Source organism: Zosterops lateralis (genome assembly GCF_965231275.1).
Source record: "Zosterops lateralis genome assembly, chromosome: 12".
NCBI lineage: Eukaryota > Metazoa > Chordata > Aves > Passeriformes > Zosteropidae > Zosterops > Zosterops lateralis.
Genome location: NC_139772.1, coordinates 7,034,488 through 7,105,794, shown reverse-complemented (window position 1 = coordinate 7,105,794; position 71,307 = coordinate 7,034,488). Strand labels below are relative to the sequence as shown.

General features: G+C 40.6%; 3 protein-coding genes across 4 annotated transcripts; 1 reads left to right on the top strand and 2 right to left on the bottom strand.

Moving 5' to 3' along the window:
• The first annotated feature begins 23,833 nt into the window (after positions 1-23,833).
• DNAJA2 (DnaJ heat shock protein family (Hsp40) member A2) lies at positions 23,834-35,090 on the top strand. The gene is made up of 9 exons (XM_083870455.1): positions 23,834-23,972; positions 26,656-26,715; positions 27,684-27,904; positions 29,176-29,256; positions 29,570-29,703; positions 30,912-31,108; positions 32,528-32,672; positions 32,849-32,976; positions 33,473-35,090. The coding sequence occupies exons 1-9, from the start codon at positions 23,895-23,897 to the stop codon at positions 33,659-33,661; spliced, it is 1,233 nt and encodes a 410-aa protein (XP_083726581.1). The 5' UTR covers positions 23,834-23,894; the 3' UTR covers positions 33,662-35,090.
• Positions 35,091-35,781: 691 nt separating this feature from the next.
• On the bottom strand, positions 35,782-42,575 carry LOC310914083 (borealin-2-like). 2 transcript variants are annotated; one of them, XM_083869988.1, is made up of 10 exons: positions 42,355-42,575; positions 41,933-42,061; positions 40,949-40,989; positions 40,537-40,597; positions 39,771-39,838; positions 38,929-38,996; positions 38,216-38,254; positions 36,977-37,115; positions 36,696-36,782; positions 35,782-35,947 (listed from the first exon to the last, which is right to left on the bottom strand). In XM_083869988.1, exons 1-10 carry the CDS (start codon positions 42,512-42,514, stop codon positions 35,900-35,902), a joined length of 840 nt encoding a protein of 279 aa, XP_083726114.1. In that variant the 5' UTR covers positions 42,515-42,575; the 3' UTR covers positions 35,782-35,899. The 2 variants fall into 2 exon arrangements, with proteins under 2 accessions (XP_083726114.1, XP_083726115.1); XM_083869989.1 differs by lacking the exon at positions 38,216-38,254.
• Positions 42,576-44,653: 2,078 nt separating this feature from the next.
• Positions 44,654-71,065, bottom strand: GPT2 (glutamic--pyruvic transaminase 2). Its single transcript, XM_083869968.1, has 11 exons — positions 70,381-71,065; positions 60,487-60,576; positions 58,905-59,013; positions 55,190-55,323; positions 53,022-53,265; positions 52,197-52,276; positions 51,500-51,636; positions 50,635-50,809; positions 49,716-49,871; positions 48,589-48,701; positions 44,654-47,378 (listed from the first exon to the last, which is right to left on the bottom strand). Exons 1-11 carry the CDS (start codon positions 70,699-70,701, stop codon positions 47,288-47,290), a joined length of 1,650 nt encoding a protein of 549 aa, XP_083726094.1. The 5' UTR covers positions 70,702-71,065; the 3' UTR covers positions 44,654-47,287.
• Between the last annotated feature and the right edge of the window lie 242 nt (positions 71,066-71,307).

Sequence of the window (71,307 nt, the reverse complement as noted above, 5' to 3'; positions counted from 1 at the left end):
ACATTTCTGCATTCTGTCAGTTTTAATACATTTGAACACAAGCTCTCAAACCTGTGCAAGAGAAGTAGGAATAAAAGAAAATTAAGTTCTTTGCCTTTAAGATAGATCCAGAAGTACTAAAAGCTTCAGACTTTGAAAGCTTCACTGTATGCACTTTCCTCACAGAGTAGAAACAAGGACAGACATTAGGATAAGGAAAAGAAATCCTTTACTTGAACTATCAGAATCCAAACATGATTTATGAATTGTTAGAACATACAGTTTGGTGTGCTTTGTTGTTTTTTCATTGTAGTTCCAACTTTCCTTCAATTATTCACATCATAAGATAAAATGCTCTCTAAGCAAATGTGGAATTTTGCCCACAAAGAGCTGTAAGAGGTAGATTTAAATATTTCATGACCGTGTTTAAAATGAAGAAATACCTGGTTTAAATTCCAATTTATAAAAGTATAAAAGCTGCATTACATACAGAATTTCCATCCATCCATTTCCATCCATTGCCAGATGTGTAACATTAGGATTTAATGACATAGTAGCACCACCTATAACATTACTGCAGCTGAAAAATACTAATGCTGAACAAGAGGAATAAAAAGCATAAACCAACTTCTTTTTCCTCAGGAACACAAATAAAGGCTACCAACTGTTCTTTAGCAGCGCTACCAAACAAGGAGCTCAAGGTAAGAAGTAGCCCTCAAGGCTTAGGGGAACATCAGCAATAAGTAGAAATATAAAAGTTATTTCTACTTTAATTTTCCTATTCCTAAATAGCTTCATTTAAAACCAAACAAAAATATGCACGATGATCATACAAGGACCACACCTACTGAGGGAAATGGATGTAATTGAATTCAGTTTTACATGAATCAGAACTGGAGGTCATGGCTTATCCTTGCCATAGGACTGCACAGAAATTAATCTTGCGAAAAAAATCAAGAGATAAGAAACAGTCACTTAGACTTTGAGTATAATGAAATATTATTTCCGTAAAACTGCAAGAAACTGCAGCTTGTTTGGTTGCCTTCTTAAGTTATAAAGAACAGCTGACACCAACTGAAGGAAGTGGCAGAAAGCCAAGCCTGTCTCAAAGCAGAACCACTTTGCTGTATATTTGAAGTCGTAATAACCTGTCTCCTGCTTGCCTAATCATGGGACTACCTTCCCTTCTTTCATCATGGAAGCACTTCCAGGACTGATGGGAGAAGATTTGAAATTAATCACAATCTTGCCTGTGGGCCCCAGGCCAATTTTAACAGAAATACCCAATATGATATGTCCAGGGAGAAAAAATACATGGCTTTGATTGTCTTTCAGACAGGAGTCAAATTCTAGGGTCAAATATAAAGCCCACCAGATTCAACGTATAAGCATCCAAAAAAACCATACACTTGCCTAAGGAGCAGGATCTGGATGCCCTATGAATAATGGGCATTAGCTTCACTGATGTACTGGAATACTTTTCTACACAAAAGTACACTCAAGCTGAAAGATTTCAAGACAGAGCCAAACATCTAGAGTGCTGTTTTGAAGGGTAATTCATTATGTTAGTGATCCTATTGATTAACAGCAAACCCCTCTTATTAAGGTTAGATGTGCATATTGATTTTTTTCTTTTTAAGGAAGACTTCGTATGAATATTAATGGCTAATGCCTAGAATTGAAGAACTGAAGGACGATTTAGCAAATTAAATGAAACCGGGTTCTCTGTTCCCAGCAGCCAAGCTACATAAGCAAAATGCCACATCGGATCTAATGCTTATTTTTACTATTTTTAAAAGGATTTTGGAAGAAAATCTTTGTTACAACCTCTTACAGAAAGGGAAAAGTTAGGTAGGAAAGTATAAACAAAGAAAGGTTAGGCTGCAAAAGTGTCAGAACAGATACTACACAACCACAGCCTACAAAGGGCTGAAAAATTGAATTGTGGATGTAACCCAAGGCATAACTCATGTGTCTCTCTAACGCCAATATAAAGCTGCAAATTGAAAATAGGTTTACTTTTCTAGAGCTCGGAAACACTACAGCATCTTTGAAACACCCCAGTTTCCTAGTGCATGATTTGTTTCATTTATTACCAGTGAAGTTTATCCCCTATCCACAGGTCTAATTTTCCTGCCACCCCTCTATGCTTTACACTGTAGCAGTTGGCTGCAGAGATGCATCTCTCATGATCCTGATGGGGCATAAAGTAGATAAACTACCAAGTTCCTCGTTTCTAGTGCAAAAAACCTCTTAAGCACAGACAAATCTGATTACTCAAGAATATTGTCCTCTTTAGCCCGCTCCAGCAGCAAACATTTCAAAAAATAGCTAAACCTATTTCCTCATCAGATGGGGCCATGTGTCTGGTAATGTCTGCACACAGCACATCTAAATAAATGTATCTTCATTGGTTTCATGTCATTGTTAGTTCAAATAATAACAAAAGTACCCTCAGATTGAATATGCTGTCAAAGCCAGCCAGCTCTGCTTTTTCCTACAGTTCCATTAAAACTGTTGATTATGAAATTATTTTCTATCCCTGTCCTTCACACCATCTGACCAAGCACAGACTACTGCTCTCTGCTGTCTGTGTGTAGATAATAATTTATATTCCAACTCAAATAGACATAAGAAAGTACAGTGTTGTGTTCCCATAGCAATAATTTAAAATACTGACACATTATTAACTGTCACAAATGGGGGAGACAATCTACTAAACAGTTATCCAGCAGATCTATAAAAATGCACATATATGATTTCAAATATGTATATTTTCATCTCGAACAACCTAAATTAAAAAAAATTAAAAAGTAAGTATAAAGGAGAGAAAGAAGGATATTGTGGAAAATATAACAGAGGAGTCAGATATTTCCTGTTTTATTAGCAGCTTACTATCAGCATTAAAGATGAATAATGCATGACTATCTAGAAATTAGATGTTCAAACAACTGAAGAGAGAGGTAAGCTTGAATAACCCATCACATCAATCTTCAGGGAAACAAACTAGGGTACATTACTGTCACAGCTTTTGCTTGATGTGGTTTCAGATTTTAATCCAGTTACGTGGAAAGTCTTGGGAACATCAAAGAAATAACTTTTACCCCCCTCTCCTGAACACAAACAAGTGAAAAGGCTTTTAATAAATCCTTTTAGCTGGATACGTAGCTCATACAGAGGGAAAGAGAACATAAAAATATATATTTCTCTAAATTCTGATTTACTCTGGAAGAAGGAATGATCCCTTAGTTACACCTCTATCAAAACAGAAGCTTTTAGAAAATTCTTTCACCAGACAGCAGTTCACTGAATTGCTACATTAACGTACATTTCAGGCTTTGAAGTCAGGGGGCCAAAGCAGAAATGGCTCAAGAAAAAAGGCATGCCATGCCCCCTTTACAATTATATTAATTATTTTTCCCATCTCTGTGGAAAGGTTATTTACTGTATCCAGAGTTCTCATTTTCCTAGCAAGACTGAGTGGGAAGACAAGATAAATACTTGTTATTTCATTTATAGAACTTATACAGCTCACTTATTTCATTAGATTTGTCATGACTTACAGTGGTCAAAGTAAGAGCAAAACTCTTTTTTACATCCTGATAATCATACAACTGAAAGGCTTCTGTTCCTCCATTAAGGCTAACCAAAGCACCCTGAGGGCAAAATAAATAAGAAAAGAACAGACACGAAAAACTTACTTGCAGTGATGAGATATTCTGGTAATAACTAAGTCACAGCATTGCCATGGCAGAAGAATGTCAGGGGTCAAGTACCTAATTCCTGTGCCCACTCCACTTGCAGACTCAGAAATCATTCAGTAAAGGTTTTGAGTAAAGGTGCATCTATGTTTGTGCCTCTCTAATTCAAGTATTTCAACCATTTCAAGGTTTTGTCTGCAGCTGTGAACTGTAATTTTAAGTACACAGCTGTACTAAAATCATATCACAAAATAATACTGCTTGGATAGGGATATGGATGGAGACAAATTCCAAAAGATAGAATAATAACTTTCCTCTTAGGAGTCATGATTTTCCTTCCCAATTCTGCCATCATTAACTGTGTTTTCTTGGTTGAGACATTGGAGATTAAATTATCCAATTGGCCTATTCATTTAATTGATGCAGTAATAAAATGCAACTGTCTGCCCTAAATATTAGCAGTGATGTGACAATACCAGTTTTTTTAAAAATTCAGTTTTGCTTCTAAACGTTACAGCAGATATGAAATATTCACCTTAGGGTTTTCAACTTTAGACTGTTGTGTGCTCCTGAAACAAGACAGCACGCACATCACCATCAGGAACCTTCATTCTCCTCATTATATTTTCCTCCAAAACAAGCTCTGGCAATTTTCCAGAGCTACTTTCCCAACATAGAAAAAAACCAAAACAACAATGAAGAAAGAGAAGTACTAAAAAACCACATACAAATAAGTGTGTCATCCAGGCTAGAGGGAAAGAAAGAAAACAGCAACACCCAGAAGTTATCCAGCTCCCAAAGAGCTTAACCATCTTCCACTTCCTCCCATGTGATTACTTCCTGCTGTCTCTGGGCAAAGAGTAACCACTACTCTCAGTTGTGCTAAGAGAAAAACAAAATCTGACCACAATGTCCCTTTCATGATGCAGGGCAGGATGCTTGATGAGTCTCAATCACAAGATCTATTTAAAATTAGATTTAAAACCATGCAAAGTGAGCAACCAGAACAGCAAGGAGGTAAATATAATCTCCTTGCCAAAACATTATCTGAAAACATTAGCAGGATCCTGACTATACAGCTATCACATCTTGTCCAGATTGTCTCTACTTTTTCTTTTATCCAGGTTCTAAGATAAGAGCAAATGGAGTGTATCTATTAATGAGCAAACTATATTTAAATTTTAAAAAAAATCAGAAGCAACTATCCACACAAAATTGCAGATACACCAGGTAGAGCAGTGATAGATTTCAATTTTCTGCACCCAGAATACTGGCATTGTTGTTGCTATAGGGATTATGCTGACAGTAGCTTTTGGCAGCATATGAACAGGTGACATTCATTACCCAGGTCATGTTCTTCTAGAGTAAACATTTGTAAACAAATTACTGCTTAAACTGCCATTTCCTGGCCAACAGCACATTCATACATCATCTGGCTTTGGGCACAATTCCTCCCACTTCTAACATAGAGGATACTGGAAGTGAAAAGAAAAAAGAAGTGACAAAATAGATTCAACTGTTTTGACACAGAAAGGAGTGTAACAGGAATGACTAAAATCTGTTCTGGACCGGAGGCAGCCAACAAAGCCAGGGGAATTGTGTTCCCTTTGTCTTTCACAAGAAGAAAAAGCCAGCAAAACAAAACCAGAACCTAGCAAAAACCTGAAAAGGGTGGGAAAAATAACAAATTCATTTTTTCTACAGCATCATCAAAAATTCTGACTTTGTAGTAACTTTGAATTTTGATTCAATTTAAACACAGTTCTCTAAAGGTTGCAATGGTCACAGAGAATGGCAGCAAGGGTTAGTGACTATACTTGATATCAAATTGAAATGTCTCCCTTTGCTGGCTTATATCTATGAATTGATTTTAAAAAAATCTATTGTTTTTTAATTTATGCTCAGCTCTTCTCTACACCTAGTGCCCAGTCATCTCCAGGTAGAAAGTAAAAGCAGCCTTTCCAGCAAGAAGGGACATTTTAGATTCCAATACTGAACAAAACAGTCCATTTCCTGTTGAAAAAAAGCCCTTAACATTGCAAGAAAAAAAGCATCTTAGTAATGGATTATTTAAAGCCTTCAAGAAGAGTCTGCTTTTGTAGAAACTAAGCAGAAAATTAGAGAAAATGGAAACAAATACTACATTTATACCTGTGGCTATGAAAGCAGATTAAAAAAGGAAGATGAAAGGCTTCAAGTTCCACTGCTGCATATCCTGAGCCACAACAGGCTCAAAAGGCTACACACACATTTTTGCTCTCCCAGGGAAAGAAAGGACTAGAATAGAAATTCTGAACTCCAGACATGATCCCTATCCTTTCAAAACATACCTCAACAATGATTTTTTTTTCAAAAAGTAAATATCAAGAGAACAAACTAAATATATAATAGCTTTTAAACTGCTTTAGTATTGGAAATGATGGAGAATTGGTATTTTTTTAAGAGCAACCTAAGAAGCATATAAAATCTAGTATAAATAATTCCCTAATGATTCTCAAGCCCTTTTAAATTTATTGCTGGTGACAACACTCAAATACAAGACAGTGTCATAATTAATATTGCAATTAATTATGGTAATCAAGTTTCTTTCAACTGAAGAAACCAACTGCTTGACAAGAGATAAGGAATGCATTATGACTTTCGCAGCTGAGCAGTTATTTGTGTAAGCAGCATACTATCTCTGATAAATCTAGTCACATAAGTAATGACTGTGTAGAAATGGGTGGTTTTAATGACAAATGAAATCCTTACTTTCAGGTCCTCATAAAAACTCATGTTCTGGCCAAAGAGGACCCCTAGACACAGGCAAAGCAGGTTTGCTGCCCAACGTGGAAACTCTTGGAGGCAGCAAACCTGCAGTAGTGCTGCCACCTGCTATTCCTACAAGTGATCAAGTCTACAGAGAGCCTGACAGCTGAGTTTGTGGGGTTTTTTACAGCTTAGAAGGTCTTTGCTCCTCCAGGGTCTCAACCTTAAAAGTTAGAGACTGACTAGTGATTCTATAGAATGACTCTACCTCGATAAGAAAATAAGCTGTAAAAACCCACTTGCTTTCTTGCCCCAGGACCATGGAATAACATGGTTCCTTTAGGCAGAAGCGTATTATAAAAACGAACAAAAAAACTCAAACAAAATCCCCCAAACTTTTCACCCACATCTGCCTGCTTCTGGGAAATTCAGCAGGAGGTTCTAGAGAGAGCAGAAGGAAGATTGGCACAGGACAAGGTTTCGTTCTCTTGTCAGCAAGGGCCACATTTTGGTCTCACAGTGCCCTATTCTACTCATATCTGCACCACCATTCAAGAGCTCATGTAATTTCTGTCTTTTGAGGTGTATCAGTGATGCTTTGTTTATGTGTTTTTGTCATAGGGGTTTGCATTCTTTCTCCTGGGAAAAAGGCTTACCAGTGCTGCTCTAATACAATTACAATGTAACACTTTCCATCACTATTACTTTGAAGATTTTATTTCCAGACAGCCCTGACAAAATGAGTGTGTCTCAATGCCACTTTATCCAACCTTAAAACATAAGGGTTGGAGATGACAGTTGAATATTACAGTCTTTGTTTTGGCAAGGCACCATAAATCACATCTGTCCAAGTTGTGCACTGTGAAACAATATATCTTAAGCACTAGAAGCCCCAAAATACAAATCTTATGCTTTTAAGCAAAAGTGGATAAAACCAGTCCTTTTTCTATTTGTCTGTGCTTTCTTTTCCTTGATTCAGCATTATTTACAGATAAGCTACAAACTATAGAAAGTCAATAAAAAGAAAGCTGAACTAACAAAGCACATGACACTAAACAGTTTATCAGCAAGAGCTGTATCATCTCCTTGCCTGTCTCCTTCAAGTTAAAGGAGATCTAGAATTTATAGGGTGCTGGTAAACACACTTTAGAGATTTGAAGCAGGCACAGGAAGAACGTGGCACTTGTCAAAGTCCACATAAGGGCAGAAAGATATGAACAGTCATTATCTGTGCAACTCAGCTGGAAAAAGCTCCTCAGAAGTGTGCAGTGAGAAAAGACAGGGCTGCAAAGTCAGCTCACTGCAGACCTTTCTGCCCCAGCTTTCCCAGCTGACGTAGCAGTGACTGACAGCACCATAGAAAACAACACATCACAGATTTTTGGGTCAAGCTGCTTTCCTCCTATAGAATATGGCCTCAGATTTAGAAGAGACAGAAAATATATATACTAGAAGGTGATTGTAACTTTTATCTATAGATATCTCAGACTTGGATGATGCAATCCTATAAGTAGCTTTCAGTACATTGGCTTTTTTTAACCTCCTCTAAAATAAAAGCCCTTTACTACACAATTGATCTTGCTGTTCCCCTGAAGCATTCACTTCAAGAAGTTTGAATTCTGAAACACCAATATTTATACAAAAGAAAAACTACCTTTTGGCATATAAAGTTGTCAAGACAATAGAGATTTATTAAGCATTAATCAATTTCTGAATGCACTCAATTTATAGTCTGAAGCTATTCCTATAATCATCAACATAAATTTTGGTTAGAGAAACAGCTCTTGTTTTGTGCTGCCATAGTGTCTTAAAAGGATACAGATACAAACCACTGGTGCACCTTCTGCATTACTTTTTACATAGAAAGTTAGAGAGGATGGTTGGTCCTTTAAAAATAATTTTTTCTTCAGTTGTTCAGCTATAAGAGCAGCAGGACACTTTCAGCACTAATGAATGTAGTGCTGTGTTGAGTACATGTCACTGGGACAGCTCAGAGAAAGAAAACCAAAAAGTCTGGAACACCAAGGGAATCCTGTTAAATCAGAAAGATGTATTAGCCTTGAAGCCTTCCAGGACATTATCTCAGAACCAACTCACAGACAAAGGTCAGAAAAGAAGTAATGAGGCTGCCCTGGAACTGTGTTGAGCAAGGAAGACTGCAAGACTGAAATTTAGACAATGTTAAATCAGACAGCACAGTCTTATAGAAATGCTTTTTAAATTTTAAAAGCACAATTGGAACCACAAATTCCGTTATTTTTTCAAATAATTGTTTTTGCAAATACTCATAAATCCTCATGCATTTATTTGAATTAGTCCAAATTTACCAAAGGACTAATTGTCACTGCTGGTTTATCTTTTATAAGACCTATTAAAGGCAGTTTTGATTATAATAACATGAGACATGTAAGTATACATTTGTACAGGTGCACATCAAAGCTTCTGAAACCCAGCCCTAATTAAACTTATTGCCTGCAAAACCACCTTTATGCTCTTCTCCAGTTCTCAGTGCTCTGTGATCCATTTTAGCTACCAGGTTACTTTCTTTGGTGTTCCCTGGGGCTTACAAGGAGGATGAAAGAAACATGCTCCTTTCTTCCAGTGTTCATACTGGTTCATGACTGCAGAATACAGAAATCTGTAATTGCATGTTTTTGGAGAATCAAAGGCCATGCCAGCTACAATTCCTACACTATTACATGATAAAGGATAACAAAAAAATTAATCCTTGCACTGAAGGATTGTACTGTCATTGTATTAATGACAGTGCAATAATACAGAATATTTTTAACTGGAACTACTACTAATATAGCATTGCCCTAAATTCTGGCCTCAGGTACAAGGACTAAACCAATGAAACCAAAGATACCCAGGCTAATAAATAGAAGCAAGTGCAACAGCAGAGAAACATGTCCTGATTCATCACTGTGGAAGCATACCTGAAATACGAGAAGCTCCTTAAACAGTTTAAGAATTAGCCAATATTCATAAGGAATACAACAGTTTGACTGGGGAACATAAACAGAATCAAGCACGTCTGACTGACAGCACTGATAGAGTCCAAATTAAAATACTCATCACTATAAGTGGATTTTAACATGTATGACAACTTCAATTTCAACTTTTAATTAAATACCCAAATTTTATATATTTGAAGTCAGCCTTTAAGGATAGGTATTTCTCAGAAATTTCTTCATTTGTGGCCATCATGGCAAACTGGCAACAAGGACAGGTAAAATTATGGGCTGATCTGGTGTACTGACAGTCCTGGACATAAGAGTGACAGCTCCTTAGCACCTTTCAGTAGGCAGGCATGAGGTAATGGATGTTGAAAACAGCCTTGTGACAATGAGGAAATAGGGATTACTCTTTACAGCTGTTATTCAAAGCCTCTAAAGATTCTGTGTGAAAAAAGTGAAGCTTGAATCAACTCTCATTAGGTGTCTCTCCTCACAAGTCACCTGCTGATATCAAGTTAAAAATGCCTTAACCAGGTCATAAAGGTGAAGTTCAACTCTACAAAATACCAGTTTAAATCCCATGCACCACCTGGAGTTTACACAAAATTTAAGAAGCACACAAGTCTTGTTTCAAATTCCTGCTCAGGAATCAATTTTGTCTTAACATACAAAGCAAACTACAGTGAGAGAAAGGTTATAGCATAATATTTAAAAGAAAATATGACATTCAGAAAAAAGTAAATATCATCATAATCCCTGTAGTCTTCACCTCCTCACTAAGCTGAAAATGAATATGATAGCTATCAGCTACCAGTTCACTCAAGAGGCATCTGCATAATATGCTTAAAACAGGTACACAATTACACTTATTTTTATATGAAATCCAAATTTTCTACACAAAGAAGTTCAAAACACAATCCCAGATCACATCCATATTTCCTTGTGGGAAGCATAAAGAAAGATAAAAAAGAAAAAATATTCTAGAACAATCTTCCTCCTAACACATCCTCCCAGGAACACCAAGCCAAGAGGATCTTTGGGTGCTGGAAATGATTGCAGAATTTCAGACATTTTTTCATTGCTCAGACTGACAACATGAAATGAAGGCAAAGAATCAACCAGCTAATGAGCTACATAAATTACATTGAGTTTTGACTGTTAATACACCAAAACAGCTGAAGACTTTTTACTAATGCAGGCTAAATTCAGTACTGCAAAATAGCAATAAGGGCCAAATGGCAGGAGGAGAAATTAGTGGCCAGGCCAGTATCTTTCTCATACCTCATATAAAAATGTAAAATAGCCCAGTCCTCCCTTCCCCATTATTATCTCCAGCAAAAATTTAATCTGAACAGTGGTAGTATAAATTTTTATCAGCAGTACACAAGTTAGAGAGTATAAATTATTAGATTTATTTGTAAATAAGGAAGGGAAATTGGAGTATATTAAGACAGAACAAATACACATGATGTAAATCTTGCTGCTACTGTCCATGGAGATATTGGGTCAGAGTGGAGAATGAAGTAAATCAGATTGTTCTGAAAAACAAGTTATTTACTAGAAGTGTTTGGAATCTTAGTGCATAAATCTAAGGAGCTTACTTTAATTGTTCAGGAAAACAGCAGATGCTAGGATTAAAATCCTAATTTACAAAACCAAAAAACCACATACAGGCACTCTCTGAGCATGCTCTTTAACTTTGGAAGGTTTCATGCACATACTATAGAACAGAAAAAAAGATCCTCAATAATTATGTGGTTATTTCTATTTTATACCCAATACTTGTCTCTCAGGATTAATACAGCATATTCCCTTTCCAAAGGATGTCTAAACCCATTTTGTAAGGGATGACTACCTCCTCTATTGATCTCTAGCCAATCACACTTTTTTTGATACAGCTCTGCCAGCAGGAGGAGGAAACTATTATTTGATTTATCTCATCTTGCTGTTTTGTTGTAGGCAGGCTCTGTGACCTCTGTCAGCTCAGAACCAGCAGTGAACTCTCCTTCTCCCCTGTTACAGCAGTGCTTGACTCTGACAGGGCATTAGCCAAGATGTTCCCTGTCAGGAGCACTGTGCTGTTAATGCCCACACGCTCCCACAGTTGACAGGAACAGGCAATGCTGAAGGTAGAGTGTTCCTGAGCAGCAGCAATGCTGGAGGGCAGCTGGGCTCATTACTCACTTCTCCAGCTGGAAACAGAGTATTTATTGTTGTGAGACCTTACCCCACCAGGGCATCTCAGCCCTGAAATTATCAATATATATACTCAGCCAAAGTCAGCTGCTCACTTAATTGCCAGGATGTCAACACCAGGTACTGTAATTTTATTACCTGAGCCAGATCAGCTTGTTTGATTAATTGTGATTGTTCCTGGGTTTAGCCAATGGAACTGAATGAATTAAAGGCCCCAAGGTTTCAGATTTTTTTTTCCCTATATAAGCCAAACTGTTTTAAAGCTTAATAAGGCAACAACCACTTGGCAACACACAGACTGTTTTCACACAAGCAGTTCAAAAAAGCTCTTCTCCCCTGCTCAGTGAATGTGGTTAGGAAGCCACTCTGCACCACTGTGACACCAGTTCTATGCTGGAATACCAAAGTAAAAAGCTACAAATCTCAGCTTCATTGTTATATAGGTTATATATGATGCGAGAGCAAAGCTAATCCTCTTAAAAGGATGTATTTTTAAAAGTCTGTCCTGAAACCTGAAATCCCTTGAAATTATACCTGAGGTGATGCTAACCTACTTGCCTAGAAATAAAAATGTTCACAGCAAATCACTATTACAAATATATATATAAAATATAGTGAACTATATATGCATATCTCACTCAAGGTGCTACCTTTAACATCATCAGTCAGAAACAAGCAATACGGTTTCTACAGGGTATTTTAAAATACTATTGATATTGTTACTATGTCCCTGTCTTAAAATGCACATACACACAAAACACACCCTAGAATTTAATGATTTGCATCGCTCTGTTTGTCCTTAGACTTTTACTTTACTCTCCCTGGTTTCTGCCATCCAGTGATTTGGCAGCAGAGTGTTTTATCTCTGTTAAATGACAGCCTACAATCCTACAATGAAAAATACTACAGAAAAGGCTCCTCTCAGTCTTTTCTGTACTTTAAATAATGAAGTTTTCCCTTTCAGCTTGTAATCAGAAGCCCCAGGATCATTGCCAAATGTGTGTTTCTTGGATACCAGGCAAAGGCTTCCTGTCTACCATTTAGTTCTTTAGTTTCATTTTCTGAGTCAAGCTGAAGGCTCTAAAAAATATTCATTCACAATTTACAGACTTGCAAAAAGGAAAAGGTTATCTTCACTAACTCTTAGCAATCAGAAGGAAAACTGAAAATTTAATTTTGACTGTATAAGTTCAAAACTGTTTTCTGATTAACTATTTCACTAAAAATCACTGAAGTAACATTAAAAAGGGCAAGGAGATACAGGGCTTGTCATAGCTTGGATACCTAGGAAATAATCTCTAAACTTGTTAAAGGAGTTTTTCTTCTTGTTTCCTCAAAAGTGAAAGATCAGGAAGTAAAGAATTCCCTTAATAAACGAAGCTTGCTCTCGACTGAAAGATAACATGGGGTGTTATAAGTCCTAGCTATGATCCTGAGACACTCATGAGAGGTGGTTGCACTTCCCATGAAATGAAACAGGGAAGTGGCTTTGGCTGCCACTCCCCACGGCACAGCACTTCCCTACACTGCCCTGTTACTGCAAGATCTATTGCAAACATAAGCCATCCTCTCCTTTCAGTTTGTTTGACATTTACATATCTTTTTTCTTCCTTTTCTGCTGATACCTATAGGTATAAAAATGTATTATTTTCCTTTCTTTTGGAAAACATGATCTTATTCCTCTCACTGTTATATTTCTGTTACTAGGTCCAAACTGGAAGTACTGGGTTGTATTCAAATTGGTTTCCCCCATGCCAAAATATAACCAACTGCCAGAGCAACCTGACCAGGCAGTATGAACCAGATTTCGCTGAAAATGACAGTTTATTAAATTTACAGAAGTCGCATTACCAAAATTATTCCAAATTCAATTTACTGTCAGTTTAGTAGATTGCGTTTCAAAGCATCTATTTTCAACTCACTATGGAAACAATACCTGGTACCTCTGTCCTAACTGAAAATTTAAGATGAGTAAATATAATGTAAAACGTTTAGTGTGACAAAGTTCAGGTGAGACCGGAGTCATTTCCCGAGCAAGAGCTCCCTCGAGCGGCGGCCCGGGGACTCTGGGGTGAGCAGGAGACACGGGGGCCCAGCTCCCAGGCTACCAAAAATATATGATAGATAGATAGATAGATAGATAGATAGATAGATAGATAGATAGATAGATAGATAGATAGATAGATAGATAGATAGATAGATAGATAGATAGATAGATAGATGAATGGATAAAGAAAGAAATCAATAAATCATGCCTTTAATGAAAGGAGACATTTAAGAGTGACAAATAACACCCAGGACATAAAGAAGTTCATAACCTTAAGGTAATTGAATTTACTCAGGTCAGCCGCATCCCCAGCTGTCATAACACACAGAGTATATTTTAAAAAAAAAGTCACCAACAACATAACTTAGATTTAGAAAACTGCTGCATTTTAAACACCAGGCTTTTCTCCCCCCCCCCCCCCTTTTTTTTTTTTCTTCAAGATTTGCTGATAAAAATGAGAAAGGAACAAGAATGATCTTTGAACTGCATGCTTCAGCTTTAACCAGAAATTAAGTATGCCCATTTCATCTTACTTAAGGGGTACTAATTTCTTTCCAGATAGAAAGAGGATTTCAAAGTTCAGATTTATCTGAAGATACTCAAGATGAACCATTTTAATCGTTCTTAGTGTGCCTGTTTGTCTGACAATCAAGGCAGAACAGGGAGACTTCAGCACAGCCACCCTGCACTGCTTTCAGCAGTGTATTCACACAGCACCAGGAATAGCCACAATCGTTATCACAGGGCCACTCTGCCTCTGCTTCACCGCCGCATGGAAAAAATCCTGAGATGCAGGAAAAAAGCAAACAAGCAGCAAGAGAAACGAGTTTTAGTTCTTTACCACAGACTTTTCCTAGAGGGAGCTGCTAGCATGTAACACAGCACAAAGCACATCCTGGTGACAGCCATCGTTGGGCGCACGATCTTCAAGAACTGTTCCCAGCTTTAATCAGAGAAGGTTGGAAAGCAGTCCAGGGAGAGCCCTGGCCTTAGGAAAGCCGGGAGTTCTCAAGCCTCAGACCCCTGGATAAGAAGATTTTTGTCAGGGACTGCCACCTCCAGTTCAACAGAGGTCAGGCACAGCCTGGCCGCAGGAACTCCCCTGGGCACAGCCCAGGTGTGCAGGACACTGGCCTGCGGTGGGGGGAGACTTGCAGGGGGCTGCACTGGGTACCCCCTTAGAGATAAACCAAGTGGAATGAAGCATTTGTGTCGTTTCTCTTGGATGTTTTTTCACAGCCAGCAGATGCCAAATTCCCTCATTCCTTACAGAGATGAGGGAACAAAATAAAAGGAAGAAATCTCCAATACTTGTCTGATATGCTAAGTTGCATGTCCAATGTAACACAGACTATTTAAATGACATTTAAAAGGTGGGAAAATTGCATACACAAAAGAAGTTAGATTCCCTTTGCAGTACCCTTTTGTCTGGACTCTTCCTGTTTCCTGATTAATTTGCAAATCAGATTTTAGCTGGAGATGATGCATTTAGCTCATGAAAGGGATAACTACTATGCTCTATTAGAAGCATTAACCAAAATGCATCACTGGGGAAAATTCTTTAGAACAACAGCTTAATATCACAAATAGTCTTAGCTGAGAACAAGGCAGTCTGCCTTTATTTTTGGGGAAGTTTGATTAGATGATCTTAAAACTCTCAATCTTACATGTGAACCCTGTGACTGAATCAGGAGAGCCATATTTGAATATCCGAAGTATTACTGTTTCTCACAAACCCTTTCATTATTTTTTATTCTGGCCTTTTTTCCCCCACTTCCCCCCCCTAAAAAAAAAAAAAAAAAAAAAAAAAAAAAAAAAAAAAAAGTCATTAAATAACATAGGAAGATATTCCATTTCCCAACCTTTCCTCCTTCCCAGACTTCTCAGAAGTCAGAAATAAGTCATTATTGAAAAGGAGTATGATGATGATGACGACAAGCTAACAGTTATTTTTCACATTTTTACAGAGTACAAAGGAAGCAGATGCATGAATAGACAATTCCTGCTTTTAATACAAGAGAGGATCTGCAAGTCAATTTAAGTATTCTCTCCCCTAAGTTAGGTATTATTCCAGCAGGCAAAAGAGATTGGTGGCAACTGAAAGGCGAAAATCACTTTCAGATACTCTGTCCACATTATTAGTTCAGTGACAGATAAAAAAACAATTCCAATTTTAACTTGTTACTCAAACTTGTTTCAAACTGGAAAAGATCAGAGTGACATTGAGTAAAGCTCCAGACTTGCACTTATGCTGTAATCAATGCTAAAAGTCAAATCAACTGGATCAAGTCTGAAGCCAGAGTTATGAAGTAACCTTTAGAACTACAACAAATAATGCAATAGGTATTGGTGCATGGTTAAGCAAACTCATAAAAACCTCTTTATAAGGATAGATGTGCCCTTTAGTACACAGCTCTGAAACAGCACTCTTGAACTGGTCATGAATTACTGCTTCAGCTTGTAAAAGTGTTTCTGTTTAGAAAGCTCCAAATGAGACAATCCTCTGCATTTTTTCTAAGCACAAAGATCTATCTTGTACATAAAACTTTTATCAGATGCACTTTCTCCAAAATAACATATAACTCAAACATAAGATCAAAATTTGGCTATATAAAGGACAAGAGAAAATGCAGATACCTTTATAACTTAAGATGAAACATTATTCTTTGTTATTTGTTTTGTAGTCTTTGAAGTCTTGAAAATAACTGTAGTGAAATATTTTGTGTAAACTAATTTATCTGAGATATGTAAACTGGAAGGAGCATGTGCAATGGAAAATGGAAATGCAGAAATCTGATATTCAGCAGTTTCTAATAAATTCCTTGTGCATTTCCTAAACACTGACTATAAGTGTGTTGATCTAGTAATAATTTGACCCTTAGCGATAATAAAATTACAAATACAAGCTTAAAGCATAGATGAAAGAGCCACAAATCATCACCAGCTGGAATTCAGAAACAGCTTTCAGGAATCTCCTTACCCTGTTGAAGGACAAGATCCTGTCCAAAGCTGGGCTGGCTTTGTTTAAGATAGATTATGGGTAGGCTGATGAGCAGGAGTGGGTTCCTCTACAGAATAAATAAGTTATTCAGTGAATTGTTTCTACAGAATACTTCCATTATAGTTGACACATGTCCCAGCCTCAAAATATTACTCACCTTTGCTGCCTCCTTTCTTCTCCAAAGGTATGTTGTATAGCAGATGGACCTTCAGAGGCAGCTGGTTACCTTCAGAAGCCATGTCACTGTTGGGTTGGGGTTTTTCCTAAAGCATTCTTAAAATAAGTAAATATTAAACAACTGCTGTTTGTCCCCAGTTACCTTCTCTAACAGCTTCTTCCATCCTGGCTTAAATCTTTGTACAGTCTGTCCACCTTACCACCACTCTTCACAGCCATCTCCCTCTCCCCATACTGCTGCCACATACCTCAGGAAAATTTAAATACATCTAAAGTCATAGCAAGAGGATCTTTACATTTATGTGACATGAAAAGGTCCTTGTTACTCTCCTTTTATTGAGAACAGGCCTTCACATAAAGAACAGATACAACACAAAGTAGTAAATGACAGAATGGGTTTTTTTCACTGAGAATGTTTCCACCCATTGGAGAAAACAGGCCCTAGGAGGAGTGACTGTTAAAAACAGATAGTTCAGAAAGATGTAAACTTTAGCTGAATGTATATTTAAAGCATGAAAATACAAAACCTGTGTAAATCTGTGTTTACATACAGAGATGGTGGGTTTGTACGTGTTTTTACCAAATGTAGCCTTTATCTTAAGAATATCATTTGTTGTGACTCCACACAGAGTTGAGGGCACACAATCGGCAGAGCTTCAGTTATGCTCATGAAGAGTTCCTAGAGTGTAAATTAACTTGAATTGTCAGTAAAATTAAAAGATTGCAAGCTTCCAACTCAGGGACTTTCTGCACACTGGAAAAAAAGAAAACTCTTACATAAAGTAGTAAATGCAAGCAAAACACAGTTATACTACAAACCACAGTAACTAAAAGAAACAAACAGCAAGGTCACTCCTTACATCTCAGCTGTTACATGCACTACTGCGCCCTAGTCAATTGAAACACTTTTTCCAAACACAAACCTTATTAAAAACATTTTTGTCTACTATGATTACAGTAGCACTGAGATCTTTACTTTAGGAAAAGAAGGAAACTGCACTTCATTCAGGAACTTACATAACAGAGAGAGACTGCAACAGGGCTGGCTGATCTTTTTTTCACCATTTATTTTTAAACTTTTTCCTCCAAAATCATATTTCAGCAAAGATGTTTTGGTTTTGCTGTTTTTTTCTACAAATTATGAGTTTGAAATATTCTCACAAATATTTTCAAGTCTTAAGTTAGGATCTTTAAAAGGTGTTAAGAAAAATTTCTAAAATCTACTTATTTCTGTTTAAGGTAAAACATTGATTCCTTACAGAAACTGATTTTCACATCTCTTTTCCCTATTGATATCTACATAACATACCTGTATAACACTTCTTTGCAATAAGTTCTGCATCCCATAAAAATCCCCCAAAGCACAGTTTTGGGACATCAGGAACAGCAGACAAGCCAAACAATTACACAAGGTGAACCTGTCAAATAATACCAAAAATTATGATTAGAATTAAATAATAGTTAAGGCATAGACACAGATAGAAATGCACAGACTGTTCTCAAACATTGCTTAGTACAAAGCTTCCAGGGAAATCAGTGACTGGGGTTTCAATCAGCTGCAATTCAAATGGAGAAGGAAGGTCCTTGCAATGTCAGCTTTTCAATGTGTATATGCATGCACACTTTTAGCTTTTTATATACATATACACTTTTTTCTTTACTCATCCAGCTCTCACTAAAGGAGAAAATAACAATCCTTTTAAGCTGTCTCCCGAGCTTAGGAAAAAAGTCTTTTCATCTCGGTAAAGACCATTATTTCAGCCTGATAATCTAACTTAGCACTTCATAACTTCAGCTCATACAACATATGCCAAACTGTATTAAAACGTTCAGTTTATCTTGCTCTGGCTCACAGAGGAAGGTTTGTGACCAAGAGTTTATTAGGAAAAGATAAGGTTGATAAATTTAATTGGTATATTTTACTGATCACTCCCAGTCTTGAAAAAGGTCTATACATAAGACCTAACACTGTTCATCACAAAGAAATCTCTCTCAGTGAGGAAGAAATTAAATCCCTTTACCCTCAATCCATGTTGCTCTGTGATTTCTCGTCAGATGGGAAAAATCTAGTAAAGTCCAAGTGCCTTTTAAATGCCTTGATAACTTGGCATTTAAAAATGCAGAACTCCTAAATTCTTCTTGCTAACTCAGAAGGAAAATCCCTTAAGCTCTGTCCTTCCCTGCTCCCCATTACAGAGCCCCACAGTGCAGGCCTTTCAGCTTGTTTAGCACTACCTGCCACTGTTCCCCTCCTTGCTGATGCCTACTTTAATTTTGTAAGGAAAACATGCCCAGCACTCAGATAAAAAGTAGGTAACTTCCTGATTTTATCTCAGTCAGGGTTGCAGGCAAATGACAGACCAGCGAGTTGGTTTTGGCACGAGATTCAGTCAATTGAACAAAATGTGTGAAACTACTGACATGACATTAAAAACTATCACTAGGAATTACAAGTAACACTCCGAGGGGGTGACAAAAGTCACAGATAGCGCTGCGAGGGTGGCTGAATGCTACAGGTGCTTAAGGAGCAGTTAGAGGAGAAACTGGCAGAGAGAATTGGGACTGCCAGGGACCTTCCAGGGACTAAAGTCATGCGAGGCCACCAGCCCCAGGGTAACTGTGTCAGTGATACCATATAAGGCTGGGATTATCTCAGTAACCCAAATCTGAGTGCAGATGTGGCAAAACTGGGGCCAATGGGGAACAACTCATTAGGGGTGGATTGTTTATTTGGGAGGAACCTGCATTGGAAAAACAGAGGTGTAATGACAGCAAAAACCAGGGCCAGGAAATGCCCAGAGGAACAAGGTGTGCAGCTCATTGCTGGTGCTGCAGAGGTACCTGTCGGGCAGCCCTGGGTTTCAGCACCACACCCGGGCAGGACAATAAACAGACCTGTTGTTCTGAGCAGAACAAAAGCTCCAGCCTGCTCCCCTGGTCAGGAGAACTCAGGGAGAGGCAGGCAGTGTGCCCTTCCTGGTCACTGAGGGAACGACTGGCTGGCACCGGTTGTTGTGCCCTTTAGAGCTGCCCACTTCCTTACAGGCTCTTCAGAGCCCTATAATTCTCTGCAAATTTTATGTCCTTTCTTTGTTCTTTACTGGCTTGCTTTCTGTTGGTGAAAAGTTCTAAAATCAGACAGTGTGCATGATACACCAACTGCCTTATCTGATAAAAGCTGATAATACCAAAAGCATTTCAAAGTAATGGCCATATAGGCTCAGCAATTTTTTTTCAGTGTAACTGCATTCTTTACCAGTATTTGAACAGAACACCTTTTTTTAATTTAAATTTGAATGTTTAGTAATAAAGCAGGAGTTAGCGATGCGGGGTCATAATTTCATGTTTAGACCACATTGAACTCATAAAATAACTTCATAAATAAGCCTGAACAGGGGTTATTTCATTTGTAGTAACATGAAATTGATGTCTTTCCAATTTTCCAGTGATAAAAATGATCAATATTATTTTACGTCTAAGAAAGTATCATAAAATTCTCCATTTAAAAAAATAAATTAAATTTGTTTTATATAAAGGATGAAAAAAAAAGGTCTGAAACTAACTGAATTTGAATAGTCCCTTTTGGTGCCTATGTAAGGCTAAAACAATACCTCAAAGAGCTGAGAATTGTGCAGTCTAGTTAGAAACAAACAAACCTCCATACAGCAATTGCTTTTTATCATACTGTGTGACAATAATAACATTTGAACTAAATGAAAAGCTCTTATCTGAAAGAAGAATAAAATAATTTTTAAAAATGAAAAAGACATACAAAGAAAACAAAGAATGTGCAAGTGATACCAAAAGAAGCGGGGGAGGACACATTTTTGGACTCCAAGGAGAGTCTCAATTTGAGGATATTTTGGAAGCAATTTAAATGTGAGATATGGCCAGCTGTGTGTCTTATGTGTTCTGTCAGTATAGCTCACAAGTCTATGGTAAAAGCAGTGTGGAGGAAGAAGAAACACCACCTTGCTCTTCATCTGCATTTGAATTTAATTAAAAGCTAATCATCCCAGCTTATGATTCTTTAGCTCCACTTAAAGATAAAATGTAAAGTTTCATCCCAGAGGAGTTTTCTTATTATTTATTACCTAGTTTGATTGTGCAAGATATAAACCAGGCCTGTAGGAACAAGGCTGTTTTGGCAGGGAAGAAGAAAGCAGCAAACTCTGCTTCTAAACTGCTTCCTTGGCTTGTGCTGCAACTGATACCCCGAGCTCACCTCTCACCCCCACAGCCCAGCACAGTCTGGCTGCCAACAAGATGCCAAGTGCCTCCAGAAGCCACTCAGCTCCCAGGACAGGTAAGTCTGGGCTGAATCATTCTTTCAGTGAACTTCCTCCCTGTGGGCATCGATAAGAATGGCACCCCATTGGTTTGAGCAAACTCACCTTCTTACAGCTTTAGATTTATTTTTATTTAATGCAAAGAAAACATAAATGCTGTGCTATGCTAAACATTCCTTATATGTTAAATACTGCTTATATCAGTCCTGCTGATTCTGCTTAACACCTAAAAATACAAATCTGAGCTGTAGGGCAAAGAAGCACTCCTCCACACACTCCTAACTTTTCTTCCTACCTGATTGCCCACTGAAAAGAAAAACCTGTATGACAAAAAAAATCTTCTCTAGAAATATATGAATCTGTCAGCAAGTTCAATCTAAAATAGATTAAGCCAGGTGTGCACAGCAGAAAGTTCTTGGAGTAGATGAATTTAGCCTTACCGAAATAAAAGATGAAGCCAAGTAGCACACAGGTAAACCAAATCATGAAGCTTTTCAGGGTTTAGCTATATAAATTAAACCATGAAATTCCAAAAGGCTGTACAGGCAGCCTCCAAAACCACCAAAGAAAAATACCTTTCCTTACAAGGGCTTTTCTTTTTTTCTGTGCATCTCTGAACCAGACTAATGTTTACAGTCCATAGGACTGTTTTCCAGCAGCCATTCTCTGCCCTGCTGCTCTTTTTTCTCCCTCCAAAACTAGCCTCCATTTTCTTTTGAAGCTCTTCACTGCTGCCACGCCTGCAACCCCAGAGGCAGGTATTACCATCATGTACTGAACCAGATCATTACAGGCCAAATAAACACATTGATGGAATTTAAGGCCCCAAAAACACCCACCCAAGAAGCAGCAGAGAAACCACCAGCAGACAGTACTTCCCAATCCAGCCACTGCAACCACAGGCTGTGTCAACATGAAGGGTACCCCTACAAAGAGGGAAGAAGCCTTCAGGCACTCAGATCTGTTCCCCTTAGGCAAGAGACCTACTCAAATTTCCATGCCACAAGCACAACAGTCTTTTGAAAGACTCTCTGTTCTCTCTCATATGTCAGGCCAGTAATCTGCCCCCAGCAGCCTCTCCTCAGGCCTCAGCCTTGCTCACATCTTCCTCAGGGAGCATCCTCTCAGAGGCACAACCTGGGCTGACCCAGAAAAAAGCCGCGAAGCCAGTTTTTGGGGTTTGCCCTCGTACAGACCCCATGCCATCACCCTTAGCCACACACCTCCCACAGCCCTTAGAGCTTTCCACCAGCCCCTGCCTGACAAGGGGGTAATAACCAAGAGACTACAACTGAGGAAGGCCTTGGTAGTTGCTCTCCTAGCCCAGCTTTAGAGAGACAAACATCTAATTAAACACAACCCAGCTTTTTACTTGCCTGCAAAGAGGGGTGCCCAGCTGGGGCCTTGGGGCTGGTGCACTTTGTGAGTCACTCTGGGCCTCACACAGCAACTGGTGCTCCAGATCCCAGCAGTGGAGCAGAGCACAAAACCAGAGCAGATGGGCACCAGTGCTATTTATAACCACTCAGCAACATGTCCCTGAAGGAGCACCCAGCACTGCCTGAGGGCAGGCAGCAGCTCCGTGTGCAGGTGCCCCACACACCTCAGTGACACCTGGGGGAGGCAGGAGCTGGGGGCTCAGGGGACGTGTGTGCACACACAGTGACATTTCAGGTTCAAAATTTCAGGTTGAGACCAGCAGTGTTGGCATTTCAGGTTTAACAAGACCAAGTGCCAGTCCTGCCCTGTGGCCACAATAACACCCTGCAGCACCCCAGGCTGGGGCACAGGGGCTGGGAAGTGTCTGGTGTAAAAAGATCTGAAGGTGCTGATCAACAAAGGCTGGACACGAGGCAGGTGCACCCAGATGGGCAAGAATGCCAGTGGCCCCTGGGTTGTATCAGGAACAATACCTTGGGCTGTGTGAGGAACAGGGTGGGCAGTGACTGTCCCAGGGTACTGGGCACTGCTGAGGCCACACCTCGAGTGCTGTGTCCGGTTCTGGACCCTTCAATTCTGCAAAGACATTGAGATGCTGAGGAGAGCCTAGAGAAGCTGGGGAATAAACTGGGGTACAGGTCTATGAGGAGCAGCTGAGGGAGCTGGGGGGCTCAGCCTGGGAAAAGGAAGCTCAGGGGGTGAATTTAGCACTTTGTACAAATCACTGAGAGTGCAGCCAGGTGGGGCTCAGGCTCTTCTCCCAGGCAGTGACAGGATGAGAGAACAGTCTTAGCTGCGCCAGGAGACAGTCAGGTTGGACATAAGGTATGATTTTTCTCACAGAAAAAGCGATTAGATATTGGAATGGGCTGCCCAGGGAGGTGGCGGACTCACCGTCCCTGGGGGTGTTTAAGAAAAGACTGGACAGTGGACAGGGCACTCAGTACCACGGTCTGGCTGACATGGGAGTGTTCAGCCATAGGTGTGACTGGCCGATCCCAGAGGTCCTGCCCAAGCCCGCCCCTGGGCGCTGTGCGGTCCCGGGCGGGACAGCCGAGGCCGCTGTTTCGGGCGGACACTGCCCCGGCCCCGCTGTCCCGCTCCCCGCTGTCCCGGCCCCGCTCCCCGCCCGCGCCCTCCCGGCCCGCGCACAGCGCCCCCTGCCGCGCCGCGCCGGAACTGGGTCATGGCGGCTGCGGGGGCGGGGCCGCACGCCTGGCGCGTCGCGGCGCGGTGACGCAGCGCGTGCGCGGTGACGTCGCGGCCGGTCCGTGTCCGTGTCCTGCCGCCGGTCTCGGCCCTGCCCGCGCCGCCCTCGGCCCGCCCGGCCCCGCTCGGCCCCGCCGCCGCCCCGCCATGGCCAACGTGGCCGACACGAAGCTCTACGACATCCTGGGCGTGCCGCCCGGCGCCTCCGACAATGAACTGAAGAAGGTGCGGCGGAGGGGCGGAGGCCGGGCGGTGGGGGGGCGGCGGGCCCGGGCAGGCAGGGCCCCGCGGGCGGACGGGCGGGAGGGCGGCGGGGCCGAGCGGGGCTGAGGCCCGCGGGGCGGGCGGGCGCGGTGTCCGGTAGGCCGCGCCCGGGGCCGGGCGGTCGGGGAGGCCGCGGGCAGGGCGAGGGCCCGGCGGGAGGAGGCGGCGGCGGGGCCCGGCCGCGCTCGCCGCGTCCCCGTCCCGGCGCGTCCCGCGTGGGCTCCGGGCGCGGGCGGACGCGGCTCGTCCCGCCCCCGCGGCACCGCGCCGTGCGCCGCGGCCGCAAGGGCTTCTTGGGGGGTGAGAATCCCTGCGGGTCGATCCTCCCCGGTGCCATTGTCTGCCCCACGTGCGGGCCCGGCGAGGATTCGGTTTCGCTCACAGAAGCGATTGCTCCCGGGCTGAGAGCGGCAAGGCGTGGTAAACAAAGAGGGGAGGTGAAAACTTGGAGCCAGGTCGTCACTATAGCAATTCCATCCTGTAGCGTATAAACCACTTTTTTTTTTTTTTTTTTTTTTTTTCTTTCTTTCTTTTTTTTTTTTTCTTTTTTGTGGCAGCCCTTAATGACCGTTTACACGTGAGGGAGGAGAATGAACCAGACGGTTCACTAGCAGAGGCTTCCGCGGGTGGGTGGTGCTGGCACCAACAACTGCGCCTTACCCGTCATGCACGCGGCAGCCTAATTTGTGCAGGGATAGGCAATTGCAGTGTTGAAATTGGCTGGAGATGGGAGGCAGGCGGTGAGAAGGTTCTGTTTTGTATACAGCACTGTCCACCAGAATATTTTGTTTTCTTACAGAGTTCACTCAAAGCTGTGTCCTGTAGGAGAGAAAGCCAGAGTAGTTTTCTGCTAGGATAGCCTGCACCACCCAATATTAATTACTGCATATTAGGCTAATCATGGAATGTAAAGTTTCCAAATGTTTGTAACACCAAGGAGCCCATGTATAACTCATTGTCATTGAGAGGTTTCATGGATGCTTTAAAATCTGGTATTTTAATCTGTGTAACAGTATAGAAAAAGTAATAATGAATCTTAGTCTGAAAGGGCTGAGAAAATAGGCTTTTACAGTGGCTAAATTAATTTTTACTGAAGTTATATATATGTTCCCAGTAGAGGCCTTGATTCTGGATTTGGTCCTGATGAAGTAAATAGTTGTGGCTTCCTTTAGGGCCATGGGTAGTTGTAGGAGTTGCTGTGGCCTGAAATGCTGTTATCACCAGAGATGTGAGGCCTTTCTCATTTAAAAGATCACCATTGCAAACTCCTTTTTTCCTGATTATATAACGTTACTTAGGTTATCAGTTTAGTGGTGTTTTGCTTTTTTCTTGATTTTAATGCTAAAAATATATGGGGAACATCCATTTTAACAGAATATACAGGTTTGTGGAACATTTTGCTTTGTTCCTGATGGGTGATTTGTCCAGTAAGATGTATGAGTTTTGGTTTTTACACTTACTGGGCTTTAGAATATTAGACTTGTAACATCAACATTGTTTTTATTTCATTAGTTCTTTGTCATGTCTTGATTGCATTCAAAAGCACAGAGTATTTCAAGATACAATCATTAATGAGAAGTATCTGTATGGATATTAAAAAAGGAAATTTGTTCAAAAGTTGTGATGTTGTGGTTTCAATAGAGCTTCGTGTGTAAAGCTCTTAACATTGTGGTTCTAAAGAGTTAGTTTAGGTGCTCATTTACCCAGAAATAAAGTGTTTGAAAAATCCTCTCCAAGAATTGATGCTTCAATTTCTTGCAGTTGCATCACTGTAGCTTCTTTTAATAGGTGTAATTTGAAAAATAAAAGATTGTATACAATGCAGTTTGTTGATATCTCTCCTCTGATTGTTTCTGAGGGGTGTTGAGGTGGAATAGAGGAAGGGTTGAAATTTCTACTGTCATTGGCTCCAGTGGTAGGAAAAGTCTTTGCTGCTGTGTTGTTTGCTTGGATCTTCTCAAGTGTAATGAGAACAGATGAAGGGCAGCTGAAGAACCAGTGATGGTCCCCAGTGTCAAAGTGCTGGTCAGAAAAAAGCACTCTGGAAATCCCCTTCTGAGGATTTGGCTGTTCTTACTCCCCCTGCTGATGTACAGCAATAAGTTAAATAAATCCAGTTAAATAAAAGCACATTTCTGCACATGTAATTCATATACTCAGCTCAAGGTGAGGTGAACTCTTCCACTGGTGACAGGTAGGGAAGAAGGAAATGATAGTTGTGAGGAGTGGTTGTATTGAATGGGAGGCCGAGGCAGCCATTTTGTTGTTACTGAACTGCTGTGATTGAGGGCAAAGACAAATGGGGTCAAATTCACTCTTGAGGTGTAGGGTTTGAGTGGGTTCTGAAGAGTAAAACATTTCACTCAAAGTCAGATGGGATTCTCCCTCTAAGTGAAAGAGGATAAGCAGGAAAACTTGTTCTAGCTGTTGTGTGCCATAGCTGTGTCTAAATGCCAGTCTAGTTAATGTATGCATTAACATGTCAGATTTTTTTTTTAGGTTGTATCATTGTATGAGTGACTTCAAAACACTATAGTGTTTTCACTTTGCTTTGTTAGAATTTTCTTTATTCCTGGGGACACTGTTTCTCAGAAAAGAACTGATTAATGGAAATTCTAACTAATTTTCTACTTCTTTCAACTAGGCATACAGAAAACTGGCCAAAGAATACCATCCTGATAAGAATCCAAATGCAGGGGATAAAGTAAGAAAGACTCATTTTTTTTTATAATTATCTTAAGTTTGCTATTACAGTAGCATCTAAGGAACTGAATACAGGTGTTGGGAGCTTGCTGTTTAAGTTGTTAAACAATCCTGTGAGAGGGAGCATTATCTGGTCAACTTCTCCCCACTCTCAAAATCTTCTCTTGTACATCGTGACAAAATGCAGCAGTTGGCAGAGTCAAATTGGTTGAGAAGGTGATGCTGAGGGAAAAACTACTTCTCATTTGCTGAGATAAGGTCAGCTGGCATTGGCATGCACATGGGAATTTGAAAAAGATAGTCAGTTTTTCAAGTTTTTCCAAAACAGAAAAAAACATGTGTAGATATTCTTAAAACTGCTGCAGCATAAAGCAAATTACGTATGTGGGAAGGTTGAATTAGATTTTTTATGCTAAAAGCAATTTAAAAATTGCCAATTAAGCTGACTCAGCTGATTATCTATCCTTAACCAAACTGAAGTTCTGATGGCTGCTTAGAGGTGAGCAGAGATGGCTGTGAAAAGATACTAATTTGCCAAATACATTAATGTATGTTTCAGTAAGCTACTTAATTGTTAGTGTATTTTAACAGCCAAACATCTTAAAGTCTTTACTGTTAATATGTAACTGTTGGGTATTCTGACTTTTGGCTTCTGCAATATTGTGTGCTTGGGGGTTTTCTTCAGTTGGATTTTTTACATTTGTAAGAGATCTGTTTTATGCTAGGAAGAGGAAAGCCAATCAAGTTTTGCAGTAAAATGTCTTATTTTATGGTAAGATGTAACAAAACTAAGCCCAAGTCTGACTTTAAAGTCTCGCTAAGAATGAGAGATGTTTAAATGAAGGTGGAAAACTGTTTCATTGTGTACCTTCTTAACTGATAGGTGTTCATGCAGGAGGAGAAACTGGTAAAATGCTGCCTTGAAGTTCTAAATTATCATGCACTGTTTTGACTCTGTTCCTCTTCTAGTTCAAAGAAATAAGCTTTGCCTATGAAGTGTTGTCAAACCCCGAGAAACGGGAGCTGTATGATCGATATGGAGAGCAGGGGCTCCGGGAAGGGAGCGGGAGCAGTGGAATGGACGATATTTTCTCCCATATCTTTGGTGGTGGATTGTTCAATTTCATGGGTGGCCAGAGTAGAAGTCGCAATGGCAGAAGAAGAGGAGAAGATATGATGCATCCACTCAAGTGAGTACCTTGATGCTGCTTCAGACTTGTACTTTGAAGCTTTCCTGACCATAGAAACTCTGCTGGTTTCTGTTCTTGATACACCTCTCAGCTGAGATCCTCTGCACTACTCTTCAGAGCTGCATGTTGTGTGTAGAGCAGGGGCCAGTCATGTGGAGTTGGTTAATCTAGAGGCTACCAAATACTTTGCCAGGTTGTTTGAGTTACGTACTTTGTTGGCTTTATTTCCTTTGTTTTGCTCCTTAATTATGTTTGGTAGTTCTAATCTGGAAAAGCCTTCAACAGCCAATTATTGCTTGCCAGGCAGATTCTTGGGAAATTGGAGGTACTCTGGAAAGACTTGAATTCATAGGGCAGTGTCAGCTGGAACTGTAGTTGAACCTCATCATTAATGGGAAAGTGTGTATGGTGGCTTTGGTTTTGGTTTTGTTTATTTTGTCAAAGCCATTCTTGAATATCACATCTGACTGTGTTTTGGAGATCTCTTCTTGCAGTCATGGCTGGCTTTTTGCCTGCTGGGCAGGTCCCTTTTAAGGACTTCAGTTAAGCAACATCTTTCCTGTGGTTGGCAAACTGTGCTTGGTGAAGTCAGTTTAACTTCAGATGCTTGCTTACTTTAGTAGCTAGTACTCCATGGTATATTATTAATGAGCTTTGATGTTGTTATTTGTAAATGCTGATGCCAGGCAACCTGTTTTCAATACACTGAATTGAAATTGACATCCACTTACAAACCCTTTTAGGAGAAACACTAAAAAGTTAAGTGGCCTTGGGGACATGCTAACCTCTGCCCATTAAACTCACTTATGTAGAAAACCCAATACAGTAGGAAGTATTCTATATGTGTTCTTATGTATTAATGCAATAGACAATATTATTGTCTGGAGTGTTTACAGAGGTTTGTTTCTCACCTTCCTGGTAGAATTAAAAATAATAATTAGTTATGACTGTATAATAGCACCTAAAATTCTAGATAAGCTTGTTTCCTATTGAGAAACACAACTAATCCTGTCTGGTTTCTTCTGATTAAATTACAGCTTTTCTCTGAAATTGTGTTCAGATTTACAAGTGTATATTGATATGTATGGAATTTTTTTTCAATAACTCCTTGGGGAAGCCAAAATGGTGCTTTAAAACCTTATTTTGACAGCAGATTTACTCTTGTTAGGAATATGTAGGTTGTTTTTTTATTTGTCCTAGGCAAGTATTTTAATTACATGGGGAAAGTAAGTTGTTAAATGATAACCCAGGAGAAATGCTTTATTTTGTAGAGTCTCTTTAGAAGATCTGTATAATGGAAAGACAACTAAACTACAGCTTAGCAAGAATGTCCTTTGTAGTGCATGTAATGGGTAAGTTTGTTTGTATTTTTGAGTTCTCTGGTTGCTTTGTTGGCAGAAAGTGTAATGAAGGATCTCCTGTGTCAGATCTTTATCAGTATTTGACTTACTGGAGCCTGCTTTCAGACCAGCAAATTGTTGAACTTGAATGATGCTTTTGATGGAACTGGAACTATTCAAGGGCTTTGTATGGGGGAAGGGTGGGAGAGCAGAGAACCAAACTGCCATTGGCAGTGCAGTTGGGCATGTTAACCTACTGCTGGAGGGGCTTTCTGTTTTTTTCTGAAGAACTTCCTTTCCATGCAACTGTTGCTTTGTGCTGCAGGCAGGGAGGGAAGGCCGGCTCCGTTCAGAAGTGCAACGCCTGCCGGGGCCGGGGCGTGCGCATCATGATCCGGCAGCTGGCCCCGGGGATGGTGCAGCAGATGCAGTCCGTGTGCTCTGACTGCAATGGGGAAGGTAGGCCAGCCTCTGCTGTTACTAAATGTGCTTGCTTGGATCCAGCCTGCTGCTGAAATCTCAGGAGGAGCTTATCCAGGACACTTCTGCCCTTACCCGGTCGGCTGCATCTCACTCTGGTGGCAGCATGGAGAAATCATTTCATTCAGAACAGCAGCAGGATTTACAGTGTTTAATGGACTGAAAAGCGGCCTAGAAGATCAAGCAGTAGGGATTGAGCATCTTTAAAAACACACAGAGTGAATATTAGTTACTGCTATTACTCTTGTATTAAAGTAAAAACCCAAGATGTTGCTGGGTGAGGAGCTATTTGTCTTTTTGCATCTCCTCATATCCAAGGCCAGTCGAAGGTTAAAAATGGGAACCTCAAGTTGAATTTTCAACTTCTTCAAATTAAGATGGTATCTTTGCCTGAATTGGTTTTGTTCGGGGGTAACAAGTTCAGCACTTCATCTGATTTCTTTTTGTGTCTTCTGCAGTTGGCAGAACAGTAACATCACCTTGTGGATGATTTTACTTGTCACAACATTCAAGCTACAAAGAGTTGTATTTTGTGACTTGTCAAAACATTTCATAAATGATGTTGTCTTTAACATTTCATATGCCTAACCTACATATTTTGTAGCTTCAACTGCATCATAATGTTATGCTTTGTTTCACAGAAAGGTGGTTTAAGGTGAGAAGCTTAATATTTTAAGCCAAATGCATCTGCTTGTGGCACTTAGTACCGAAATTTTACAGTCCATGTGCCCTAAAACTTTGCTTACTGTGTATAGAGACAAGAGCTCACTGGAAAAATAAAGGTGAGGTAGAACAGAGCATTGGAGCCATTTTGGATTGTCACCCTTCAGTTTGCTGAAAGCAGTAGTTACCTTTGTAGGGGTGAATCTGATGTGACCAGCTCTCTCTCTCTCTGTTTTTGTATGCAAGACTCCCTAGTTCTGCTGGCTGAATTTAGTCAGGACTGTCTTGTGGTGGGCATATTCTGGGAGATAGTCAGGGGACTTGTATTTTTTTTTTTTCTTCCTTCCCCCTGTCTCAGCTAGGGTAAATGAAACCTGGATTTCCTCCTGTGAGAAATTCATAAAGCAATATCTAAATCGCTACTTGTGTTGCAGAAGTTCTTCAGCTTGCTTTTAGATAGTCACATCCAACTCCTAGGAAAAGCTATGTCAGAATCTCTGAACTCAAAATTTGTCTTTATTTAGGTGAAGTAATTAATGAAAAAGACCGCTGTAAAAAATGTGAAGGGAAGAAGGTGATCAAAGAGGTAAAAATACTTGAAGTCCATGTAGATAAAGGCATGAAACATGGGCAAAGAATTACATTCAGTGGAGAAGCAGATCAAGCTCCCGGTGTGGAACCAGGCGATATTGTGCTTTTACTCCAAGAGAAGGAGAATGAGGTAATGCTTTTAAGTTTCTTTTAAATGCCTTTTATTCCGGTTGTTAATATTTAAGTGATATAGATGGCCATTCATTTAAAGTATTTGATACAATTGCAGCCCTGGGAGAGATGGTGAATAGCTTTTAATAGATAGTGTGTAACGTGGCTTTCATGGTGAGCCAGAAAAAACTGGGCAAGTCCTTAGCCAGAGGACAGGCAGCTTCTGATGCCTCTGATGTTAGTAAGAGGTGAGTTTTTTCAGATCAGCTCAGTCTGACTTTGATACAGTAGATACAGTGAAGAGCCATTCAGGATGGTAACTTTATTCCTCTTTGCTCATGACACTAACAAAATTATAAGTGTGGTTTTTTTCCATGTCTTGTGACATGGCAGAGAACTCTTGATAAAACCCCTAGATGGTGCTTTCTGTGCCTGCTACTGTGGTTCTGGAAATAACAAAAAATTGTGATGTTGCTGATTCACTTAATGAAACAAATGTTATTTTTTATACTGGTTTGGTAAGACTTATGTTCACTGTGTTCTGGACTATAAACACTGCACTTTGGAATTAAATATTGCAATTTATCTTTTTCTGTTAAAACTCATGTGAGGCAGAGTTGAGGTGGCTGCCCTTTTTTTAATTCTACTGTTAAAAAATGCCAGGTATAGCTATGATGAAATAAATAGCTTGTGTGTTGCACTCAAGGAGTGGTTTCCTGTTGACAGAGTAGCATGGGGTACAAATTTAAACTCCAGTCATATATTAAAGATATAATGTTAGTTATCTGCTAATTAGGTACTTTGTGAGCTTTTTAAAGCTGTGTCAAGGACTGCTGATCTGCCAGTCTGTACTTTGTCCTAGTCAGTAAAAACTAGATAGACTTTGTGTTTTGAAATTTCCCTTGAGATGGAACTTGTGGTACTGCCAGTGGACAAATTTTAAGATTTACTCTAATTAGGAATCCTGAGTTGTGGCCTAAAGATCACTTCTGACATCTGTGGACTAAGTGATCAAAGTCCTGCTGTAGGTCAAGGGAGCTAAAGCAGAAACACGTGAGGACAAGAGTTGAAAAACAAAGGTGTGGTTTATATACTTCAGTGCAGGGGAAATAGTATCAAACTTTTATCAGTTTTGTTTATAGCTTGCTTGTGTGGAAGATGTTGGGTGTGAAAGAGCAGTGCTGCTGTACAGACAGGTTTAATTTGAATCTTACCTTGGTGTGTGGTGTTGTTTAGCTTATTTTAGATGACACTTGGTCAGGCACACACTTCCCAAACAAGTTAAGCTGTCTGAATTAATAGAATCAAGTTCACTTTGTACAAAGGCTGTTGTTGCCCTGACCTGGAATTTTAGAGAGAAATAATAATGAATTCACAACAATGAGTCTGCTGGAGTTGTGGTTATAGTGCTAGAAAGGATATCTCCTTTGTTTTCCAGGTGTTCCAGCGGGATGTGAATGATTTGCATATGACACACAAGATTGGACTTGTTGAAGCTCTGTGTGGGTTTCAGTTCACATTTAAGCACCTTGATGGACGTCAGATTGTGGTTAAATATCCTCCTGGAAAAGTAATTGAACCAGGTAGGCTTGACCTGATCAGGATTTCTTTGTTTATGCTTTTGTGCTTCTTCAGCACTTAATCCCACTGTTGTTGTCCTGTTAACTGAACCTGGGCTGGGAAAACAGAGAACTGTAAGGAGGGAGAATGTCTCTGCAGTAACACTCTCCTGATTGCTTTACCTCTCTTTGAATTCCAGGTTGTGTTCGTGTAGTCAGAGGTGAAGGAATGCCACAGTATCGCAATCCGTTTGAGAAAGGGGATCTCTACATTAAATTTGATGTTCAGTTTCCTGAAAATAACTGGATTAGCCCAGAAAAGCTTTCAGTAAGTAATTTTTCTAGCATAAATGTAGTGTCTTACTTGACAGAGTGTGCAGAGAACCTATGTTGTACCTCATGGGCTTGCTTTTAGTGCTTAGACTTAGATGCAAGTTCTTTTAACCTTTTTTATGGGCCATGTGTTACATGGAAATACTCCTTGAAATAGGAATTTATGGAAGCTGTATTTAAGAGCTGTGCAGATGGTACACAGATGAGGGAAGGAGGAGAATCTTTCTGTTGCTGTGTGATAAGTTTACAGGGTGGAACTGTATTTACTGATTGCACTTTTGGTTGATGATACGTGGAGCTGTTGGTTCTCTTGAAGTGGTGTCTTCCAGTTGATACAAGTGCTTTTAAATGACTCTGCAGTTCAGGGCTTTCATCAGCACAGACTTCTAAGCCAGACCTGCTCTTAGAGGTGTCTTGAAACTGTGGGAAACCAGTCACTTTATTTAGGAGTTGTAGATGCAATACTGAATGCATTTCCTTTTTTGGGGCAGGAACTTGAAGATCTTCTGCCAGCTAGACCAGAATTTCCCAATGTAATTGGTGATGCAGAAGAGGTAGATCTTCAAGAATTTGATACCACTCGTGGTTCAGGTGGTGGCCAGAGACGTGAAGCTTATAATGATAGTTCTGATGAAGAAAGCAGCCATCATGGACCTGGGGTACAGTGTGCCCACCAGTAAACATTTGTCTAAAAAGTTGCACAAGGATTTTCTTTCAAATTTTGCCTGACTTGTTTTCAACAATCCACCTGGATTGTATAAGTAATCCAGATGAACCAATGGACATCTATTGCTGTATGTGTAACTTTTAAATTGGTCTATAGTATCTACAGAGTGTAATTTAAACTAACCACAAGCTTACATCTTCATTTTGACTGTGTAGCAGAATAAAGCACTTGAAAGGAAGACGAGACTCCTTTTCACATGGGTTTTAAGTTTGTCCTCGTATCTGTGCTTGATTTTTACCAGTTTTGTGTAGATTTTAAGTTTCATATTTTAAATTCAAATTCTACATTGTAAAGTTTGTGTACAATTTGTCCTGAGGCTTGGTATTTGGCTGCACCTGCATAAGCTGCTACAAGTAGAATCAAGAATTTCATAGCCTGTATCTATCATCTAGATGCATGGTAAATGGGCTTTGCACATAATGGGTTTAGAGCTGACTGGGAACAATGAAAGACTAAATTAGAAGTGGTTGTAAGTTTTTTTTTCTACCATCTTGTGAACGGTTTCTGAAATGAAATAAAAGCAGTTGGTGTATAATATATTTCTTTTGCCTTGTAACTCTTACTTTTCCAGTGGCTTTAACTAGTCTGTGTATGAAGAGACTATGTAGATGATAGATATTTTATAAACACAGGGAGGCTGAAGCTGCTTTAAGACTAGGTGAAGGTGAGATAACAATTGTGTGCCCATTCAAGTCTTCCTGAAGGAGATGACTAAATGGGCACAGGGAAGGCTGCAGCCATGTCCCCTTTGTGTGAAAGAAAACAAAGATATCTGAATTCAGTCTAAAGATAACAAGCCCTTTAAATGGGGAATGATTAAATTCTGAAATAATGGTGTCTTTCTCTTAGCCTTTGAATCCTATTCAAAGCCTGATTCAGCCTCACTTCTTAGAGAAATGTTTCCAGTTCAAATAAAAATCTTTTAACCTGGAAACATAATAAATGGTAGATGGTTTTGTTACTTTTCTAGTAGTTTGCACTTTGGTTTAAGTATGAAAATATTAAGATCTCCAGCTGCAGTTCTATTACTATTAATTGGCAAAAATGCCAGAACAAAGCAAAAATGTGACCTTAACTAAGGAACTGTTGTGCATGAACAGTGTTGGGTTGGTAAGCTGCCTCTATAGCAAGGTTTTCTCTCCTGTTTAAGTGAGAAAGTTGAAGCTCTACTTTTCTTTACAAATCTGAAGTGTGACTTGTTTAGTTCTTTCTCTGATAGTTGTTGACATTTTATTGATGAGGTTGGAGGGACAAACTCCAAGGGTTTCAATGTGCTTGGGTAGGCATTGGCATTTGAGTGTTGCTGAACATCCTTGTTATAGACTCTAAAAATTAAGCAAAAATAAATACTGTTTGATCTGTATTTCAGTACTGACTTATGATGTGGCATTCTCTAGTGGGTCTTTTATTTTCGTTTATTAAAACTTGGGGTTGCTTTTTGTGAAGCCATGGTTACATACTGATCGTTTCTCCTGGCTGATCTCACCAAGGAGTCAGTCCCTGTAACCTGCAGTGCTTAAACAATTACAACACCTGTCTTCTGCTTGTAAGTCCTTGCTAAATACAGTAATACTCAAAACCTTTAATCCCCATCAGATTGGTTTTTTTGAAGGGGAAAAGAGGAAGGGATTCATGGTAACTTTTCATATGCTGATGAAAGGGGTGGAGGAAGAGCTGATCACTCACTAGGGCAGTTCTGCTTCAGTCCTCAGCTGGCATTAATTTGGGCTCCTGCCAACAGCACCTGATAACAAATTCTAATTTTACCTGTCATCTTGCACGTTACTGTCATGTTACACATAAGACTGCAAATAAATTTTCTTCCTGTGTTAGATTCATATATGCTACCCCATAACTGAAGTGTCTTAAGGCTGTTCAAAAATTTAGTATCTTCTACTTCAGTTTGTGAGTTGAATATTAGAGAAATTTACTTCCTACATACAGCCTCTTACTGTTCATTTTGCTGTGAACTTAGTTAAAATCTAACCTAAGCCTTTTATAAAGAGAAAGTAGCATTTTCTTCTGCTTTGGTATTCTTCATAACAGGAAGTTAATAAGACACATCACATGGTATAAAAGCTTATAAAAACATTTACTGGGCAGTACACAGCTTTATTAAGACATAAAAGACATCATTTCAACACTTTGGAGGCAGCAGTCACAAATGTTCTGTAATCACAAGACACTTCCATTAACTTGGTTTAGGTGTCACTTTTCCACATAGTACAGTCAGCTCACTCTGAGGGGGAAAAAATTCATTTTAGCTCAAATTACCCAAAAGAAGTTGGAAGAAGAAAGGTCCCTGGTGTAAAAAGCAAGCAGTGAGCACTCACTCACTCCCCATTGCCTACAGAGGCAGGGCCAGAACAAAATACACAGAACAGCTCCCAGACCTCTGGCTTGACTCAGCTGCACTGGGCTCTGTACCTGCACAACTGTAAACTGGTTAATCTCTCATGTCTGGATAGATTTCCATTTCTTCAAACCATAGCCCAGGTACCCAGGAGGGTTGGGCAGTATGTGCTGCAAAGTTCTGTTCCACTTTACTTTGCTTCACAACCATTAAGGCAGTTCCTGTTTGAGTGCAGCAGAGAATTATCAGGTGTATAGTTCTTACTCAGCAAGGGACACAGAATAATGGATTGTAAGAAGAATCAAAACTGAGCTGTAGCTTTGTCAGCCTTTGTGAATGAGAGATAAGAGAATGGCAGTTTGCTCACCAGAGCACTGCAGAAGGAAGAGTTTATGCTCCTGTGGTCCCCCAGACTATCACCAAACTGCACATGCTTACATGTGTAAGTGCAGTTACTCTTACACATGATCCATGTGCAGCAGTTTGTCCCTCCCTCTTCCTCTCCAACTGTTGCCAACCACTTTAGGCTTAAACTCCCAAGAGTTTAAATCTGCATTCATGACAGATCTGACATGAAATCCTAGGACCAGGTGTCTGAATCCACAGATCTGAAAGCCTCCTAGTCCAAGCTTACCACCAGGTGATGGATGTGCTGTACTGTGTCCTGATTCAGGAGCTGCACGTCGATATTACGGAGGTCTCCACCAGCTGTGCAGAGTGTCTGGGAAGAGAAACAATTACAAAATTAAAAGATTTTCCTTGCATGCCCAGCTTCTCTGGAACTCGTGTTCCCCTATACATTGCAAAGCTTTGGCAACCGTTTTTCCTTTAGTTCAGCAGCATCTCATTTAGGAATAGCAGGAGCACTATCTGCGTTGATCAAGTTGAAAATGTTAAAATAAAAGAAAAACATACCTGTCCATCAGCCAGGGGAATGTTGACAAATGGAACACTTTTATTTTTATGTTGGGGTACTGATTTACTTCTTTTTAACATGCTTTGAACTCGTCCACTGGGAGGTAAAGTTCTTGAGACAGTCTGTTGTAATCCAGCACTGGAATACAATGAAAATGTTACTCTGAGGTTAACTTTCTATGCTCTGCTGCAAATTTTGAAGCATGAAGCAAATGCAAGTAGTAGGAAATACACTTAGGAGGGAGGCAGTCATGTTTAAATTTTTCCTGTTCTGCCAGGAGACTACAAAAATCCAGCCATGGGCAGCACTCGTGGGCACTGCTGGGTAACGTTTTATGACCTGCCACTGCAGTAATCTTGTAAGCCTGTGACACAGGATGACATTTTGGCCATTCAGTGACAAGAATATCCACTCTCCAATATCAGCAGTGAATGTTTACAGTTTTGGAAAGAGGAAACTTCATGCCTCAGGGCTTGAGATAAGACATGTGCTGTAACTATCTGCTACAGAGGGAGATAGCAATAAATACCAAAGCTGCCACCTCTCAGAGGCACAGGCCATGCCTTATGCCATGCAGAATTCCTAAGTTTTCATTATAAAACATTGTGTTTTAAAATAAATATTATAAATAACTATTGTTGTTTTACTTTAAAAATGTAAGATTTAGGTGTGTTCTGCATGGAAACAGGCCTCTGACATTTATAGCAGGCCAAGGTGAAACTGAACCACTTACTGGTTTCAGGACCCATTTAACTTGTTCACCCCCTCACTTCAGCTTGTGCCAAAAGCAAACTCTGTAGTGTATGGAAAATGATATTAACTGAAAATCTTGACTATTCAAGATGCCAAGAACTGACTATCAGTGTATTTGGTTGAGGAGTTTGTGGGGATGGGTTTATTTTTCTTTTAACAAAGCAATATTGGGAATATTTTAGTCAAAGTTGGGCTCTGAGAAGAAGTTTGAGATATAAGTCTGTAAATAGTGAGTGAGAATAGAATTTATACTCTAAATACATTTTTTTTTAAAGCTGACTTAGTTAGGATATCAAATCCTGTGCCTCTATGATAATGCAAGTTAACACACCAGAGCAGGAGGTGTAACTGGTTTGGCATCCCTACTGTTACATTTAGTGGCAGACCACAAAGATCTGCTACATCTAGATTGATAATAATATAGATGTATAGTGTCTTGGTATTGAACAAAATTATTTATTAAGAACAAACTGAAAACCCCTTACCTACTAGCTCCCTTTGGGGTGGCTTTGAGATTTGTGGCACTGCAATGAAAACAAAGAGACTTAGCATCCTTCTGCAAGCTACACTAGCAGAAGAGTAAACAGACACTAAAAAAAAGCAGTTTTGGTTTTGTGTTTTGTTGCGGGTTTTATTTTGTTGGTTTAGTATTTTTACTTATTTCCTCCTCATGTACTTCTGCTGTAAAGTTTTAGCTAGGATGAAGGTAGGCAGACAGTGAATTAGAGAATGCTGAAGTGCCCCATGACAGGGATCTAGTGGGAAAAACACATGTGGAAAAGCCCTCCTGAGGTGAACATGACATAGTGGGACATAAACCATCCAAGAACACAATAATAATTCATGTTATTAGGCAAGAGTGGGTTGCAATACCCAAGTTAGGTGTTTATTACAGAACAGTTCAGTAGTACTGGCACAGCAAAGATGCTTTCCTTACATGCTCTCTTCCATTGGTGTTGTTTGGGAATCTGCACTGCTCCCCTAAGTCCAGAACTGTGCATCATTCTGCCTTCATCAGCTACAGGTGCTTTTTTGTTCGGGTTCACATCACCACAGTGCACCTCAGTCAGGTTATGGAAGAATCCTTATCAGATGTATTCCCACTGGGCTCAAATCTCAGCTGCTATATTTGAAAATAACTGTGTTCAGCACTCACAAATTCAGGTGAGTTAAATAAGCTATCAAAGGCCAGTCTTACCTAGAAAGAGAGTTCAGTTTGCCACTTAAACCAGAGGTCAAGGAAACCAGTGACCTGGTTTTGGAAATCTGAAAATTTACATATAAGGCTGCAGTTAAAAAGGTGGCATTTGAATGCAAAATTATAGGTATTTGCAGGAAACAATACTGTAAAAGTTCCCTGTTGAAAAAGGGTAGTTAAGCCCCATAGTGCTGCCTTTTATATATATATAAAATGCATTCTAGAAGAAGTTTCATAATGCCAAAACATACTTATTCCTACTGAAGGTCTGTATAACCAACTACCTGTCTAATATACACCCTTACAACTTTTAAGCTTTTTTACAGTAAAAGTCTCTAAGTAAAAGTTCTGTAACTGCAGAGAATCTTTTTTGTATTTGTTGTCATCTTGCTACATCAGTGTCTGGCTGAGGAGCTACACTGCACAGACAGACAGAGGTGGCAAATCTAAAACACTTGATTTGGTTTAGAGACAAGAATGCACTACTCAGTTACAGAAAAGGATGGAGTAAACACAAGGTTGATTTAAAAAATAAAAAGAAGTTTCAACAAAATATGGTTCCTCAAACCATCAAGACTTACTGGCAAGTCAAGAGAGAATGACTATGCCAGTACTTGCCAGCCTGTGTGAATTAGTCACTAGAAGTGCAGATACTATATTTCATTATGAAAATAATTTACTGTTTAGCCTTGCTAAACTTCAAATATGTTACATTTAAAATAACTGACTTTTCCAACAGTCAGCAGAGCACTGGCCTGCCTGGTCATGGATCTAGCAGGGCTGGTGGCAGGTCAGAACTGACTAAATCCTTATGTTTTTTGAATAAAAACAGAGTAACTTACTTTTTTAGTTATTTTCTTTGCAGAACTGTTCTTGGTATCTTCATATTCAACAATTGTAGTTACCTTAACTAGAATTGTATTAGCAAGACAAGGAAAATAAAGATCTCATGAAGAGCAGCAAACACCACTTCATGTTTAAAGCCTGTTTCCCCCCTGTGGACAACTTTGCCCCCTCTGCTGCCATCCAATGTCATTCACCTGGGACACAGCTCAAAGCAAACTGTGTTCATCACAGGCACTGGGACACCCAGGACACTTCAAAGACCCCAGATAATCCCTCAGCCCACAGACAAAACAGAATTACACCCCAGTGGTAGTGCCTGTCCTCCTTATTGCATATTTGAGGATATGAAGAAAAATGGTATTTTTCTTACAAAGCTTAATGGGCAGAATGTCAAGGGAAACCTAAGAAAAGAGGGGTGACTTTCCTAGCTCTCCTGCTATACTGTAAAGCCTTAAATCTGTCTCTTCTCACCATTTTCTCTGATAAATACAAAGAAGCTCTTAGCTCATGCTTTAAAGCACCTCTGTAGTAGCATAGCTCATCATCCTGCACACTGAATACTGAGGGCTCTGTTGTGCACATTTTCCTCTTGTATTCTTCAGCTTTAACATTCATCTTACAAATGCTTAGTTCAAACCGGTAAAAAAACCAAAAAACACAAAAACCCCCAAACCAACAACAAACAAACAAACAAACAAAACCAAAAACAACAACAACAACAACAAGAAGACCCACAGGCTATATATTAATGAGTTCACCTGCCTTTTTTGCTGTTGGTCCTCACCAGTTTGGGATTTGGCATGTCTTCTATAGAGCAGTCAGTCTAAAAAAAAATGTTTATCCAACCAGGGAAGGTCGTCAGATTTTTCCCAGCAGATGCATATTATGTTACAAAAGGCAGTGAACTAAAAGGCCATGGAAGCAGCTGAGAGGAAGTGGGATTGGCTAAACCTCAATTGGGAGTTTTTTTGGAAACATCTGAAGTTCTGCCAGCAGATGACCCTAGAACTTTAGGCAATGTTCATAACTGCACCATGGCTGGCAGTCTAGTCTTTTCATATCATCTTCTATTTAAACACACAGCCAAACAAAATCATTTGTCTCAAGTATTTACAGCAGGGAGAGAAGAATTCTGTTCTGTAAACTGTGATAACATTTGAAAACACACACTTACCACTGCAGCAGCAAGAGCCACTTCCTCCCGTCCTTGCAAATCTGCAAATCAAGAAATTATAACTTATTTAGATACTATTACTTGCATAATTTTTATCCTCAGATTCTTATCTTACGGGCCCAGAAGCCAAACAAGTAATTCAGGATTACAGTGGTTAAATAGATAACCTTAGGTCAGCAGATGTGTTACATTTGAACAAGATTCCAGCCTTGTAGGACTGTAGTCACTCCTACAACACAACAAGGAAAATCTAAGGCCATTTCAGTGGTTAATCCTTGGAAGAATCCCAAGTGTAGTCACACAGGGTATCCCCCGAATTCAAAGAGCCACCACATGCACTGCAAACAGCTAAAGCTCTTGGGCAGAAGTTTCTCCAGAAAGACACCAAAATATATCCTCAGCCTTACAATAAATTCAAGTCCTTCAAGAAGTTCAGGTTTGATCTCTGTGTGGCCCCTACAATTTCCAGCTGCAAGGTAGATTCCAGAAACATCAGTTCTCAACAGAACATACATCTGAGGCTGAGTATACACATCTTAAACCTCTGCATCAAAGGGCAGAGGTTGTTTAAATTAAATTAAACTCGTTTGCTTATCATCACAGGTCTGTGACTAGATTAGAATGGCTTAGGAGTTCAAATGGACAAAGAGAAAATAATCTCTCTCTGGGTAAGGATAAACAGATTCAGGTGAACAAAAATGTTTATTTTTACACACACAGAAAACACTAGGTTTGCAATTATTTCTTGTCTGTTCCGACTTTAAATAAGATTACTTAAGTGCACAAAGAACAGTATTTTGCAGACTAGTCACCAACTAATTCTACACCCTGTGTTACACAGATCAATCTACTTGAACATGAGTGCTCAGCGAGCATCTGCTGGGTGACAGCACTGCTGATCTGCTTAAAACACAGGGCAGACAAAGCAAACCTTTCCACGAAGTTCCCATATTCCCCCCGCAGCCCCGGGCACACGCAGCTCACCGAGCACCTCCTTCCTCTTCATCCTCCTGACGGCGGCGGGCATCGTCAGCAGCTCCACGGCAAACGCCTTCTCCGCCGTCTGCAGGAGCGAATCCAGCTCCTTCTTCATCTCCTGGATGTGCTCCTTGGCTTTAAAACAAAACGCGCTTTTATTGCCGCGCGTGTTACATGTTTTTAAATAAAAGCACCGCAAGACCGCGCTACAAAAGAAAGTTAAAGCAGAGATTTATCCGGAGAAATCCGGGCCGGGAGTCGGAGCGGCCGGAGCCTCCCTCAGCCGCCAACGCGGGGAGAGGGGCTCTGCCCGAGGGAGCGACCCCTGCCCAGGGCTCTCCCGGCCCGGAGCCGCCTTCCCTCCCCGCCCCGGGCATTCCCGGCCCGGAGCCGTGTTCCCTCCCCGCCCCCGGGCAGCCCGGCCATACCCTGCTGGTCGAAGTCGCTGAGGAAGAGCGCGATGCGCTGGTCCTTCTTCCTCTGCGAGAGCGCGGCGCGCTGGTCCCTGTCCCGGGGCAGCGGCCCCCGGTCCGGCTCCACGCCAGAGTCGCTGCTGCGCCGCCGGCCCAGAGCCTTCCCCGGGGCCATGGCCGAGAGCCCCCCGAGCCCGGCCCGCAGCGGGGCCCGACGGACACACCCCGGGGCGGGCAGGGACCGGCGGGGCCGGTGTGTCCACAGGGAGGGAACGGCCCGAGGGGAGGGAACGGCCTGAGGGGAGGGAACGGCCCGAGGGGAGGGAACGGCCCGAGGGGAGGGCGGTGGGGCAGTGCCCGCCTCGGGGGTGCCTCAGGCCTCGGCACACGTAGTGACAGGACAAGGAGAAACGGGTACAAATTGAAAACGGGGAAACTGAGCTTAGGTGATAGAGAGAAATTTATTGTGAAGGTGGTGAGACACTGGAGGCCAGGGAGGTTGTGGATGCCACAAGCCGGCAGTGCTCAAGGCCAGGCTGGATAAGGAATGGAGCGGCCTGGCCCTGTGGGAGCTGCCCCTGCCCAGGGGGGCCTTGGGACAAGCTGAGCTTTAAGGTCCATTCCAACCCCTCAACATTGTACAATTCTATGATTTAATGATCTTATGGCCTGGCAGGAGCTGGGCGGGCCCACACACACAGACAGACAGACACACACAGACGTACAGACACACACGGACATACAGACAGACACAGACATACAGACACAGACAGACATACAGAGGCATACAGACACACACAGACACAGACACACACAGACATACAGACATACACACAGACAGACATACACACACAGAGCCATACCGACACACACAGACATACAGACAGACACACACAGACATACAGACACACACACTCAGTCCTGGCAGCACCAATGAATTGCGCTGTTCCATTCCCTGTTTGGAGCAGCCCTGAGCTCACAGCAGCAGAGCTGAGCCTTTCCATCCTCGGTGACTGTGCCCAGGGCTGGGGCAGGCGGTGCTCCTGCTGCCAGGGCTTCCCCAGGTGCTGGAATCCTCTGTGCTCCAAAGGAAGGGCCCTATTTCAGAGCTCAGCTTTGGGTATAGCTCAATTGCTGCTGTTCAGTGTGCAGAACATGCAGGGTGTCAGAGCTAACCAATTTAATAACCTGCTCTGTCCAGTGCAAATGGTTACAGCTTGTGCAAATTCTGATCAGGTGATTTAGTAAACACATAGCAACAGGGAACATTAGAAAGGCTACACCAAGTATTGAATATATAAAAATATTCAAATCCATATCGTTAAAAATAGGATTCCTTGAAGAAACTTACCTTGTATGTATCTAAAAAAACCCCAAACAACCAGACGTATGACTATCTTGGGTTTTGTACAAATTTGAGTAAGGAACTGTGCAAAAAGGCTTTTAGATAATGCTTTAAAACACTAGTGGTTTTCACGTGGTGTATATGGACGCTGCAAACTCTCTGAAATGAGAGGCTTTTTCTGTATCACATGCATCTGGCACATCTCCTGAGCCAGATGGGACCAACTACGTCACTCAAAAAGAGCTGTGAAAAATCTGACTGACAATTCATAATATAAGCATTTTGTATCAGATCAACATACTCCACTTCTCATGTGCCCCAAAAAACCCTTCCAGACAAACAAGTAAGTGTTTCTGTTCCAGAAAACACTCAAAATCCTGAGTATAAAGAGAAGAAAATCCTGCTTTTCGTGGTTCTGGCATATACATATATGTTTACAGAAGCAGGACTAGTTTCCTTTTCCCTAAATTTTGTTTTCTTTGAAATTACCAAACACCACTGATGTAATTCTGAGGTGTCACTGCAAAAAGACAAGATAGTGTTGCTCTGTAAGTTTAATCTTCTACAAGTAATGTAAGAGGTGTTTTTTAAAAAGGGAACTGACAACACCAAACCAACCCCTCACCAAAACTCTCAGGACACAGTTGATCAGCCTCAGCTGCCTGGCTGATCCTCTCTGTGAAGAAAGAAGTCTGCTTGACTCCTGCTTACAACTCCTTACATTACAGGATTAATTATGAGCATAAACTTGCCTAAGACCATCTCTATTTGCAGTTCTGCCCTGGTAGGGAATAGTTTTGTGGTAATAAGTTGGACAAACATCAAGTCCATAAACTGGAGTGATGCAGAAATTAATGATCTGGTACACGGGTAATGAACATTAGTAAATATTGCTTTGAACATGGGATTAAATGTGTCATAGTGTGATCCAGCTGGTGTTGCTCCAGTGACACAGAAAATGGAGAAGTATTACCATTTTTTTAGCATGTGCTTTATTATTTGGAAGTCTCATACATCTGAAGTACTGTTATAAGGAGCACCTGGAGGAAGATCAAACCTAGAAGCATGCATTTGAAAGGAAGGATTGTCTGTTATTAATGAAATATTTCAAAGACATGGAAAACAAGCCTTTTTGTCATAGGTTTACAGGATTGTTCCACAAAAATGCACATTAACCTTATCACAATACATACAAATATTGTGGATGGACAATAGAAATCACCACCCTTCCATATGAGATGCATCAAGAATAAATTGTTATCCCTTATAATGTCAGAAACAGAAAAGGCACCATAATAGAATGTTTAGAAAAAACTCAGTTTATGCCATTATATTTTGATTCAAAAGAGTAAGAATTGCTGTCCCGACTTAAAACAAAAAGCCTTTCACACCTGTAAATTATCATTATAAACTTGTAAATCTTTACATTTTTTTTCCAGAAGTAACAGGTGCAAATGCAAGGCAAATATAAAATCTATTGACTTATTAGATTACAAATACTACCCCATGAAAAAGCTGTAGTTACAAAAATATAAAAAATATTCTAACTCCCATTGTTAGATCTTAGTTTCAATCTACACTGCATTAAGAGTCCAAAGCCAGATCTGATTTGGACACATTCCTAGAGCAGGAAAGTGCTGTTTGTCTTATTTTCACATCATTATTCTGACCTCCTCCCACAGTTTTGCTTTCTGGGTTTGTTTTATTTAGTGCATATTAAGGATGCCAAGTGGAGAGTGCTGACAGGTTGTATTTTTCAATGGATGGTAGCAGCATAAGTGTTCTCAGTGTGCTCTCCTCCCAGAAGTGCACTGCTCTGAGGAGAAAAACGTAAATTTTTTTCCCCCAATCCTCCACAGTAGCTTTGTGTAGCAGCCGTGCCATTTTCATCCATAACCTGTGAGTCCTGGCAAGGAATTGAGAGGAATAAATTCCCCTCACAGGCCTCAGTAAGGAGCTGTGAGAAACTCACCCAGTGCTAACGCTGGGTCACAGACTGGGGCTGCCGTGGCAAGGACAGTTATTGGCAACATCTCGTCTTCCTCACGTGATAAATTGGCACAGGTTCATCTGGATGGTGTTTCTCTAGCCCTTGGCTTTAGTAGGCTGGATCAGCACAGGGTGTTGCACCAGCTACAACAGCAGCCTCACAAAGTGCCAGTAGACATTAAAATGAGTTTACTTCTAAATAAGAACTTAAAATGAATTACTAGATTGAATGTGATCTTCTTGATAAATAAACTCTAAATGCTGAGCCTAAGCCTGACAAATGCTAATGCTTTCACATCTGAATACTGAAAGCTCTGTTCCTTTATCCCTTTATCAGAGCTAGCAGAAGGTGTCCAGCTTCCAGCTCTAGAGAAACAGAAGCTGTCCTTTGTTTTGCAGGGAAGCTGGCAGAGATTAGTGGAGTCACTCAACTGTACTCCTAGATAGCCACCTTGTTCAGCTGGGCTTTGAGAAGCCCCCAGGATCCTTCAGCCAGCAGTAGAACTGTGGAAGATTTAAGTGTCAGCTGTACTATCATTATCTTTATGCTTGGTGCAAGACATTTTCCTTTAAATACCTTCCTCCTCATTAGAAACCAGCCCCAGCATTTCTCCTGGTAACAACATGTCAGTCCTTGCAAGTTCCAGCTGGATTTTGGCCAGCTAGAGGGGCTGTGTGAGGTTTCCCAACAAATGCTGCTCACAGACAGAGCAGTTCTGAAAGGGCTGTGTTTTACCCTACTTGAAAGGATTGACTGTACTCACATCTGCTTTGGGACAGTAACTTACTCTGTTCCATGTGTATAAAAGATGTGAGTTCACAGGAGACTCCAGGAGTTGTTATGGCAGGAAGTGTTCAGAGCTCTTATGCTGGGATCATGTGTTGGATAGCACAGGAAGAAGAAGATTGTATTCCTTGTTATGTTTCAGTTTCATAAAAATATGGTTCAAGCAGACACCACGTTCACTCCTCTGATCAAAACTGTATATTCCATTCCAGCTATGCTGGGATGGCAGGATTTCTTTGCAGCAGAATTTCAAAGGTATCTGCACACATCTGCTGAAGTTTTTTTTAAAATAAGCACGCTACATGTTTGATCAGGTCTGGAGAACACTTCACACTTAACAATAAAACCAACAAAAATTAAACCAAGCAATACCTATAACCTAGGAGTTTGGATTTTTGTTTAGTAGAATTTTAAGATGGGAAACACATTCCTATCTAAACAATTGAACTTGGCGTTTCAGTTTTGTAAAAAAAAAACCCCACATGACAGTAGTAATTTTAATGAGCAATTCCCTTCCCCAATCTATTGAGTCAAAAGTTCACAAATATAACTTTCAATCAAGGCACAAAAACATTTACTGACTCTTTCTTCTCACCACTTTCTTCACATTCTTCCCCGTAAAAAAAAAAAAAAAACTTGGTGTAATAATGTCTTCTACACCAGACATAACTTTAATAGTCCAATAAGTTGTAGCAGTATCTGAGTCTGGTTCTATCTATTTTGAATTTAGTTAAATTAGATAAACAGCACATTCTCAGCACATCATTGTTCGTTGTCTGCATTTGCCTTGAAGGGGAGGGGATGAGGGGGGGAAAGCCACAGAAGTTTCATGCATATTTTTCAAGAAACTTTATGTGGAAGTCTTTCACTTTCTCCAGTAGGATCTTCAGCTTCTCTACTGGAGGAAGAATGGTCATTCTGAAAAATAATATTTAAAGAAATAAAAAATCCAATCCATATTGTCTTTAGAACCAACTAAAGTGTGATCTTTGCACAGATCTTGATTCATCTCAAGGCAGAGCAAGTAACATGTTAAGCTCAACATCTGTTTCAATGTGATTCTCTCATTTTTTGCATTTATACTTTAATTGAACTATATACTATAAACTGAAGCAATTTGTTTCTATTGGTTAGAATACAGGAATTCAAGAACTGTCAAGATTCTCAGTAAGAAATAACAGCAACTCAGTTTCCAACAGTAGGCAGTTATGCCAAATTATACCCAGTTTTTGAGCTTTAAGAATTCTCAGTTATGAGTAAATGTACATTTTTTTCTTTAATTGAAAACTGAGTTCAGAAGCATTGAAACAATGCAACATCCCATTCTGCATGTTTTAGTCCCTTTTTTCCCTTCTTTTGCATACCCTGAAAATCCCAGTGGGTGTGGATGCCTGGCTGTGTGCAAGACCCACAGAACACAATGGTTTTTCCACACTGGTGAAGGAATGGATGCTCCTGTTTTTTCCTGGAGCTGTGTGTACTCAGGGATCTGACCCAGCTGCCTGTGTTGCAGAACTGTCAAGGCTAAAGATACCCTCTGCTGTGTTGTTTCTGACTGAGGAAGACTAAATTCTGTGATAAATTCTAGCTATCAGTGGCTAGCCTGGAGCAAAGTTCTGTTTACTGGAAGCAAAAGCAACAGTTTTGGTATTAGAATATTTAGTTCAACATCTTGTTTTGGTAAAGTTATACAGAGTGTTTAAGGAGCAGATTTATAGGGAAGATGCTGCATTTTTCATGCAGTTTCTCCATATGGAAACACAGTTTAAACCCCTCCTCCTCCCCCCAAAAAGAATGCAGGGCACTTTTTGTAATTCCAGAGCCAACTTTAAAATTAAAGTCTAAACTATTACTATTGTTTGTATTCCTGGAGAAGGCATTTCAAATGCCAGTATGTAAAAATAGAATAAAATCATGCCACCAAGCTGTGAAAACACCATGAAAACTTATATAGCTCATCTAGCAGACCAGGTCTTTGACCTTGCTGTCAGTCCACAGAAACTGTCCAGTAGAAAATGAAACAACATAAACTGAAATAAAAATCCTTGTATTTAATCAGAAGAGAAAGAACTGGGATCATACTTTGCTTACTACTGCTAATTTGCTTTTAAACCAACAGAAATTGTACCTGAAATGGTAGGTTCCTTCTCTCTGGCCAAATCCACTTCCAGGTACAACACATATTCCAGTCTCTTCCAGGAGTTTCATACAATAGAACATATCAGGTGCCATTTTATGAGCCTAAGGGAATGGATGCCTTGGAATTATTGAAGTCAAAATGTTCCTAATATATAGAATGATTGCTTTCCCCCCCCCCTGAAACTTAATGTTATATTATTAGTTTCTTATTTGATTTACTAAAGAAGATGAGGAACAATTGCTAATGGGGCAGTTCACACTGAATTAAGTAACAGTACTTCATGGAGGAACTGGGCTGAAGAACTTACAAAAAAACTCACTTTCAAAGAAAGGGTTTAGGTAATTTTGTTATTCCCCTTGACTTGCTTGTAACTTTTGTCAAAAGTCTAAAAGTTGTACTTGGAAAAATCTAAGGCACTGACATTTGATGAGATGAAGTTAATTTGAGAACTGTGTGTTCCAGTTCTGTTGGCAGTTACTATTTTTTTTTCCCCCGGAATAATCTGCTGCCTAGGAAGTCCCCTGATTAATAACTATGAAAAGTTCTTAAATATATACAGGTTATATACCTAATCAAATAAGCAGCTGAAAAACAGTTCTATTTTTGTTCTCAGCTGTGCTAATAAAATTCCCTTTACAAAATGAATATTACAAATTAGGTTTCAGAGCTCTACTTAGGAACAGAAAGACTTATCATTTTTAACACAGATTACTGTCCCAAAGACAAAAAGGTGAAATTTGTAAAGAAACCTCCAGCCCTGTTTCCCATTCCTGGGGCTTCTCTTGTAGGGTCAGTAGCACAATGCCACTCACACATGCTGCTCTCCTTAACTCAGGCATGGGCAGCAATTTGAAACTGCACAGGACCAGCTACTTGTGTGACTTAAACACCAACATCCTTGGGGACACTCTCAGCCTGGGAGCCTTAGCACTGGGATGAAATTATCTGTTTTGTTCTCCTCCCTTCAAATAAAGGTCATGTTCTATTTAAGATCATACACAGCTCATGAAATAGTGCTTTTGTACTCCATCTCTGGAATCAAAGTTCATCATCAGAAGTGGCAGGCACAGGTGAGAGGAGGTTAAAATGGATTGGGGTAAGAATGACTGACTGACCTTTGCTTCCTCAATGGCTTTGGAAGGAATAAAGATCCGTGGGAAAGCGTACATAGCTCCTTGCAGGGGGTTGCAGTGAATTCCTGGGATCTTGTTAAACATGTCTTCTGTTAGTTTGGCTTTTTTGGCAAGATTGTTCAAAACAGATTCTTTCTCCTGTTTAAAAGGAAGGTGTTCAGTTGGACATATTTCAAGAAGCCACAAAAACAGTGGGAGAAATGATGATGTTTCAAAAGGGCTTCCCAAATGAAACACTGGTAGGGCTTTGCTGAGCTGTTAGGGCAAACCATGTTCCAAATTCCAGTTGTGCTCTTAAAAACTGCAGTGCAAAAAGGCTTTAGCAGGGTACAACGACAGTATTGCAGACAGATAATAACCTGCAGAAGTCTCTACCTGTGTGCCCTTTTTTTACAGTCTCCTTCCTCAGCATCCACTCCTGGCTATTTTTAGAGACCATGTTAATTGAACCTTTGATTTGACTTGATAATGTAATGTAAGCCAGACAGCTTCATTTTTACAAGTGAGAAATTATTTGTATACTTTAATACAGATTTTCATGGTGCTCAGTATATAGTGGCACTGGATTTTAAAGAAAAATATTGATTTTATAACTTAATTTAAACTTACATTCCTGTTTAGATTTTAGTAAAAGCAAATCTTTTTTAGTAAAACTTTTATCATATTAAACACAGGAAAAATGTTGAATGTATCAGCAAGAAAGATGATTTGATAATGCCTTCCTAATATTTTTGAATATTAATTTTCAATACACTGCATAGTTCTGTAAATTGGTGTTCATACCAGATTGTTCAAGGAGAAAGGAAAGGAAACTCTTTGGTCTCTGTGCATAATCTGAGTTCCCAATATACTTAGGATAGGCTGGGGAAATGCACAAAAGAAGATGCATGTTATTGCTGACCTTTATGAACTGTGCATAGGATTCTTCTCCAGGTACTGGAGGATTCACCACAATATCCATGGCTGCTTGTCCTGAGACTGGAGGACAAAGGCGAACAGAAAGCAGCTTAACGAGCTGTCCTTTAATTTCTGGGTGCAAGTTTATGACCTCCATGTAACCTCCTCTGTAGCCACATCTGTGACAAAGTGAACAGAAGAGATTGGTTAACCTCAAGTCTATAAATACAAAAAAACAATGAAAATGACTGCAGAAGTGGAAAGACAATTGATGAGAATCTCACAATAGGTAAGATACAGCTTGTTGAAACAGCTGCCACACTGATAATGGTTTAAGATGGAGCTGCATGACATGTCATTAAGTCCTAGCATCACATACACAGATAAAGGTGGACATGCAGCTTCCCTGGTAGGCAAGTTAACAGTTAACATGGATCTTTAAACTTCAGAACAAGAGCATATGGCTGTAGCAGCATACATTTAATAAAAAAATTCTTTTTCTTCCATCTTCTCCTCCCCAAAACAACCAAACCCTAACATCTGTAATATCCCAGTGATTATTGAGCTGTTCCCTTGAATGTTGGAGGCCAATTTTCCTTTATCACAGGTCCAGATTGGGACTGTAGGATTTCACCTTTGTGGGACTGAGGCATTAGGTGTCTGAAATAAATACTCCTATTATTTGGCACGTTGAAAACTACTGAGTTAATCCATTATTCTGTGCTTGTTTTTTATTTTCTTAATAGTCTTTAATTAAAATTATTAGAGGAATAATTATGATGGATTACCTTCAGGTCAGTAATATGAAAGGGCTGTCCAACCAGATTAATGAGGAAGATGAAGTAAAAAAAAAACTAAATCAGACTTACTCGCCCATGTATCCCTTAGAGGTGGAGTGAAAAGAGGCCAGCTCAACATTGTTATAGTACTCGGGTCCCATCTCATACAGAATCTTTTTGAAAGAATGAAACTGGCATCCTTCAGAGTACACATTGTCCTGGTAAACCTGAACAGTCAGAAGACATTAATGTGCTCTGTTCCCCCAACTAAGGATAAAACATGGCCTTTTAGAGAGGCAGATCTGAACTGAAGAAACAGTGCTTACACTCAAAACTTAAAAGCTGTTAGAAGACACAAGGTTCTTTGTTAAGTGGCAGTTACTGTAATGATACTTTTTATCTGATGTGACCACACTTAAGGGTTGGGCCTTTGCAAGAACAGCGAGCTTTTTGTATGATTTAACCTTTACTTGTATGCTTAAATTGATTTTTCTTTTCTTTCTTCCATTTGAAGTGCTCTGAGCACCATGTAGGCTTTTACGTTTGTTCCAGCAAAGTTCTTCCTTGTGTCCCCTACACTTTCTCTCCAGTTCAAATCCAGATCAAACTACCTGTTATATTGATCCTTTGATATTAAGAATCTTGCATGTTGTTGTTCATGTCTTAATATGATAACAGACAGTCTTTTCCCTGTACTTAAAAAATACCAATACCCCACATGGAGCAAAATTATACCTCATATGAGTACTCTTAGCTGTGCTTTTGAGAGAACAGATTATTCCATTACCTCATCAGCCAGAAGGAAAAGTTTCTCTTCCCAAGCAAAGTGTATCACATCTTCAATGCACTTTCTGTTTTGCACCTGTCCTGTAGTTTGATTTTTAAAGCAAGAAGAAAGTTAGTGGGGTCTACACATACAAATCTTTTCACCCACACCTACTTAGATTACCCACTTTTCAAGAAGATATCTCTCTTCCTCAGGAAAGTGCTACTGAACTTTAGAACTCAGTTCACTAAGTATGAAATTAAGAAGCATTTTGGGAAGAATTATGGCACAAAGTAACTTAATCCATCTCAAGCAAAGGGAGTGTGAGATACAGTAATCAATCAAGGCCTTATTGAGAGTACTCTGTGTATAGCTAATCATTGTAAATGCTCACATGCATGATGGTTAGGTGGGAGCTTCTCACCAATCAACCTCAACTACTCAAAATGACAAAAAGCTTAATTCTGAGGGAGGCTTGCCACTGAGTTCTGAGTTATTACAGTCATTGCCTCTCAGAAACCAAGAGGCTACAGGCCATGCCAGAGGCAAGATCTTTCCTAAAGTGACTGAAAGTCATTCCACAAGTCTGGAAAACTTCAGTGAAGCAGCGGCTTCAAATGAGACCCACTGAAGTGAATCTGTTCCCTCCTTGACAGAGTTTCATGATACTGAAAATATTTTTCTAAAAGTAAAGCATGCTGTCCTACTTATCGCACCTAGCAACCTCTGGAATTCAGCCTGACATATTTGATATGTGCTTAGGATTTGCCTGCAATGTCAAATGAATGAAAACCAAAAGAAAATGGTCTTAAAATCTCTTCATTAGAAAACAAAATTCCTACAAACCTGTGGGATTTCCAGGGTTGATGATGCAGAGGACTTTTGGATTGCAATATGCCTTAGCTTCATTCAAGGCACGGCGAAGTTCATTCACATTTAGAGCCCAGCAGTTTTCTTCATCCAAATAGTAGTTCACCTGGATAGCATCCAGTTCAGAGATGGCTGCTGAGTATAAGGGATACTGGGGGATAGGAATCATCACTCCTGTTCGGGATTTGCCACCTCCTGAGACCAGGATCTTTAAAATTGCCTGGGGAAAAAGTAGAAAATTAAAAAAAAAAGAAAAAAAGATCACACACCAGAATTTATAATACACTCTGGAATAAGTTACTAAACTTCCTAAAAAGTGTAGAGTTAAGGTGGAGTTCTCTCCTAGAAGCAGATAGTCAAAGAGAATTATTTATTTCAAGTTGTTACTGGCTGAGTGAGGATGGTCTAAGCTTAATGGCATCCTCTCATGTCATAACTTCCAAAGATTGTGCCTGATCAACCACAAAATTTAGGAAGAACATTCTGAGAACAAGGCTAGAGGGCAAGTTGGAAACAGGAATATCAAGATCATGATTTTTCTGCTGTGCTCTGTTGTAAGCAAAGAAGCTTTAGCTCGTTCTTGCTCACTGCCTTCCATTCATTTCATCTCATTAACCACAAGAGACCAATAAATAAACCCAGAAATTAGAACTGGGGCCTGTGCAGATTGTTCCTTGGAACAGAGAAACCTGTTTCACATTAAGAGCAATTATGTTTTCATTTTCAAGTAACAGAACAGAGCAAAGTCTGCATGTTTGGGATGGAAATAAAGTCATATGTAGCTTATGCCCAGAAGATACAGGCAGAAAGGTAATGTTTGTGCCAAGGTCAATCCAGACAATTTCCTTGTGCCCAATGTCTGGGTGATGTGGAGGCTTTTTACACGTGAATTAAATGAAACAGCACATGAGGGCAGGAAGCAAAGAGATTTGTTTCCTTTAGAACCACAGGAGAACTCTGAAGTACAGGTGCAATCAAAGCAAGCATCCTTATCAGCATGTAATTGGCATCTAACCCCAAAATATCTTTTCTCTCAGCAGCAGTTTCCTTTAGTTTCTTTATGGTTCTAGTACAAAATCTGCTGTTCTGTGCCTCTCATCACATACTCAGCTGCTAAGCTAATGATTTATAATCAACATAATTTTGTACCCACCACTAGTTTAAAAATACCAAGCATCCAAAACATGTAATCAGGACCAAATGCATATTTAAAAACTCCTTAACACCCTCTCTCCCCTGAGGTGTGAAACAATAGTTGTTTTATCTTTAGAAGGGCCAAAGAATGAGACTCATTGTAGTGCTGACTTTACAGCAGTGGTCAGGGTGGTTCAAGTTAGATGTGCTGCCACTCCTGACAAGCTGCCAGAGGCAGAAACTCTGGAAAGCCAATTGACTGCAGAGCTCTGGAGAGCTGCTCCTGCCGGATCGCTGTCATTCTGAGCTCTGCCACTAGATGTCCTTTAAAAAAGCACCTTCACCGACACCCTGCCAAAGGCTGCCTTCAGAAAAGCCAATCTGCTGCTCTACTGTCAGTAAATGTGTCAGTGTAAAGGAGCAGTTTCATAGAGACTGGTATTCCTGTCCTACCTGAGGACCATCTTTGAACCTTGGTTGAACCCAACACATGAAGTTTTTCTCAAATAAACTAAAATACACAAACAGAAATAAATCTTTGGGATTTTCACTGGCATTGATCTGCACTAGCAGAGTTTACTTGGAAGAAGAGCTGACACTTCTCACCTCTGAGGTAATTCCCTCTTCCCTCTGCCATTGACTGATACTCTCTAATCTTCAGTGTTCATGTGTCTTTACCACTGAGAACAATCATTATTTAGTCTGAATGCAGTGAATCTTCTAAATTTTTATTTAGGCACCTGTAGTTCATTCCATATTACCTTAACAGAAAGGCACAATTTAATGTATAGACTTTGCACACACATCTTAGCTGGCTCCTGACATTCACACAGGGGGTTCACTGGTTTATTCACAGTATTGGACATTCATTGAATGTGGTTTCAGTATCTGCCAGACCAAACTCACAGAACTTTCTGAGACCAGAGGTTCAGCAGGGATCTGTATTTGCAGAGGTAACTGATAAGCTACAGTTTATATCAAGAAGGGACAGGTTCCAACTGAACACTTACAGAAATGCCATCACTTGCCCCAGTGGTGAGATAGATGTTATCTGGATCTGCAGGAACCCCTCCATCTCTTCTTTCAATATATGAAGCAACATCTTCACGGATGCAATTTATCCCTTGACTGGCAGTGTAGGATCCTGTGAAAAATACAGAACGTGATGAGAATTGAGTGCAATGTACATCAGATTTTCTGTTTGCTAACAAAACTCCTGAGCTAGTAATGTATGGAGTAGTTTGTATATAGGAGCCATATTTATATGGATGCCCAGGACAGGTTTGCTTTTTCTTCTGTGGAGGAGGAAAGGGAGCTGGTTTGTTCATAGAGCAAAAGAATTAATTTGGGAGTAGGCAAATACAATAAGTATCACTAAAATACAAAAAATAACATACTGGATTGGTGAAAAGTGCAATTTCAAGCCTATTTTGCAAACTGAGACAGCAATCCCATTTTTACTATCTTTCAGTTGCTTTCTTTATGTTGGAAGCACTCCTGAATGTAAACAAACTCCTATTTAAGTAATGGGAACAAAGAACAGAGGTAGTACGTGCAACAGAAAGGAAAGTAACTTCTTTTAATCCACGATAAATACAAGGGTTTTATTTGCAATGTGAAAAAACCATCTCGTTTTCTCCCACAGTCTGAAACCAAAAAAATCCTGAACTGCTTCTCTCCTTCCCCCACAGCATCTCCCACAACCACTTTTCAGCAGAAATGTCTAGAATCACCCCAATCTCATGTGCAGTTTACAGAGCACAGCTAACAATTGGAAATAAAATGATGCCTGTGGGCATCACTGCTGAGAATGTGCAACAAATAAAGAGTAAAAATAAGCCTTGGTCAAGGTGAGGAATGAACTCAAGCCACGAAGTCTAAGACTGATGGACAAAGAAGTGACAAGTGTACATCTATTTTAGAACACTGTCAGGAAGCTACAGAATCTTCTTTGCTTGTTGGGTGGAGTGGAATAATTACGCCTGACTTAACTCCCATGGCTCAGTTCTCTGCTAGTAGTCTGCCTGGTAGGATTTCTGTGAAAGAATGATTTAAAAAGACAAAGAACCTTTGCAAGAACTGCACAATTGCATGGGACAAAACGGTGACTCAGGGCACAAAGTTCCCTGATGTCCTAAACATTTACTTTTACAGGACTAGAAGTTATATTGGGTCTGTACAAGGGTCTTTGGCCACAGCCAGGAGGATGCTGTTAAGGGAGGAGAACAAATCTAAGCTGTCATTCTGCCTTGTGCTCCATTGGGTGCTGAGTCCTGCCACTCTGAGGATATACAGAACATTTAATTGCACTGTACTTCTACACTTAATTGCACTCAGTTGATGGCTTTGACTAGAACCCGTGTTTGCACCATGGGATGCAAATAAATAAACCCAACCCCAAAATATTAAGTATTTTCATATACAGGAGCAATGTCTCAAATGCCTGGAAAGATATGCCAGTTATCCCACATGCAAAGTAGTGGTGTCAGTAGAATCCCAGAGTGTTTGGACACAAGAGAAGCTGAGGACACATCTGAGCCTTTGTACATGGCCTGGGAGTAGCAAGACTCAAAACCATGGGTAGGGTTTTGCCAAATGAACATTCACTGGAGGTGAGGGTATTCTGGTTCACTTCCAGAGGAAATTTCATAATCATATTAACTTCACAACTAACACCTTTAAATAGGCTGGTATAGATATGGGTGTGACACTTCAAATGGCTTTGACCATATGTAGTGATTTCACCTTTTGTTGGATTGACAAATTTGTTGAAAAATAAGGTTTTGAACACAACACAGTGGGACCAGTTTTTAATCTTTGGTTTTTCACAAGAAAGGCAATTTCTGCTTCTCAGCCATGAAGAGAACAGCACAAAGTTGTCAGACTACCAACGAAGTGATAGGGTTGACTTCCATTCAGCAGCACATCCCTGTGCCTCTGACTGTGTGTTTTGGGATGTTGTACAGAGGCTGCTGAGCTCCAGAGGCCAAGAGGAGGGGCTGACACACTGTACTGGAGACAGGGAGAGGAGAGAGGGGGCAGAAACCAGTACAGCACCTCAGTAAAGTCTACAGTGGTTTTAGTTGTCAGGAATTTAGAGGTATAGTTGCTCTTGGCATAAATAATTTCAAGATTAAAAAATATTTGGAATCCAGTTACTTACAGAACCTCAATTTAGCCACTGAAATTAACAGAGCGTATTCAGAATTGTCATTTTATTTGAATACTGCAACTGTTTCAGGTCTACTTCCTCAGAATCTACTGAGCTAATAGAAATTATGGGAAATGTGTGATCTTCTGAAGAAAAGGAACATATTTCTGAAATATTATGCAAGGCTGAATTCCTCACATCTTCCTCCAACATTGGGCTGTGGTGTCCCACGTCACCATGTCCTTAAGGGGAAGGGAGCACCAAGGGCCAAGAATGATCATTCTGAGAATTCCTTCCACATCCCTCAATTTCAGAATCATTACAAAGAAAGACTGAGTCAAAATTCAAATGTATTCCCAGTAACTCCTATGTGCCAACAGTACTATGTGGATTTATTGCTCCACAGTAAGACAGGAAACAGATTTGTGGAGCTAGAGGAACTTCTAAGTTTTGATAAATGTGGTTTTAATGGTCTACATTAAAAGACAAACCAATACAAAGAAGGTGAAGATAAAATACATTCTGCATTAGGCTGTGTTGTTAGGAATAGTTCAAGCTTGAAATATTGCTAATACAATCACTGTTTATGTTTTTTTTATTTTATTATGCTTTGTTTATTTTATTAAGTTTCACAGCACCTACTCCCAAAACATACCAGTGCAATCACAAAGATTAAGAAATATGCCAATTACTCTAATAAGTCCTCTGAAATGTCATTGTTTGCCTACTTGAAAGAAGGTAAGTGTGCCAGATTCTTTGCTGCACCCAGCAGCTGTAGCAGCATCTGCAGAGTAGAAATTCTCATGGCATTTGCCAGGTACAGGTAGGCAGCACAATCACTAGATAAGAAAGGAATTGTCTCTTCCATTTCCCTTCTACTGAATATGCAAAGTTTGTACTTATGTGGATATGACATGTGCACTCTTGTAAGAACAGTGGTTGAAGAACAGAGCTCTGTAGTTCTTTCAAGAGTTATTTTACCTTGACAAATAGAGCTTTGACACCTTCCGTTACGTAAAAGACCTTTCAGCAGTGCAGCTTTCCTTTTGAACAAGATTATTACCTTGGTACCTGAGTTTCTGATACCCCAGAAAACATACTTGAACTGATGGTTCAAAATTAAGATCCAGGAGTGTGCACTGGATCAGCTGAGATGGACATACATTGTTTGTTGAGACCAGAATTACAGGGAGAGTGGAGTCCTTGGCAGAGAAACAACTGGAGAAGGTAAAACTGTAAAACCCTCCACCCAGTCTTAGCAGGAGAAGGAGAGCCCTGGATGAAAAGACATCATACCAACAGAGCAGAGCCTCATTAATACTCTCTGCCACTTTCCTGGTACAGAATCCCCTCAACATTCCATTCAGAATGGAACGTTATGCCTGGATGTTATTGTGGCAAGGGTTATATTAGATCTATAACCTTCACCTTCTGCTCTGTGACAAGTCCTGCCAAAAACACGCACCATTGGTCACCACCCGCAGGTCACACTGCAAACCTGCCCCCATCAGCAGGTATTGAAAGCACCTTTATTGTTTCCAACAGCAACAGGAGCAACTGGAAGAGAGCCTTACCTAAGCTGTTTCCCCCACAGCCCTGCAGGATCCGCCTGGCGCGCTCCTTGGCATCTTCTGGAAAGCTCGGGCTGTCCAACAGGTTTGGGTATGTGCACAGGGCCACTACCTGCAGTGCCAAGAAAATGCCAATTGGCCACTTCTCAATGCTTATTTTAAGTTCATGATGTTATGTTAACTTTCCTTGGAAGTGAAGGTCACAAATGTTGGCTAATTTAAAAAACAGGTTATCGGTGAAGAGTTTGCAGTTGGTTTGTTTTTTTTAAGGGTTGTGCTCACAGAAGAGAAAAAACCTTATCAGGTTCCAAGTTAAGCTATAAAAACAGTTCTGGAATTATTAACTATCTGTATTACAGACAGTAAAGATTCCAGGTGAGCTAAGCATAGTGCAAACACAGTAAAGCACAGTCAATTTTTCCTATGTTATCTCTAAGCAGCTTTATCCTCCCCTCTTTGTGTATTACTAGCCCACTTTTATTGCCAAGAAATCAAGACTTTAAATATGGAGCAGAATTGAGAAATACAATCAAATTGTGAAGTCATAGTGGCATGTTCTAATAGTCCTTCCCCAAAATAACTTCTAGTTCTTACTCATTTAAATTCATGGGAAATATTTAATTTAAAAATGAAGTGGTGATGTAGAATGCAGGAAAAGCAGAAACACAACCCAGCAGAATTAAGTTAATGAAGGAATGTAAGACACAAAGAATTGAGAGGTCTCTCTTGAGATCAGCTTAATTTATTCCAGTCCCTCTTGTTTTTATGCTTACATGGTGTAATATGGATAGGCTGTTGTCATCTTGTGGGCCAATGACAATGAATTAATCCATGTGTGCACATAGTAATGGGGAGAAAGGATTTCCCATTTTATTTAATAACATTGGAATAACCTGTAATACATTTGAATAATGTTTAAGAAGCTCAGGTCTCCCTAGTTTGCTGCATAGCTCAGTTTTATAATCTCATCACCTGGACCCTCAATTTGGTAAGACTTCCATTTGTCCTGCAACTCTCTGAATTAACATTATTATAAATGGATGATTTTACATGAGGGTGTGAGGGATGCTCAATTAACAATACTCATTTTAACCTTATTTGTGTTTTAGGAATAACATACCAACATGAATTCTGTTGTAATCTTTCCTAAAAGTTAACCTACTAATTAGCTTGCCCAGGGGTAAAATGTGCAAAATGAGAAACAGTACAAGTAGTTGAACCCAGCTACGTGCAGATTTCAAAGTATTTTTTTCAGATGAAGAAAGGCTTCTGCTTTTTTCTTTAAAGAGAACCACTTCCTTTCTTGAAGAGCATTATTGATAATGAATGTGCTGACTGATAACACAGAAGTGGCAGGAAAAAATATGGGTGGGAAATGATATGGAAACTAAGGAAAGCTACTGTGTTATAAGAGGACAATCAGGAAACAATAGGACTTCGGCTCAAAAATGAACAGTTTTAATTCTTTACAAAAGAACTATTTTAAATCTAATTGCATCTAGGGAATCCTTTATACTAATACCTATATCAGACAGCTTTAAAGCATTCTAATGAAAAAAGAATAAATATTTCATAGTAGTCTTACCTGACGGAGGAAGGTGATTGGTCTCTGTCCCATGGCATGAGCATCTCCAATGTTGGCTTTAATCACTTCAGTAAAAGGCTTTTTGATTCCCTGCAAAGGGACCATTCAGAATGTTTTGTTAGGGCTGAAGCAGAAGATTTTAGTATCTGCCACGTGGCTGTAACTAAACAGTGCCTGATCTCAGAACAGCTACAGTTTTTAATGTAAAGCTTAATGCATTTCTTATACAATACTGCCAGTAAATCTTAATTGTTTTACAGAAATTGTGTTGACTGTGACACATTTTTAAATGATAGGCTAGCTTTTATTTTTCTGCTAGCTGCAAGTAAAAGACTGACTTGGCTGGAAACTAACACTAAAGTAGAAAAGAAAAAAAAGGCATTTTAAATTGTCCATATTAGAGCAACTTGTTTGAGATACCTAAGGGAGGGATGAATCAGTCAAGAAGCTAAAAAGACTTGAGGATATTTGAGAAACCACCAACAAAAGAAACCTCAAGACCTTTAGTTCTTTCAGAGTAAAAACAGTAAAGATACTGTTTGCTTATTTATTTGATACTTAGGTGAAGTACTCCTTGTATGATTACCCCACTTTTCCATGTAGAGATGTTTCACAAAATACATCATAGTGAGGCTCTGTATGATAAACAGCAGAAGTGCTAAATAATCACCATGAATATTTAAAAGCTTCCTAGTCTCCAAAATCTGAACAGCCAGCCATTTTTCCTGTGAGAAACTGAATGCATCATGAGAACACAGGGAAAGAAGCTAATGAATGTTGATTAGCAATCACAGCTCTTTAAAAAGCACAATAAAATAAGGGCGTAAAAAAGGCAAGGAACTGACTGGTTGAAAAAACCACCGGTGGTTTAAATAATAAAGATTAACTGAAAGTAAAGGCCAATATTACAAGCAGAGTAAGTGAGAGATGCAATAATAAATTTAGAGTTGTTCTAATGCCTATTTCAGAGAGAGTAGGGATGCATCCTAACAGTGACAGAATTGTCATGTGGACTAAGGAACTGCAAAATCAGACTGATCAGTTTTCTGTAGAAAATTATCTGTAACAACTTGCTCTGGGTATGAACTCAGAAAGCCTCTTCCTGATCCATGTATTTACAGCCAGTTACTGGATTTGGATATAGAATATGTGGCCAGCAAGCCTTAACTATTTTTTTCCTTTTCCACCATAGACTTCAATGACAGACCAGAAGCCAGATGTGCAAATAACAATAATACAGGTAGGCATCATGGATACAGATTCCCAGATATGCCAAGATTTGGAGGTTTAAGGCTGCACAATCCCCAGTACCCCGCTGGATGGATCCAGCCATCATATAACTGAGAGCCTTTGGGGATTCTTTTCTTTTAAAATTAATTATGGAGTTAAAAATGGCATTAGGACTAGACAATTGGGCTTACGTGAAATTGAAAAGGGTCAATTTTATATGGCCTTACATTTAGCAGCAATTGAAAAAAAAACCAACAAAAGTTCACTTAAAATAATTGGAAGTGACACACTGAGTCCATCAAATCACTTGCTTTTATGCTCGTTGATCTAAGTGTCCTGCAAATTAAGAGGTGATTCAGCTCTAAATCATTAGAAATAGGGATGCCAGACAGACATTACACTTATCTGATGCTGAAGTTTAGTAACTTATGAGTAATGTAAACGGCTAAAAATGTGTTCTCTTCAAGCTATATGGGGTCCACTGGCAGCACAGCACTGTTTCATTCTAATTGCAAATAAGAAGGAAGAGAAAGGTGTATGTAGGAAAAGAACAAATTCCATTTGTTGAAATGAAGAAAAATTCCCACGTATTTTGGCTACATTTGGTCCTTCCAGGAAATTGAATCAGTTTCACTAGATTTGCAAAGTAATACAAATCTGTTAAGGAATATGGATGATACTTTCTTTGCCTTAAGTTAGGCAGTCTGAAAACACAGCAACATGAAATAGAAATACTCTGATTTATCAGATTAAACCAACTCCTTAATAATAGAAATACCTTACATTAGACTAATTAGATTTTTTGCTCACAAATCCTATTGTGTTCTGCAATAAAGAATAGCTGCTTCTTTGGTTGGTGAAATGATGAAAGGTTTATCATTTTATAATGTAGTTTTGGAGGTTTTATAGTGGTACAGCCTTTAAAACAAAGGTAACAGACCATTTTGGTGTCTATGTCAGGTTTATCATAAATAATTTTGTAGCTTATTAGCATTGATGCCATTTATATCTTTACTGGGGCTAAACTCAGTGTTTTTGCCACCACTGCAAGTATAGAATCATCACCTGCTCCACAAACCCCACACTCCCTTTGCTTCCCAAGTGATGGATCTGGAACAAACAGTAAACCATACACAATAGTTCTCTCACCATAAACTCGTTAGAGAATGAATGCTGCATTTTCTGTGTGGCACACAGAGTTCCCACATGGCCTTAAAGGCCCCTGGTTCTCTTGACTAATTTATATTTCTTGGTTTCAGCTACAAGAGCTGCTGTCTTTTTTGTCTTTCAAAAGTGAAATGCTTTTAAATAACCTTTTCCTTCCCTGACAACGAGTTAAATGTCAGCAATTCTTTAGAACTGTCTTCACAAGACTTGCTATATCCTCTCCTAGTGAAATCTATACAAAAATTGCTATGGCCACTTAGTATTTTTCTATTAGTTGATTTCCAGTTTCTCTATGGAAAAAAAAAGGAGTATCAGAAGTTGTTCAAATTTAGTTTGGAAAAAAAAAGTTCTAAACAAGTTCTTAAAAAAAATCTAAAAAAAAAGTAATTTAGAACAAAAAGTCCCATCTTACTGTTTCAAAAATAGGAACAGAAAACAACAACAAGTGCAAGAACAAGTGCCGAATGTCAGTGGGTCAGAGTGTCAAAGCAGGATATCAGAAGCTGGCAGCAAGGGAAGTGTAGACAGTGCCTGTGACTCTGCAGATGGGTTCAAGGCTGAATTCTGCTCAGATCCCTCAGACAGAGCAGCATCAGTCACTGCCTACTTGTGTCAAGGTTTCTCCAATGGTGATGGGTGTGGGTATCCAAGGGAAGGGTTATGCCAAATATTTTTTGGAAGGTCTGTGAAAAGATCTGTACGAAAGGAGGAAATGTGAATGTGATGTTGATAACCTCAATAACAAATTGTAGAGCAGCAGGAAAAGGGCTGCAACAGGTCATGGATTTATTTCACTGCAGAAGGCTACGCAGCCTTTAACCATGTCAGCAACACACCTGAGCTGAGCTAAGTTATGTCTCTGCAAACCAAGGACCACACAGGGGGAGCAAGAACTGGGTGACTGGAGTTGTTTTGCTCTCCTCACCACACCACACTTGCCTGTCTCATCCCCTCCCTCTCTGGGTGCAGGCAGCCCTGCAAGGTGTGCTCCAGAGGCAGTCTGGCTGCATGGAAGCAGGCAGAGCTCTGCAAAAGGGAAGCTTGCATAACAGGAGCTCTAATAACAAACTGGTGAGCAGTAAGTTCCAGATTGATTCTCCTGCCTTGTGAAGAGGCTATAAACCACATCAAGGAGGAAAAGCAATGCCCAGCCCTACAAAACAAGCTCTGCTCCAGCCTCCTGCCCTTGGCATCACCTCACACTGTGCTCACAACGTGATTCAGCTCCAGCTCGGAGCCAGCCAAGCCCCTGCCACTCTTCTGACAATGGGAGCAAACAGATTCATGAGAATAGCCCGTTTTTAAAGCTGTAGAAGCCATCTTTCACTTCCACATGGAAAACATTGCTTCCTTCAACAGTTACTTCCATTTCTGCTCTTTTTAGAGGAAATTGATCTTCTAAGAAACTTGATGAAACCTGAATAAAACCAGACACAATTATTCTAACAATTGTATCTAAATATCACACGAAGTTGGAAGAAGGGATTTTTATACATGAACTAGAATTCATCGGTGCAAAGTCAATACAAATCTTTATGCAGTTAACCAGGTTTGGGGAAGTTTCCTCTTCCCTAGACATCCCCAGAGCCTCAGGAAACTCATCAGGAAAGGAGAACATACGAAATCATGAGCTGTCTCTTAAGGAAAGAGTCATGAGGCAAGACGTGTTGGGAGAATTACTTGATCAAAGCAGCAATGTGATCCCAGAACACACATCACCCCAAAGAGGGCACCAGAACATACACCATCCCAAAGAACTACCATGAGGACAATGCCCTGCCAGGAGCTGCTTTGTCTCTTAGGAGTTTTAGTACACCTGGAGGTTCCCTTTACAAAGGTACCATCTGACAATGCTGGCAAAATGCAAAATACCACTGTGCCCAGAAAGAGTAAAGAAGGGTGCAAACCGACCTGTCACTGTCTTTGTTAAATCTTCAGCAAATTTCAAAGGAAAACCATCAGTCTGGAGAGAGCATGTGTGGATTTGGTAATGGCAATAGGAAAGAATTGAAAAGAGTTCCCTTGAGGAGGCCACAAAAATGTGAGCTGCTTTTAATCCCAGAATAGAACCTTGATATAACAGCTCTTTCTGAATTTCAGAATTTGCCTGCTCCTGGCTGCTCCCAATTGTTCCATTTTCATCGCCATTGCTTTGTGCTGCCTCTTGATGGTTATCAGGCACTAACACCACACTATGAAACACTGTACTATTTCCTTGAGACTGCTTTTGCTGTGACTTGCGCAAACAAGCTGTACAATCAGAGCTGGCAAACCCAAACATTTCAGCACAGCTGAGATCTATGCTGTAGTAGCCAAGTTGCTTGCTTGCTTTTTTCTCTCCTCTCAAGAGGCCAAGAAAGCACTGCCCAGGGGCCCTTAACTAATTGGGACCTGAAGACCTGAATTAGCATTCCAATCTTTTTATTAAAACAGCTCACAGCAGAAAAATAAACCTGACCTGCTTACCATGGAGTAAGGCTTTGGGTTTTGTATTATGCTTGTGTAATTCAAGCTGACATGAGCTGTTTTGAGGAGGAAGGAGAAGGCAAATTCTGGATTTTGACTTAAAATGGCAGTGATGACTTGCATGCCCCCTCACATCACATGAGAAAATCAGTGGGACTGACCATTAATTGGCAGATCTGATTCAGAGATTACAGAACAGGACTTGTCCTCATGTTACTTTTGCCTGACACATTGATCAAAGTTGATTTGCATTTGGATTTTTTGCCTATATAGATAAAGCACTAGATTTCATAACAGAATTAAATGACAGAATTAAAATAATGCTCATTAGAAAGTGATTAGACATTAAGACCCTCTTAACTTGAGGAGTTATTGGAAAAGGTCTATTTTAGAATAAAATTTGCTAATGTATTCAACCAGAAAATATCAAAAACTGGATTCTGTGGGTTGTGAGCTTTCGAACACATGATTTTGATAATTGTGCTCTTGAAACCAGTTTTCTTTCACCTTCATCTGCAGTAGTTTTTGCCCTCTTAAAAACCATGGGTTTTACTACAGATTCACTTATGTATGCAACATGTACAGACAACTGAGGAACAACAGTTCTGTCTTAATGAGGTCAGATGCTCTTGCCTGGAAGATACTTTCTTCGTGTGCACACAGTCACGTATTCAAAGCAGAAAATTATAGGATGGTAATTTAAGCTTAACATCTTTCATTACTGGGTGTACCAGTCAATCTCATATCTTTTTCTTGGCATGTTAAATTATATTTCTGCATGTCATTGTCTAAATTGTGTTTTATCTTTCCAAAACTCCCAGGGACACAGTCAACTCACATTTACAATTAAGGCGGGATTCTAAGTCAGAATTTTTCTACTCAATTTAAAAACCTGATGAATTAGTGAGGGGAAAAAAAAAGCTCTACAGTATTTTAACAAAAATACTGTAGCAGAAGCTGCCTGAGATTTCAGCTACCAAAGCAGAAGGATTTCAGTAGTTTTATTGTCTAAATAGCAATGTAGGGAGTGAACAAGTGGCTTGAATAAACGTGAAACAGGAATCTATTTGCAAGAGTTATGCAAATGAAAAGCGTGGGCACAGGAGATGAATGTACATCCCTTTCACTGTAAGGGTAACAGCAAAATAGGGGCTTCAGTGTATAGAAACTGTATAATGCCATTGAAGGCCCATGGCTATCTGTGCTATCTGAAGGAACTTCCTACATGCTACCAGTATATCCCTGCACACCATCCCTCTCCTCCTTTCCACCCTACAATTCTCTTTCAATAGCTTGGAAGTTTGGAAGGACCTTGTGTGCCTGACACTGAGCCAGGCACTGCTCCCAACGTTACCTGAGCTGACTTGTGGATCCTGAAATGCTGTTTAATATGTACATGCTGTGCAAGGAGAGGTGAGGCCACTTCACCTAACACAGAACTTGACATTATGTAAAACCCAATCAGGAATTGGGGGAAAAAGAAGAGTATAAGTGAAATGTCAGAGTAACAGACAGATATGAAGGGATTTTCCATAACAATGTCAGTTAAAATTAGCATGAATGCAAAGCAAAAAATCAGGTATGTATCCTGCCTGTGTAAAGATAAGTTACTTTGTTACCGCTGATTGGGTAAAGAGAAGGGCTCTGTTCAGAGATCGCATTATTCTTGCACTGAATTTGTATTCAGGAGCAATTTTCTAGTCTGAAATGTAATTAAAGTCAATACTTGATACCGTGGCCATCTGTTAGCAAGTCTACACAAAGGGGATAGAAAAAAGGTCTTGTTTGAATTCTATTTAGAGTGTAATCATTTATTAAAATATGCCTGTGTTCTAGTTTGCTTTAAAAAGTTGCCAGAAACATCATGGAAAATGGTGGGAATCAGTTCTTTCTGTCATCTCAGTAACCCAGAATCAGCTGATTGCTACCAATAGCAAAGGGGAAGAGAAAAAGGGTTTTCACTTTCGAAGCATAACACAATTTCAAATTTATGGGAAAAAACGTTCAGGAAAGTAATTCAATCACTGATTTTGCATGAAGATTTCCATCTTGAAAGACTTAATGTAGATCAAGCCCCTGATTTTCCACCTAGATGAATACAGGTCACAAGCCAACAAAACTTGTGAAATCCAGAACCGCATGCCCCACCCATATTGGGAAATCAATCTTAATCTGCTTTAATTGAATATTTTACTTGTCACTTACATTGGCTTAGTCCCAGGCACGCGAGCTAAAACTAATACCTCATTTTTATTTATTCTTTTAAGGAATATCCCTTCAGTTGTCCAGTCAGAGACTTCTTCAGTAACATTTTAGTCCTTATTTCAGTGTGCACTGTGGAGTTACAGCTCCTGTTGTGATCATTTGCAGTTAATACAGAGAAGCAGCAAGTGCCAGAAAGAATAACAGAGGAGCTGCTCTTTGGGATCTGAGACAGCAGAACAAACCTCAAGGCAGATGAAAGCTTACACTGTGCAAACAGCTTCAAGTGGCTGTTTTATAGTCTCCATAACAGCTGTATGAGTTACACAAGTATGAAGAGTAACCCAGTGGAACCAAGTTTAAAGAGGGAGAGCCTCTATCACATCTGATTAGACAATGGCTGCATTTAGGGTGCTTTTAGCTTAGAAACAAATTACCTAAAGGCATCTGAGCAGAACAGGATGAATGCAGATTTACTTCACCTCTGCCTGTTTTTGTTACCCAGAGCCACTGCAATGCTTCCACCTCATACCAGGGAGCCTGTGCTCTCCTGCCTGTGCAGATCTCCTTCCCCATCAGATGTAGAAGAGCTGTTATGGGGAAATTCTTGCTGCTAGTGAAGAGTGGCCATGAATCTAGAGATGCTGAGGGGCATCTCCTTCCTCTGTCAACCACTTCAGCCTCTTCCCTTTATCCAGCAGTGTTAATTCTGCTGGCAGTGCTTGGCCTCACTCTGTGTGCTAGGACTGAGAGGGATGGAAAAAGCTGTGCAACTTTATAAAAAAGAAACAAAGAAGTGCCATTGATGAGTGAGCACACAGGATTAAATTTCAGACACACATGCAAAAAATAGACTATTAGATAACCTGTAATTTTTCATTTATAAGGAACCCAGGTATTTCTCAACACTGCATGCTTTAGCAGACAGCTTGATTAAACAACAGAATGAATAACAGCATTTTTATCAGAAAAGCAAAAAGGAATGAGTAACTTTAGAGGTGTGGAAACTACAAGTAAAGTATTTCCTTAAAGTATTTCTGCTTCCTTAAGTTGATTGGTGTTCTCTGCACATACACTGTCTCAACTTTTGCAGTAATTCTGTCCTCTTTCCCTGCCAGCTGGGAGGTTTGTTTGCCTTGTGTTAAAGCATAGTCACCTCTAGGAATGCTGGTAGCCATTATCAATGGCAAACATTATTTCATAAGATGGTTCCAGGAAAAAAAAAATTAAATGGAAAATGCCACATATGTAGGCATAACACAAAACTGACATAAAAATCTTTTAATAAAGTGATTGGCAATGATTTGCTGTTATATTTTTTCAAAAGTGAACAGTAGATTTTTCTCTCTGCCAGTGATTCAGCTGGTAACTGGAGTAAGCAGGGGAGCTGGGAGGAGTTTGTGAAGGGCCTTTTATATTTGTTTTGTCAAGTAATATGTCCTGCCCTGTGATGTTAACTTGAAAACAAACACACTCAGTGAGAACACTGGAAGATTTTATACTCTGGAAAATGCATCCACTTGGGAACCTAGCTGCATAAATACAATGACACCTTTATAAAAAAGTTTTAAGGCAAAAATCAAAGCAGATGTTCTCAAGTTGATTCTCCATCACCACTCTGAAGTTTTAAAGTAAAATTCAAACAAGGGAAACCAAGTAACATGAAGACCAGGGAATTAATCAGTCATGGTTAGAATTGCTGTAGCACTTTTTTGTTCAAAGCACTTTACATGAACTAATTAAAAGGGTATTGCAGCACCTGTAATAAGATATGAGAAAGACTCTCTAAAGCAATGACAGTAAGGAATAATATCTAAAATTACAGAAAAACTACTCTGCCAGATGCTTTATTCAAAACAAAAATGAGTCCTTGCGATGAGAGGGGAAGCTGTGGTTTGAACAGTAGAACCAAAAAGCCATGTCTGTATTGCTAAGGGTTTTTTAAAACTTTTTTTCAAGAAATAAGAAAGAAATATGAAGAACAAAATACAAGCACTGACTGATTTGGATGCTTTTTTTAGCACATACTGGCCCAGACCCTTAGGATCTGCTTTTATCCGATCCGCCAAAAAGTACCAACCACCTACAACTTCGGGCAGCGTTACTGAGCGTTTGTGCCCTGAAGGTTTGTCCTCAGGCACCTCAGCTCCTACAACTAGAGGAAAAGGAGCACGTTATGGGTGATCAGGAGATCACCAAGGATGGACGGCCCAGAGCAGCGTTGGGCGAGGCTGCGGAGCAGCGCCTGGAGAGCCGGGCCAGCTCACCTGTCAGGAGCCCGGTGCTCCCTGCCCCGGCCGAGGCGGTATCTCTAAAATCCTCATGAACGACTTCAACGCTCTATCAGTATGATAAAAGCCGGTCACTCACCCCCTTGTATAACACAAAGGGCATGGGATTGCAGCAAAGGGTCAAAGCGGGCGGAGAAATGTCAACACTGCTTTATGGGGGTGTCCCGTATCTGCCTTAGGCAGGCAGTGACACCAGATAAACAGCGGCCGGCCAGCGGGTCCCTTTGTTTCTGCCTGTGCCGCCTCCCGTGGGAAGGGGCCGGGGCCGGGCAGGGGCGGGAGGCGCAGAGCGCAGCACACGGATGGGGAAAGGCTGCCCAGAGTTTTTAACTTGGTAGGAGGCACTGCAGCGGCACCCGTGGTGCCTCCCGCTTTCCCGACGCTTCCACAGGGTCACGTCTCAGCCCCGCGGGGTGTCACGTCCCCGCCGAGCCCCGCGACATCCCAACGAGGAGCGCCCTGCCCTGCCCTGCCCTGCCCTGCCCGGCCCTGCCCTGCCCTGCCCTGCCCTGCCCTGCCCGGCCCTGCCCTGCCTCACCTTCCGCAGCTCCTTCTCGATCTCCCCGGCTTTCAGAACGATGGGGCCGCGCACCGCGTATTCCACCGCCTTCACTTGCGGGTTCATGGACTCCAGCGTCAGGATCTTCTCCCTGCTCGCCTTCTCGTTGATCTTGACGGCGGAGGGCTTGGCAGCGCTGCTCCATCGCACGGCCCCCTCCCGCCGGGGCCCCCGCGGCCGCCGCCCGGCCGCCAGCGAAGCGGCGCAGCGCAGGGCCATGTCCGTCCCTCCGCCCCGGCCGCCCCCCGGCCCGCACGGCCCCGCCGCAGCTCGCCTGGCAACCAGCACGAAACGATGCATGCTCGTTCGGGGAGCTCCCGGAGACAGATTAAGGATACGAGCGCTGGGGATCGGTGTGTTTCGTAGTCGGGACCAGGCGCTAGTGGGATGCAGGCGAGCAGGAGGTGCGGTCAGGAGAAATGCCGAATAGCTGGCACAGTTACACGTACGCGCTCGGTCCTCTCATGTCCAGATCCCGCAAACTTAATTGCAGTGAAAACAACTGATCTCGCGGCGTTGCGATGCCATCACAGGAGCAGTAGATCCCACCATTGCATCCGAACAGCGCTGCAGCGCCTTGCCCCGACAGGAGTGCCCGCGCTAGTGCTCTGGAGGAGTCCCAGGCAAACCCATCCTTCTCCAGCCGGCGCTGCCCCGGCCCCGGGGCGTGCTAAGGTGTGATTGCACCAGCCGGGCTGCGGGCGCGCTGCCTGCCGGGGGTTGTAGTCCCGGCTGCGCCTGCCCACGGCATCAGGTGATGGGCAGAGAACTACCGCACCCAGAGGCCTCCCCGCGCCGCTCCCGCATTGTCTGCAGGGCGGGGCGCGCTCCCGTGGCTGGAGATGCCGGGCGAGCCGGGGTCACGGCAAGTCCGGGGGATTTTGCTAAGGGAAGGGCAAAGCCAAG

Excerpts from the sequence above, each read along its gene's own strand:
- DNAJA2 (XM_083870455.1), top strand. The coding sequence starts at position 23,895 with ATGGCCAACGTGGCCGACACGAAGCTCTACGACATCCTGGGCGTGCCG. Across the intron at positions 26,716-27,683 it reads ATCCAAATGCAGGGGATAAA|TTCAAAGAAATAAGCTTTGC; the intron begins GTAAGAAAGACT and ends TTCCTCTTCTAG. Across the intron at positions 31,109-32,527 it reads TCCAAGAGAAGGAGAATGAG|GTGTTCCAGCGGGATGTGAA; the intron begins GTAATGCTTTTA and ends TTTGTTTTCCAG.
- LOC310914083 (XM_083869988.1), bottom strand. The coding sequence starts at position 42,514 with ATGGCCCCGGGGAAGGCTCTGGGCCGGCGGCGCAGCAGCGACTCTGGC. Across the intron at positions 39,839-40,536 it reads GAGGACCAACAGCAAAAAAG|TTAAGGTAACTACAATTGTT; the intron begins GCAGGTGAACTC and ends ATACAATTCTAG. Across the intron at positions 35,948-36,695 it reads AGCACATCCATCACCTGGTG|AGTGAGCTGACTGTACTATG; the intron begins GTAAGCTTGGAC and ends TTTCCCCCTCAG.
- GPT2 (XM_083869968.1), bottom strand. The coding sequence starts at position 70,701 with ATGCATCGTTTCGTGCTGGTTGCCAGGCGAGCTGCGGCGGGGCCGTGC. Across the intron at positions 51,637-52,196 it reads TTTTCCTTCTGGCTGATGAG|GTTTACCAGGACAATGTGTA; the intron begins GTAATGGAATAA and ends CTGACTGTTCAG. Across the intron at positions 50,810-51,499 it reads TCTAAGGGATACATGGGCGA|ATGTGGCTACAGAGGAGGTT; the intron begins GTAAGTCTGATT and ends ACTTTGTCACAG.